General features: G+C 40.5%; 4 protein-coding genes across 19 annotated transcripts; all 4 read left to right on the top strand.

The window, feature by feature from the left end:
* Positions 1-1206: 1206 nt before the first annotated feature.
* On the top strand, positions 1207-10627 carry figla (folliculogenesis specific bHLH transcription factor). 6 transcript variants are annotated; one of them, XR_008338294.1, is made up of 8 exons: positions 1207-1585; positions 4703-4849; positions 4966-5055; positions 5401-5698; positions 6623-6775; positions 8577-8641; positions 10014-10073; positions 10303-10627. XR_008338294.1 is itself a non-coding variant. In XM_053420547.1 (6 exons), exons 1-5 carry the CDS (start codon positions 1385-1387, stop codon positions 8592-8594), a joined length of 609 nt encoding a protein of 202 aa, XP_053276522.1. In that variant the 5' UTR covers positions 1207-1384; the 3' UTR covers positions 8595-8641; positions 10303-10627. The 6 variants fall into 6 exon arrangements, 2 of the variants coding, with proteins under 2 accessions (XP_053276522.1, XP_053276523.1); XR_008338295.1 differs by lacking the exon at positions 5401-5698; XR_008338292.1 differs by lacking the exon at positions 10014-10073.
* A 1852-nt stretch (positions 10628-12479) lies between these two features.
* On the top strand, positions 12480-30978 carry add2 (adducin 2 (beta)). Of its 11 annotated transcripts, none has more exons than XM_053420541.1 (16): positions 16807-17055; positions 17601-17638; positions 18604-18799; positions 19296-19437; positions 20773-20924; positions 21182-21262; positions 22091-22240; positions 22522-22665; positions 22895-22993; positions 23484-23660; positions 24943-25191; positions 26600-26716; positions 26808-26894; positions 26986-27112; positions 28119-28202; positions 29323-30978. In XM_053420541.1, the coding sequence occupies exons 3-16, from the start codon at positions 18653-18655 to the stop codon at positions 29577-29579; spliced, it is 2013 nt and encodes a 670-aa protein (XP_053276516.1). In that variant the 5' UTR covers positions 16807-17055; positions 17601-17638; positions 18604-18652; the 3' UTR covers positions 29580-30978. The 11 variants fall into 11 exon arrangements, with proteins under 11 accessions (XP_053276514.1, XP_053276515.1, XP_053276516.1 ...); XM_053420537.1 differs by having other exon boundaries at positions 16807-17061; positions 17601-17635; positions 18602-18799; XM_053420536.1 differs by having other exon boundaries at positions 16807-17061.
* A 144-nt stretch (positions 30979-31122) lies between these two features.
* On the top strand, positions 31123-35552 carry snrnp27 (small nuclear ribonucleoprotein 27 (U4/U6.U5)). The gene is made up of 6 exons (XM_053420533.1): positions 31123-31338; positions 33145-33280; positions 33624-33721; positions 33854-33933; positions 34808-34872; positions 35240-35552. Exons 1-6 carry the CDS (start codon positions 31302-31304, stop codon positions 35292-35294), a joined length of 471 nt encoding a protein of 156 aa, XP_053276508.1. The 5' UTR covers positions 31123-31301; the 3' UTR covers positions 35295-35552.
* A 734-nt stretch (positions 35553-36286) lies between these two features.
* mxd1 (MAX dimerization protein 1) lies at positions 36287-56954 on the top strand. Its single transcript, XM_053420532.1, has 6 exons — positions 36287-37209; positions 37871-37970; positions 46673-46702; positions 51266-51380; positions 51539-51695; positions 52785-56954. The coding sequence occupies exons 1-6, from the start codon at positions 37143-37145 to the stop codon at positions 52979-52981; spliced, it is 666 nt and encodes a 221-aa protein (XP_053276507.1). The 5' UTR covers positions 36287-37142; the 3' UTR covers positions 52982-56954.
* Positions 56955-57875: the final 921 nt, after the last annotated feature.

Raw genomic sequence — 57875 nt, 5'->3', positions numbered from 1 at the left:
AGTCATTAGCTACAAGTTGTGGGTATGAGGCAAAAATACCGTTAATGTACAAATCACCTATGTTGCAAATGCCTTTCCGCTTCCAGAGAAGGAAAACACTATCAGACAGACCTGGTAAGAAGGAATGGTTTTCACATATTGGGGTATCCAAGTAGGTTTTTGGAGCCTCAATGTAATGTTTTATCTGCTTCCAGATTCTTATGGTGTTGCCAATTACAAAGCTGTTATTAAAGCATGCCTTTTTAACAGCAGTGGGACTGTTAAGAAGAGCGGACAGTGAGGTGTAAAGAGTTTAAGCTCCTTAGAATATGAAAGCTCTGAAATAACTAGCGAAAGTTTAAAAGAGCACAAGAGAGAAAAGTTGGCAAACATCAATACTGTGTTAGATTAGATTATGACTGTGGGTTACATCAAGGCCCTTGAACTGAAGAAAAGGAACTGGTTTAGATACAGAGTTTAAAAAAATGTAACTTTGTAAACATAATTTTGTCTAGTCAACTTAGCACTTATTCAAGATACCTGTATTTATATTTTCACTTGGGAGAATACAAGTCAAAGATCTCTTTAATTAGATTTTGACAAGTAAAATTCAAACCACTTTTGCCATTCATGTGCATGGAGTTTTTCCATTATAGTTAACTACAATTCATTTGCAGATATCCAAAATTCATATTGTATCCTCAAATACCTCTAATCTCAGTATACAAGTTCTGACTAATGTTCCATCGAGTACAATTAAAGACATCTACATTGTTCTTTTGAGATATCTTAAATTAATTTTGAAATAGTCAGATTGACATAGCAGAAATCTGGAATAAAAGGAATCCCAAATTCTGTTGCAGACATCTACTTCACGAACTGTGGATATCTATAATGTAGAAACACATAAATTGATGGCAAAAGCTGTTTGAATCTTGCTTGTCACAAGAAAATTTCAAATAATTGTAACTTTTATTCTGTCAAGATAAAACAGTAGAAATGTTATATCAAACTCTTACTAGTCACAATGAAGTCACAGATATATTAAATAAAACTCTTACTCGTCACAATGAAGTCACAAACATGTTAAATCAAACTCTTACTAGTCATAAGGAAGTCGCAGACTAGCCACAAGGTAAAAACAACTAGTCCAAATGAGGTAGCAGATCTGTGTAATGTTAATTAAGGCTAGTCAAATGTAGCTACTGTTAGCATTGGCTCACTGAGTGCAGGCAGCGGGCTCCTGATGAAGCACCTGCCGCAGGTGTGCTGAGCCTCATGTCTCTGCTGTTTACATGTGAGCGGTGTGGACAGAGACAGGGACAGGGACAGACTGTGAGAGGCAGCGCATCCTCAGGGTTCTTCCTCAGGGTTCATACTCAGGGTTCTTCCTCAGGGTTCACACATGTTCCTGCTCAAGATGAAGGTGCCCGCGGAGGAACTAATGAGCGACATATTGAAGCGTCTGACGGGCGAGTCCGCGCTGCCTGTGTACAGCAACATAGAGAAGTTCAGGCGAGCTAAAGACGGCCTGTACTTTGTCGCGGAGGACTTCAACGAAACGGTGAAAAAGAGGGAGCTGGTCAACGCCAAGGAGCGACTGAGAGTGAGTTCACAATGGAGGACACTGGGAGAGCAGAGAGTTCATGTTTAATGACAGTTTAGTGATGTGTTTGACAGACAGACTCCAGGTCCAGGTCTGTCAGGCTCCCTGAGTTTAGCTAGCGTAGCTGGAGCTTGTAAAGCTAACTAACTGTACCTGCTATTAAGTTTACAAAGACCTCACAGGACACAAAAACAGTTATTATTAACCTTGTACACACACACACCACACAAACTTAACCAACTTACACACTAACTGAGGCCTGCATTTCATCCTTGTGACCACCACCCAGTCGTACTGTCCGGTTATATTTTGGTTATTATCTAATCTGTGAGGGAAATTGTATGAAACATACAGAGAGGTGGATTCAAGATGCTGTGCAGGCACATTAAAAAAACACATACACTAAGTTGAAGAACCTTAACTTAGAAAGCACAGTTTACATTTTTTTTCAAGATGAGTTTTAAAGAGTATAATTCAAAGCATCTCCCCTGCTCTAAAACCCATCTCATCCACTTTCACTGATGATTGCTGTCCATCATTTTTCTAGTGAACTGTTCTAGTTTATATCCAGAGAAATTTATCTGAGATTCTGCTTCTCATATCTTTTGTCAGTTTACTCTTAAGAAATAATGTACAAATGATCTTTATCTTTGAAAGCAAAAGAGCTTAATTCAATTTGATGATATATTCCCTACAAGAGAGCTCCTCAGACAAAGAATCATCTCTGATCAAAATAACTATTTTCTGTGACGATTGGCTGTAACCTAAACCTAAACTCCAATCTCTCTCTCACTTCATCAGAAATAATGTCACATTTGGAGTGGAGGATACAAATTGTGATTTGCTGTTCGACATTTTACTTATTTGGGGTAATTTTTTCAGTCTTCATAAAAGAGTGTGTGTTGGGCTATAAATCCTTGATACACAGTGGATATAAAAAGTCTACACACCCCTGTTAAAATGCAAGGTTTTTGTGATGATTTGTAAACAAATGAGACAAAGATAAATCCTGTCTGAACTTTTTTCCACCTTTTAATGTGACCTATAACATGAACAATTCAGTTGAAAAACTAATTGAAATCTTTTATGGGGGAAAATAAAAAATAGAAAACTTACAATAACCTGGTTGCAGAAGTGTGCACACCCTTAACCTAATACTTTGTTGATGCACCTTTTGATTTTATTAAAGCACTCAGTCTTTTGGGGTAGGAATATAATAGCATTGCACATCTTGACTTGTCAATATTTGTTCACTTTTCTTTGCAAAAGGGCTACAAATCTTTCATATTGCGAGGGCATCTCCTGTGCACAGCCCTCTGTAGATCACCCCACAGATGTTCAATTGGAATCAGGTCTGGGTTCTGGCTGGGCCATTCCAAAACATTAATCTTCTTCTGGTGAAGCCATGTTTTTGTTGATTTGGATGTGTGCTTTGGGTCGTTGTCGTGCTGATAGGTGAAATTCCTCTTCATCTTCATCTTTCGAACGGAAGCCTGAAGGTTTTGTGCCAAAACTGACTGGTATTTTTTAACTGTTCATAATTCCCTCCACCTTGACTAAGGCTCCTGTTCCAGCTGAAGTTAAACAGCCCCAAAGCATGATGCTGCCACCTCCATGCATCACTGTGGGTATGATGTTCTTTGGGTGATGTGCAGTGTTGTTTTTGCGCCAAAAATACCTTTTGGAATTATGGCCAAAAAGTTCAACCTTGGTTTCACCAGACCATAGCACATATTCCCACATGCTTTTTGGAGACTTCATGTATGATTTTGAAAAGTTTAGCCGGGCTTGGATGTTTTCTTGGTAAGAAAAGGCTTCTGTCTTGCCACCCTGCCCCATAGCACAAACACATGAAGAATACGGAAGATTGTTGTCACATGTAGTTCACAGCCAGTCCTTGCCAGAAATTCCTGCAGCTCCTATAATGTTGCTGTTGTGCCATATTTTCTCCACTTGATGATGGCTGTCTTCATTGTGTATCATGGTATATCTAATGCCTTGGAAATTATTTTGTACCCTTCTCCTGACTGATACCTTTCAACAATGAGATCCCTCTGATGATTAGGAAGCTCTCTGCTGACCATGGCTCTTGCTGTAAGTTTCAACTAAGAGAATATCAGGAAAATTCTCCTTGAACAGCTGAACTTTATTTAGGATTAATCAGAGTCACTGTAAATGATGGCAGGTGTGTACTCACTACTATTTAACATGAGTTTGAATGTGATTGGTTAATTTTGAATACAGCCACATCCCCAGTTATAAGAGGCTGTGCACACTTATGCAACCACATTATTTTATTCTTTTATTTTTAGTTTCCCCCCTAAAAGATTTCAGTTTGTTTTTCAATTGAATTGTTCATGTTAAAGGTCACATTAAAGGTGAAAAAAGTTCAGACAGGATTTATCTTTGTCTCATTTGTTTACATCCCAAAAACCGGGTTGAGTAGACTTTTTATATCCACTGTAAATGAAGGTGAAAACAAAAACTGCTAATCTTAACCAATGTCATAAGAATCCCCTTAATTATTAATATTTTATTTTTATTGCCATTCTAGTTACATCATTTGGTGATTAATATGCCAACAACCTCTGTCAACAAGTTGTGGTTTATTTCCTTATTTTAATAACCATGGTCTCCACATGACTGACTATCATACATTCTTCTTTCATCATATGAGGATAAGACACATATTTACTATTTTTTTCCCTGTAGTCTTTAAAACAATATTTTTAAATACAGTTTGACCTTCAGTAGGAAAAAGCACCCTAGATTTTCATAAAGTAACTAAAACTTTGAAAACAGATTAGTATATAACTCTTTTGTTCACATATAATGCACATTTAGGTGATTTTACTGGTTTTACTTTTTTAATAATTCTTGTGTTACATATGTTTCATCAAATCAACAGTACTCCTTTTCAATCCTTAAGCATTACGTGCTGGAATTTACCAACACAAATCATGCTTAGTTTGCTCTCAGTGAATAAACACATCTTGAGACATGTAACTTCTTCAAGCCCTGTGGAAATGCAATGATGCTGCAATGGTTCGAAAACATTAGAAAGTATCTCACAATGCTTCACTATTTATGTTAACCTTTGGCCTCTTTTCTGTTCAGATTCGCAACTTGAACACCATGTTCTCCCGCCTGAAGCGGATGGTGCCACTTATGCGACCAGACCGGAAACCCAGTAAAGTGGACACACTCAAAGCTGCAACAGAGTACATTCGATTGCTTGTTGGAGTTTTGCAAGACACTGACAGTGTGAGTGCTTCACTCATCAGGCCTCTATTAAAGACAAGTGTCCTCGGTTTTACTTTCAAGGACATCACTGCCACGAAATTTTGAAATGTTGATTAGTGTTATTTTCTGTTTTTCAGCATGATGGCAGTGGGACTGATTTTCTAAAGAACGCAATCACTTACGGTCAGACTGAAGGTTTGAGCAATGACCTATGGAGAATGGATGATGTAAGTGTGTTTTTTCTACAGTGCATCCGGAAAGTATTCATAGAGCTTGACTTTTTCCACATTTTGTTACAGCCTTATTCCAAAATGGATTCAATTCATTTCCCCCCTAAAAATTATACACACAATACACCACAATGACAAAATGGAAAAAAGTTTGTTTAAAATTTTGCACATTTATAAAAAATAAAGAACTAAAATATAACTTGAACATAAGTATTCACAGCTTTTGCTCAACACTTTGTTAAAGCACCTTTGGCAGCAATTACAGGCTGAATTATGTTTGAGTATGATGCTACAAGCTTGGCACACCTATTTTTGGGCAGTTTCTCCCATTCTTCTTTGCAGGCCGTCTCAAACTCCATCAGGTTGGATGGAGAGCGTTGGTGCACAGCCGTTTTCAGATCTCTCCAGAGATGTTCAATCGGGTTCAAGTCTGGGCTCTGGCTGGGCAACTCAAGGACATTCACAGAGTTGTCCCGAATCCACTCCTTTGTTATCTTGGCTGTGTGCCTAAGGTCTTTGTCCTGTTGGAGGTCCAGAGCGCTCTGGAGCAGGTTTTCATCAAGGATGTCTCTTTACATTGCTGCATTCATCTTTCCCTCGATCATGACAAGTCTCCCAGCTCCTGCCGCTGAAAAAATCAGTAAATAATCATTTGAAATAGACTTATTAGAGAGAGATTGTCCATTTAGAAGAGCATACTTAACTTTAGAAGTATGTAGGCACAGAGGAGGCACTCTATAGGACTGTTTAATATAAATGTAGTTATTATTAAAAGCTATTGTAAGTTAAGAATCCCCGGACTTATATTGACAAAATACATTTGAATTGTATCACTTCAAAGTCTTATATATTTCTTTGAGTCCGGATGTAAACACAACATTACTTGTTGGTGGAGCCATTAAACCAAGAGAAACTTGATGTTGTATCTCGGCTACACAGCTTTGAGTTCAAAAGATTCAATTACTTTCTTTTTTATCGTTACTTTCTCTTTTATCTGTCACTGCAGATGCTTTGATTAAACCATAATACTGGTTCAAATGGAGTGTCTCGCCTGTAATGGTAGCGTAGTTGTCATTGCAATCTGATTGGCTAAACTGTATGTTCCTTAATTCTCCTGTCATACGTCACAGACAGAACGAACAGCACTAACTTCTTCAGCCCCTGATTTGAACAGTGAGCTCTTCCTTTCCAACTCTGGTTACACTGGCACCTGGTCTGTTGTATTTTGCTTGACCCCTGTACATAAATTATTCCTAATTGTTCCTGGAAATATGATGGCACAGAGAAGATTTTTTATATATCATCTGACAAGTGGTCAGATGAGATACTCAGCTTAAACCCCAGAAATGAAATTTCTTTATCAGACATTTCCCTAATGAGCCATTTAAAAATGTACAATCTGTTTTCTATGTTCTAAAACGTTTATTTAAACAGATAATTGATTTTACCTTCAATTTAATGTTTGAAATATGGATCAGAATTTCTTAATGAGGCGGGTGAGTATCTTCACAGTAGACAAATAAGTTCAGATATACATTTTTACTGAGATGTGTCTTCCTGACAGCTGTTGAACATGTCAGACGAGTGTATGGAAGATGGATTCACTCTGCCTCAAGAACAAGTAACAGAGGATGGCGATATGACCAGACTGGTGTTGCAACATTGTGCGCTGCCTGCATACCAGTTCATCATCCAAGTAGCACCTGACCAGTCTTCGGTAACTCATTTAACTTTCCTAACATAAATTTTTGAGTCAATTTCGTGTTGAATCACGGTGAATCCAGCTGGGGTTCCCCTGCTCATCACATGGACTTCACCTCACTTTATACTAGAAGGCCAGGCGGAGAAAGTCTGCAGAAATTCTATAGACTGTAACTTGGACACAGTGCATGTCTGAAATAAACTAAAGAGAGAGAACATGTCATGACTGAGTTTTCACGCAGCAATGTACTCGAGTCTGACATATGGACTGTGTTACGAAAAAGATAACATTCAGGGTTAAATTTTCTTCATTCATATAATCATTGAGATTACTCTGCATCCTCGAATAACACACACCTAAAATAAGGCCGGATGGCATAAAGACACGTAAATAAAAAAATAGGATTGAAATTCCATATATTTCTACTTTTGCTCCTGCTGTGGAATATAAACAAGGATGTTTTATCACAGCTTTCAATAAGACATTAGACACTGTCCATATGCAGCAGACATCCTTTATCCACTGTAATCCCACAGAATTGAGACAGCCGCTCATTGCAGACAGCTTCTCTTCTCTTCTGCATATACTGTGGCTTGTGAAAAGGTTGTTTACATTACATTAAATGTGAACCAGGGATCTATATGGCTTACAATTCCCCAATTCTCTTCCCGTCATTACCTGTCACATGTCTGGAATATCATATTATGATATTTATAATAACAGTTTTTTTTTCCAATCAGCACAGAACATTTTAAACATAACGGACTACTCAGAACACTACGATTGCAGAAGTAGAAAGTGTTAGGGTCACTGTCTTGTTCATATATTTCATGCTCAAAGAGAGAAGCATTTATAATAACTAATATTTTAATGATCAACAGGATTGACTATTGAGGGAAAATAACTTGAGAAATGTATGATGTTTAAAGGGACAATGATGGTAGTAATAATATTAATACAAATAAGGATCATTCATTATTTATTTGTATTTATACAAACCATTTTTAACAATGCTCATAGACACTTTACCTGGGATACAAACAAAAAAAACTAGAGAAAGTAATTCGAAATATATACAACAATGCTTTGAGTGGTAGATAAGACCTTTTGAAGTGCAGTATTGTAGTCAATATAAGAGTAATACACAATAGGTTAGAACTTGAGAAATTTATAAAATAAATTGTAATTATCATCATCATTATAATTACCAGTTCATGAAACTGAGTGCATGTCTTCATTTCAATGACTTATAAAACCTTTTTCTAATCCATAGAACATTTAAATATGACATTTTGTAGTAAATGTCAAATCAATTTCAGCTACTGGAAAATGCGCAGTGAATGAATATCAGTAATTTAATTGCGTTCTAATTTGTTATTGAAAATCAATTATTGTGTTAATTGCTGAAGTGGATGTGAAGTGTATCAGTTGTATATCACTGATTAATTTTGGGACTATTACTCTCAACCTTTCGAAGACGAAACCTGTAGCCTTCATCTGAACAGCTAGAAAGTCACACCATTCACACAATAGGAAATCAGATACATGTATAATTGCTAAAAGGATCTTGCGGGAAGATGCTACGATGCAAAAGGCAATCAACACAAAGCATTTGATTGTATTTCAGTGTTTCATCTCAATCCTTAACAAAGATTTAAGTATGTGAGTGTGTGTTTACATTTCCAATGAGGAAATCTGCCTGAAATATAAAGCTGGAAATTGGAAAAATAATTTCATTACTCAGAAACTCTCTGTCTTTAAACTGGAATGTGTATCTTTTTTGTTGGCACATAAACTTATTTTTTTCATTCAACAGATGTCTCAACACTGCTGAATGATGTGAAGAGCAGATGGCCAGACCTAATACTGGGAACATGCCAGGTGATTTTTATTTATTTGTTTATTCATGAATATCAGCTCGGTTATCAGAAATATATGTTTACAAATCCAAACAGACTAGATGATGGGGTGATTTATTCTTTTACCAAAGTGACATTTTGAGCCCAATGCTCCTCTTTTCAGTACAGACACTGTGAACCTCAGGGTTTTAATATTAACACTATAATTTGTATTTCCGTTTAATTGTTATTGTAATGAAGTTTGTGTAACTATTAATTTAGTTGTAATAGTTGTACTGGATATAAATATGAACATTAGACCATGAGTATTATTATGTTGCCCCCTTGTGGACTGTAATTTCGGTGAAAATTGGCACAAAACAAGCCACAGAACAACTAATAAAAGTTATTTTTGACAGTGCACAACAGATGAGGTGCATGTGTTAAAAACATCAAAGACCGAATTCCTTTTAGCTGCTTAAGTTACAGGGTCCTGGTATTGTGCATGTCTTGCCTCACTGTCATAGTCATGACTTCATTAGCCTTTCAGTCGGGACTATTTAAATCAAATTTCAAACTAGAATACATGTTTACATTTTAATTAACCGATTCAGGATTGAATTGTATTTAGCTAGTTAAGTTTTAAATTATGGTTTCTCCCTGCTACCATCACTACACTGACAGATACTGTTTGATCAGTATCCTGCTCAAGTTCAAATTAGCCATGACCTGGAAGTTGCTGAGCTCCCCAGACTCTTGCATATTATAGAAGTAATTACCCCCATTTACTTTTTCATGAATTATGACTGAATAACACTGAAGCACCATGGGAAAGATCCTTCCAGAGTAACTTGTCCCACTGATTTGAAATGCAAGGTTACAGCGCCCTCTTCTGGTTGAATTTGTCATGTCTGTGGCATCGCTGTCAGGTGTGATCAGTCGTGTATATTGTTGCACATACAACATGAACTCCCACTGATATCACAGCAACACACCAGTATCAGGTCATCATATGGAGGACACAGTAGTGCACATGCCATAGAGTTTGTGCACAACCAGGGAAATTAAAAAATTTTGTGTTAGAAGTGAATAAGTTGATACAACCTGCAGACAGACAAACAGACTAAATGTATTTATCTCCATCCGCTTTTTTTTTTATGAACTAATACAGATTTGAAACAATAATTGTGGCATGTGCAAAAGTCAGTACCTATCTCAGTTTAATTCTTAGTAGTATCTAAATTTTTACATCTGGAGTTATCACCAGCAGAAAGCCTAATGTGAACTGCCATGTAAGTCCCAATGAGTTAATGAAGATTGCAAATGTAAAAATCATTCATTTTAAATTCAATTTATTAAATAAAAGTAGCAATAATAAAAAAGTTGAATAGTCATTGTTTGTGTTTTTGCTACAGGGGCTGTAGTTACCTGCGTTCATTTGAAAAAACATCTGTTGCGGAGTTTTGCATGCAACTGTATGTATAATACTTTTTTGTTTGTTTTTGAGGGCAATATTTAGTGCATATATTTCACATTCATAATTTGGAAACAAAATGGTGAATTATGATGGGCTATGTAATAAGTGGGATTCTGATATTTGCCTTAAAACCTGTCATCCCTCTTCAGATAAAGTACATTTTAATGCATGTAGAAACTGTGTCAAAAGAAGTGAGAGATGAATTAACTATAATCTTGTTTATTTAGGGACCTTTTGCTTTGAAGAAAGGATGCTTCCAGAAGAAAATTCAATTTGATTTGTTTTATTTATATTGACTTAAGATTTTGTTTGAGTATTTATATATATAAACGTATGTATAAATATGTTTTTATTTTCATTTTACAAACTGTATACTTGGAAGCCTTTAGAAACATTTACAAGCTTAATTTTGTTCTCATTTATCTTAAGTAAGTGTTTTATGTTTTCTGCTTAAAATGTTTAAATATAAATCTCAACATCTGCATTGTACCGAGTTTATGTTTGATAAATATGAATATCTTCAACTTTAATAAAATGGCTTTGTAACCTGTATCTCATTAGAATATCTTATTCCAAAGCACCATCCTCCAGTGAATGGAAGTGAACAGTATTGGGCTAAAGTCACTTGGGCTACTGTCTGTTTGCCCTCCATGAATGAGCTGCCCCTCTGGAGGAAAAACAAGGTTTGTTATTGTGGCTGCAAGAATATGAGGAGTCAAATAATTGCTGAAGTTTGACCAAATTATTACATCGGCCCATCATATCACATTTTGTGTCAAGAAATTAGGCAAAGCGATTCGCTATGCTCTTTATTATGACTGTCCAAACTGACGTTTACATTGTGAATGGGAGTCTGAATTAGCTAAATCTTAATTTTTAACGTTTGCTTTAAATAATGTCTACTCATAATGATCTGAATTTATTTATTAAGAGTTTATTTTCAAAGTTTGAACATTATGGTTTGCAATCGGATAGATCAGGGGTTTTCAACCAGGGGTCCGCGGCCCCCTGGTGGTCCGCGAAGGCATTGCAGGGGGTCCGCAAAATTTGCTTTGATATTTCAACACATTTCCAGATTACTCTTGAATATCGTGAAAAATATTTAAAAAAAGAAAAATATGTCTAATATAATATAAGGGTGATGAGGGAAACCTTGAAACCGGCTTGGGGCTAGAAACTGCCAATAGTTTTCCCCTGTGCATGTGTGTAGATGTAGAAGAGCGGTTGAGCTAGGTTGAAAAACGGTCAGGAGGTCTTGGAGATGCAGTTTGTGTGATGGGAATTTTTATTTTCCCAAAAAGAAGGCCCAAAAGGGCAGAATTAATAATGAAAATATTAAATAAAACAAAATAGCGAAAACAAATACTTTGTAATAAGACAAATAAAGTGGCATAATAGCCAAAACAATTAATTGCCAACTTTACCACGTTCGCTGGTTGAGAAACAATTTCTTAAGAGAGCTCTAGACACACACACACAGAAGTACTACTCATGCAGTATAGGTGGGATTTGCTGCTGGTGATCATGAGGTTAAATTTAAGTAATCCTCAATTGTTTGTGTGATATTGTATGATTATCATTTGTGACATATTCTGCATTACTTTGTCATCTTCCCTATTCAGTTGTAGCCCCAGTTTATGTTGATTGTTATTGATCACTGTTAGTTTAACGTTCTCTCAACATTTCAGCTACATGTCTGTAGATTTAAGTCATGAACGTTATATATTGAGGTACATATGATTCTGAGATGCAGTACAACTACAAACTGCATTTTAACTTTGTTTTCAATTCTTAAGCACTGAAAATCAACAGTTTTTTTGTATTTTACACATTTTTGTAGATTTGTTTGAGGTTTTAAATAAAACCAACGTGGAAAACCAAATGTTAAAACTTCCTTCTATCCACTTGCATGCGTGCACACACAGACACACAGACACACACACGCGTAGGCACATCAGTGGGCCGCGGATTACTTTCTAGTCAGAATGGTGGTCCCTTGGACAAAACCACTTGAAAACCCCTGGGATATATGACAGTGCTGTGCTCAAGTTTAGAGGAATCTGTATCCTATTTGCAGTAATGTGTTGACTTACACTTGCGGGGGTAGGGGTGCCCTTTTTGTCAGGTTAGAGCGACCCTTCTAAATGTCTGTGCACATCCCTGCTCCAGTGCTCGGCTCTTTCTCATTACAACAGATGGTGGCGCCTGAGATTGTTTTTCTCCGTGTCGGGCCTATACCCAACTAATCAACGTTTGAGGACCCAGCACAGCTTCACAGAGGTGTTACAAACACAGCACCATCTTTAACACTGGTGCCCACTGTGGCTGTGTGATTGGGAACCCTCGGGGTGTCAGACTGGGGACAGGCGTGGCAGTGGGCTGGTCCAGCCGCAGAGAGGTGATGATGAACAGCATCAGGCTCCGTTGAGTTGGAATCAGCTGAGGCCCTGAAATAGTCTGACAAAGGAGCCGAAGCCCAAATCTGTCACGCTGGTGATTAACCACATCTGCTGGTGCTGAGGACGGCTCCGGGCTGTGGGTGTGCCGCACCCCCACACAGGACGCGCTCCCGAGGATGCTCTGAGGTGAGTACCGTGTCTGCTCGTCTCTGTTCGGCCGTGGCGAACAAGGTAGCCTCGGCTAGATGTCTGGGCGTTGTGTGGGGTCCTCCCTGACGCGTGCATGAGCGGTGTCTGATCATTTTGCTGACGATGGCCCAGAGTGACACGATGCTTTGCTTACTGCTGTTTAGCGTGTTGTTGTCGGTCTCACGGTGTAGCCCCACAGACACACACACACACACACACACACACACACACACGAATACATGCATGTACGTGTCAAAATAAGATGATACGTTTAGCTCGTGCACAGGATTTACTCTCTAAAGCATTGAGCATGTATCGGTGTTGTGCAGATGGAGGCCTGATGCGTGCGGGATCTCATCTGTGCAGCTTGTGTCCTCAGCGGCGGCTTGTGCTGTGCCAGTGGCTCCACGGGGCTTCCTACGTGCACACGGACTACTCTCGCCCATTATCGTGCCACCGATGGCTGCTTGTGTTCGCACGCGGACTCCAGTCAGTTTGTGATCATATTATGAGCCGTTTAGATTGATTTGGAGACGTGAGGGTTGTGAATGCGCGTCGTGCAGCGCCGTCCCCGCTGGCCTCTGCATTTTGCGGGTGGCCATTAGCGGATCATGGTGCTGATGCTGCAGCTTATGTGAGTGTTGATAGGCAGCCATGCTCAGTGCGGGCCTCTGTCCGGTGAGGGAACGGAGGATGCTGCAAAAGCAAACCCATAATACGATGTTGTGCATTCATGTTGAAATATGAGCCTGTAAATGCTGCGTTGTGTGCCGCTCTCATGACTGGATCTGATAAATAGAGCGCTTCTCCTCTTCCCCCACGTGACACAGGAGTGGCGTTTGGAGAGTTTTTATTTATTTATTTTTAATCTCGGAGAGCACAATGTCAGACATAGAACCTGGAATGATCGCTGCCCCAGTAATGAAGAAGTTACTGATGGTAAAGTCTGTTTTAATAGAAGGCAAGACAACTTCATTTATATATGTTATACAAATAGATAGAGTCCAGGTGCTGTGCTATAGGACAATAACAACAACTGAGACAATATTAGAAGAAATTCAATAAAAAGCAGAAATCGCACAGTTTCAAACAATTTTCAAGCAAAATGAGATTAAAAAGAGCTGAATAACCGATTGGCAGGACTATGTGAAATAAATAAAAAAGATAGCCATATACATACATTTAGCTTAAAACAATATATGTTGAAGTAGTTAAATACTACAAATGAAATATAGAAAGTGTAAAAAAAATATATATAGTTAGAGCCAATTATGTAATTTATAATAAAGATTTCAATCTGGATTTAAAAGTTGAATTTTTGCACTTTCTGTTACATTATGGATACTAATCCAATCTTGTACTGTAGTTGTCCCTTAATCCCCTAACTGCAAGTGACTCAGCACTAAATCTTATTTTTCTACATTCATTCACTGTGGTTTTCTGAGCTTCCCGAAAACGTCCTGCTGCAGTTTATTACACTTATTTAAACATGGATTAATGCATGTTCATTATATGTGTGTTGCATTTCCGCAGCGCACTGTATCAATCTTTGTTTACAGTTGATGTGAGTTTATATTGGGCTTGAATAGAACCAAGTTGCACTGTATGTTATGGTATAAAGAGGCCATAATACTTTTAACTCAGTATGAAGTTTAGTGTGTATTTTTGTTGCGTTGAGTTGTATTGGGCAGGTAGATAGATAGATAGATAGATCCTTTTGGAAATTCGCCACATGCTACACAGCAGTCGTCAGACACTTAGAAAAAGGACAAACAGAAAATACATCATATTGGCTGCAGGCATTCGTCACTGCTTGTCAAGTATATTAGCTGAAGAGCTGTGTGTTACAATAAATGATGTTGGGTTTCAGTTATACTGAGTCAGAACTAATAATGGCGGAATAACCGATCATTGTGAACTGAATTATCTTCACGCTAACTATATTTGACAGCTACTCAAGTTTAACGAATATTTTACCATAAAATGAACTGAAACACAATGTGTAACAGTGATTAAATAAATGAAACGCATGCTACCTTCAGCTCATACAATCAAACTAAACAATTAAAGATCGGGAAAAGTGTGTATATACTGACAAATGTTTGCATAATCTTATTTTGAAGCACTGTGGGCAAAGGTGCTGATTGGGTAAAAAGACTAGTCTCAAAACTGGTCAGGATCCGCCGAACGGCCGTTTTGACTTAAACCTACTGAAAGAGAAGCCAAGAAAAATAAATCCGGAGTTTCTTAGGTAATTACAAGTGTGTCTGCGTCTCTGCTGCCAGATGTCCGACACAGTCCTCTTCAAACCACTGCAAGTGGGTATATTTACAGTAGTCAATACAAACAGCGGCTTCAGGAAACTATCTGACCCACCTTGCTTTCTCAACAACTAATTGTGTTGTATGTTTAATTTTAAATGGACGTAATTGCTTTTTTCTTTGTTCATCAATCTAAACTCCAAAGTCTATTAATCAGTCGTTTATGGTAAAGTGGCAAGACTAATGCCGCTTTGACTAACAGGCAAATGACTGGCTGGTAAGTTTGCCAGACATTTGAAAGACTATGAGAGAAAGATGATCAGTCAGATTCATTCCAGTCTGAAAGTGCCCGCGCTCTGTCAGGAAAATCAAACAAACTGCTCACATCCAGGTGTATAAATGTTGAGACTTTGCCTGGAAGACCTGAAGCTGTGATTGCTATCCAATCTCTCTTTATTTTGTCAGTTTGGATAATTAAGTATAGATAATGAGCAAAGTGGCAATTATATGCATTTAGTTGAATCATACAACTCAAGTTGTCTGAAAGGGTTCTGTGCATTTACAAGGTGTTTTGAAAGTTGATGGCTTAGTTCACAGCGAAGCTTGATGTACATGTATATTTAACATTCAAGATTCAAATATGGCAGTAATACATTTGCTACATTCCCTCATGTGTCCAGGTGAATGAGTCATGTTTACAGATGGCTTTATATGAAGCTTTTTAAAGTATTAAAGTATCAAAGTAATTCAGATTTGACTGTGGATTTCCAAAGTAATTCAGTGGTAAGAATGTCAGAAAATGAGCATGGTTAGCCATCCCAGTGTGACCAAGGCTAAGAGGGAGCAGGGATGGAGGGCCAACAGCCAGATCTCCATGTCTCCCCTCAGTCATTAGGAGTCTCCCTGGAGAGAAAGGCTTTCTGTCTGCTGCCTGCCAGCAGCTGAGCCCCCTCCACCCCGAGAGAGAGAGAGAGAGAGAGAGAGAGAGAGAGAGAGAGAGAGAGAGAGAGAGAGAGAGAGAGAGAGAGAGAGAGAGAGAGAGAGAGAGAGAGAGAGAGAGAGAGAGAGAGAGAGAGAGAGAGAGAGAGAGAGAGAGAGAGAGAGAGAGAGAGAGAGAGAGAGAGAGAGAGAGAGAGAGAGAGAGAGAAATATATATATATATATAATGTGAACCAGCCTCCATTGTGAGAGGGGGAAAGAGACTCACTGCTGCCTAAAATAAGTGTTTAAATACATCCTTCTGAATGCATTTGAAGAATAATTACAAAGGAATACATTTTATACATGCAAACAATTCAAAGAAACATCGTCCATTTTAAAGTAAGTAATGCAGATTCAGTAGTTAGCTGTACAGAGCTCTCAGTTTTTATCTGAGAGCTGTTTGGCTTGCTAACAACTTAATGCTCATACTGTATGAGAGTGTTTGTTTGCCGAGCTCATCTAATCCTTTGAGCATCACTGATGTGTTTGGATAACTGATTTAATGTTTCAGTGCTTCTGAGTCCAGGAAGGCTGACGTTTAAAATAATTAATGAATTGCTTATGGATCCTGTGTCATTGTTGTGAGCATCTTAAGAAACACAACCTGAGATTTGAGGATGGGATTTAGAACGCATGTGATCAGGGATCCACAACTCGATATGTTAACAGTGATGCAAGTAAGTAAATTATTGAGTCAGTAAGTCAGATGTGGCACAGAAGAGAGGGTGTGGTGTGTTTGGAACCTAATCTGCTCCCTGCAGCATCGTTTGTGTGTGTTTGTGTTTGTGTGTGTGTGTGTTTGTGTGCGTGTGCGTGTGTGTGTGTGTGTGTGTGTGTGTGTGTGTGTGTGTGTGTGTGTGTGTGTGTGTGTGTGTGTGTGTGTGTGTGTGTGTGTGTGTGTGTGTGTGTGTGTGTGTGTGTGTGTGTGTGTGTGTGTGTCTGCTTCATTTGGGGAGTGGCTTGCTCTCTTTCGAAGATCCTTACGGTAACTCTTTACTCGTTCTCCAATTACCGAGTCGAATCACCAGCTAACTTCCTGTTGGTGGTTCTGATGCTGCTGTGTGCATGTGAGCTTTTATCGCTAATGCTGCATCCTCTGCAGCTTTGCCTTTCCATCGGCCAGTGCCCTGAGGGATCCGGCATCCTTATTGTGAGGGTATGGTTTATCATTTCAATGCTGCCATTTGAAAATGCAAGGGAATCGAGTAATAACGTGCTGTCTTATAAACTGTTTATTTTTGTACTAGCCATTAGGAAACATTTTATTGCATGATACAAAAGGCTTGGCTTGGGATTGAATTTTACACAAGTGAGCATATTGATTGAAATGAAAATTGTTCTTTAAAATCTGATCTTCTTTGAGTTTTAAACTTCCTCTGGGGTGATGACTCCCTCATCCAGGAAAATGTTCTCCTTCTTACTTCTCGTCTCTCACTTGCACATGCACTTACAAATTCTTCAAACTTAATGTCATAGATTTGTTTTTTGTGATCCTATTTTAAACCCATTCTTTTCTGTCTTTAGCATCATTAGTAGATTTCGTTGTTGTTTTGTTGTTGAACTTGAGCACCTTTATTGTCATCCGTTATGTTATTCTAATAAATCAGAATGTGTAATTTATGCCTCTTATAATGTTGTGATGTCCCTTTGAGTTGATTTCCAGACTCTTCTCAAGATGATTTTACTCTGTTCTAGACTCGCAGGGTTTGAAATTGACTCATCGGCATCTTGTTAAGTATACATTGAATTGAATTTCATATGGGTGACTTGGATGATTAATAATCCAAACTTTTATTCAAATGCTGGCTTTAGTTCACCCACCTGCCATACTTGTCCAAACGGGTTATCTGGTGAAGTGGGGCCACTGTTGTCCCATGCTGCTGTGAAGCGTGTCATGAAAAGTAGAGGTTTGAAAGCATACCTATAGTCGTGCCTTGTTTCTTTAATAAAAACACCAGATTAGGTAACACAGGTTTGGAAAATGTGGATGTTCAATGATCTGTGCTGGTCTGATGCCGGAACATCCAACAATTTGACATACATCACTTCACCTACCTAAAATCACATACAGGGAAACCATGTTTAAGAAATATTTATTTGACTTGCATTTTGACTGTTTAGTTTGACCCATATCCAATCTACTGATATGGAGGAGGAGGGGCTTATGACCTGTACTGCAGTCACCCACCAAGTGGAGATCAAGATGATTTGGTTTAACGTTTGGGGAGTGGTCATGATGTCCATTTTCCTGAAACTATACATGAAATCAATGTATGACACATATGAAGGTACAGTCAGCAGTTCTGTCCAAAATGGAGGGACAGCAATCATTATACAGGTAACAAGTGGAGGAAGTTACTGACTCTGGAAATGTGAAAGTACATTTTTACAAGTTAAACAAACGACAAATGGAGGGATATAGTGTTCTGCTCGGGGGATTTTGTTACCTCTGGACACAATCTTTCTCCTTGTTTCTAGTCTTTCTGCTGAGCTAAGCAAACCACTTCCTGGCTGTAGCTTCATATATAATGGACAGATATGAGAGTGGTATTGATCTTCTTATCCAACTCCTGGAAAGAAAGTGAAAAGAGCTACTTTCCTTAATGTCAGCTGTAGTTTATCAGAAATTGCAGATTGTTAACACTGCTCAAATTAAATGCTGTTTTAAGTTTATAATTGTTCTCACTTCTTCACAGTTCTCCCTGCCCACACCTGGTTGTAACACACCCTCTGCATAACAGTAGAAGATGAGTAAGTCCCCCACCCCCAAGGGCACCCCGGTGCAGCTCAGCCCCAGCGATGGGGTCCCAGAGAGTCTCCAGTCGCCCCAGCATTCCACACCAGGCTCAGGACCCCAGCATAAGAAACGCGTCTCCAGCCTCCTGCAGAGTCCGGTGCGATCACTGATTTATTGTCTATTTCTTTAACACTTTTTCTGTCTCTGTCTCCTCCCCCTCCTCCTCTCGAGATGTAATTATCTCCCATCAGAGTAAATCTGTTCTCAAATTCTACTTGACAAGCCCGGGCTGCGGTCAGTGCTGGACTCTATTCTGAATGCCTGATTCTGAAACTGTGGAGACCATGAAGTGAAGGCCCTATGGAGAGAGGCTGACTCATTAAATATGTTTACTCACCCTCACCTCTGTAGTGTAGGAGTGTTTATGAATCAGTGCATGTGTTCAAAGCCCTGTGAATTTTCATGATTATAGCATCTTTCAAATTGTTCTAATGATGTGAGTTTTGGTTGTAGAAAATGAGATGATATTTTCCAATATACGTAGAGAAGCTTTGATTGAATGTTATTATGAAACTGGAATTATTTGTGGTATCTGATGTATGTACACATGCCTGTATGTTAACAAATTAACGTCTTTGTGTTTGTGGGTGTAGTCGTTCAGGGAGGAGTTGGATGTGTTGATCCAGGAACAGATGAAGAAGGGTGGCAGCTCATCCAACCTATGGGCACTGAGACAGCTCGCGGATTTCATGGCCTCACATGGCTCTCCAGCTGCTCTGCCAGTCTCCCCCTCCAGTATGTGAAACCTGTGACTAAACTCAATTTATGACTACTTACACTCATTTTGTCCCCTTTTCTTCAAGCATGTCAAGCCTGGTGTTTTCATTACCCTTATAGCAACTCTGCTATCAATATTTTCAAAAAAGATTTATTTTTTTAAAGTAGAAGCAATAATTACATTTTGATTATGTGTTTTCATCGTAGTCTACAGCCCCAATCAATAACTCCCCTCAAGACATTGATGTGAGAAAGATTGAGTTTCCTATTCATACACTCTCAGTAGTTTAAAAATGCTATTATTATCCCTGGGTTTCCATTATTTTTTCCAGCGGGTTCATAAGTGTTGTATTGTAACACTGATTGTTTGCCTAAATACGTTCGTATATGTTCGTCCAGTGGCTGTTTTCCACAGCTATTGTGGATTGTTTTATTGACATATTTATTGTGAGTTTGGTGATTGCAGATGCTTCTGGTCTCTTCCTCAAATTGTTAACACTGGATTGTCCATAATTTGGTTATCCGCTGTTAGTCTTGGTATATGAATGTTATATCTTCTGACAATAATATAATAGCTTTCATCTTCACAGTCACAGATTTTGTTTGGTTGGTCAGTGGTGTTTTACTCTTGCCTGACAGAGGTTTAACTAATTGTTGCGTTTCATTTATTTATCAGGATCTGGTGGTATTTACCTAAGGTTAGAAACATTTCTAGGAGAAGTCGTGAATCCCCCTGGGGCAGGCAGTGCACAGGGGCAAATTTAAATATAAGTAATTAACCTATTAGATCTGTTTTTAAATTTTTGCAGTTGGTCTATTGTTGTTTCAGATATACACAGGTTTGCTGAGTTCACAGGATTTTATAATGTCACTTAATGTCATCCACTAATAATAATGGTATATATGTAAGTTGCCTTGTCTTTTCAGGGAGGTATCCGGAGCATGGATGACTTATTTTAGGGGTAAAGATTCCTTGTCATGGATACTCATAAATACTTACTTATACATGCACTGAAAAACTATTTTGTCCGTTGGCCAATAAAAATCGGCTGATATGAGGCTTTCACAAACATGTCAGTATCAGTGTTTATGTTAATGCCCCCAAAAATCCCTATCAGTTGGGCTTGAACACTGCACACATCAACTCAACAGTGATTGTAAAACATGTAAACTCAGAGCAGCAAGCAAAACAATGGCAGAACAGATTTACATTATTCATGTATGTTGAAATGTGCACATTCAAAAGAATCAATCAATCACTCTCCTACCTGCCATTGTTGTCTGCAGACCATCATCCTCACTCCACTCTCTCTCTGTCTCTGTCTGGTTTTCTATCCGTCTCTCGCCACACAGACATGATGATGGTGACAGCCATCAATGACCTGCATGGGTGGGAGCCCGGCAGCATGGTGAAGGGGGAGAGACTGATGCGCTGCAAGCTGGCCAGCACCCATCGCCTGTTCGACCTCTACGGCTGGGCCCAGATCAGCTACACCTGTCTCACTGTTAGTGTTATGTTGTTTTTCCTCAACACATATTTACTAAACAGATTATTTATTTTGTAGATGATCAGAAAGATGTAACTCAGAACATATGAAGAGTAGGTACAGAATCAAGTGCAGCACCAGAATGCTTAGGAATATGTCTATTATCTGAGAGCAGATGATAGAAATCGTTTTTTTTACATACATATCACAGTAGCATTATGTTTTGCAGTGTCACAATCTTCGGTCTTTACCTGTGTTGTTTTCCTCCCCGGCAGCTCCGTGTCAGTAAAGAACAGGAACACTTCCTGGTGCTTCCAGACGGCTTAGCGTACAGTGAGGTGACTGGATCCAGTCTGGTGAGTGACCATCGTCAGGATTAAGGTTACACACATGTGAGAACTTAATTCAGCCCTTCAATGTTATATATACAATGCACATATAGTATAATCATGTTTCATTATATTATTAATTAGAAATACTGCAATTGTCTAGTTAGATGTAATGTTCTGTCTTTGATATATAAATTGCTAAGTAAATTTAATTATATTTTAATATGATGTTTTCTTGCATTATTGGTAATCTATCATTTTTGTTTCATTTAAATAGTTGATTGAGTCTAAATCTATATATTCTTTACAATATATTGCTGAGATAACATTAGGAAAACATCACAACAGAGAATATTTGCCATTTCTCTTGATAATTTACTTGACAGAGTATCGGAGTATCAAATAATCTAATCGTCAATACACACATTTTTAACTGTTTAAATGTAAAGAATTATTAAAATAGGTATTTTTTCTTAGTTTAACTGGTTTCCTTCATGCATTGTTTAGGAGAGAATTTTCCTAATGAACGACAAGTGAGGGAACCATTGACCTGAAGTTCATCATTTAATTTCATATACTTAAATTGTTTCTTTAATAAAAAGCCTTTGAGCATATGGTAAACTTTCTCTAGTAAAGTTCTATCCATAGTTTATCTTTTTGCAAAAAACTGGTTCCATTAATTTGCTCATCAACCAGTAGTTTTCCTTTGAAACCAGTCAAATGAAATCCAAGAAATATGACACAAAACTGGGTCTGTGCAGTTTTAACATTTCTCACGTTATAGAACGTATAATGACTTTGTTTCCCAAACATCAAACATGGAGATTTTGGTGACATTGTCGTGTGCTTTCACAGGTAAAGGTGAATATCCTGGGCGAGGTGGTGGAGAAGGGCAGCACCAACCTGGGCGTGGACCCAGAGAAGTTCAGCCTGCACCAGGCCATCTACTCTGCACGGCCAGATGTTCGCTGTCTTCTTCACATCCACACACCGGCCACAGCAGCGGTGAGTCAGTCCGGGCTGAAACCAAGAGAGAGAGGCTGCCAGTAGTTCACAGCTCTGAAGCCATATCACACTGGTCATTCATAACGTAAACATAGAAAGTCATAACATTGTTACAGTGTAAAAGCTCTTACGATTCTAGTATCATCTTGTTCTGCTTGAGTCTGATCATATTTGACCAGAATGGATTTGCTTGTAAAATAGATTGTACCCTCAACAATCAGACTATATATGATTATGTTTCATGATCTTTGCATCCACAACTGACAAATAATTATTTTCAGGTTTCATCTATGAAGTGTGGCCTCCTGCCACTGTCCCATGAGGCCCTGCTGGTTGGTGACGTGGCCTACTATGACTACAACGGGGTCATGGAGGCGGAGCAGGACAGAGTGGAGCTCCAGAAGAGTTTGGGACCCACCTGTAAAGTGAGCAGAGCACAGGAAGCGGCACCAGTAATATGATACTTGTATTTCACCACCTCATTCAGCAGTTACTGCCCCTGTGCCTCCCACAAGGGATGTTTAAGCTTAAAGAAGTTAGAGGTCTAGACACAAGACATAAGGTGATGTTTCCTCAGACTGGATTAATTATTGAGGCCAGCTATGAAGCTCACCATTTATTCTCATAATAACAGTGATGTTTTGTGTGTCCCAGGTTCTGGTGCTAAGGAATCATGGCATAGTGGCTCTTGGGGAGTCAGTGGAGGAGGCCTTCTACACCATCTACCACATCCAGGCTGCCTGCCAGATCCAGGTCTAATGCATGCACACACACACACACACACACGCACATACACACACATACGCACACACACACACACACACACACATACATACACACACACACACACACACACACACACACACACACACACACACACACACACACACACACACACACACACACACAAACAAACTACCAAACAGGAGACAAACTGCTGCCACTGCATTCCTGTAGGTGTGTGTATGTGTGAGTAGGAGAATGAGTAATGTAAATGCTTCAGTGTGACACCTGGGCAGTTGTCCTTCTCTTGGTTTCCTCTCACTGTAGACAGCCAGCAGCTCTGCACTGCAGTATTTTACACTACAGGGGTGTTGTGTGCCAAACAGACACTGCAGTAACTATACAGGACCAACAGTGGCCTGTAGAAGGGCAGAAATGTGACCGTACACTTATCATCATTGAGTAAAACAAGGAGAAGAGATGCAACTTGTTCTAAATCTTTATTTTTTATTTTTTTCAGGTGTCAGCGTTGTGTTGTGCAGGTGGTGAACAGAACCTGATTTTGCTGGATCGGACCATCCATAAACCCAACTCAGCCGGCACTGTGGGCTGGGCTGGCTCCACCTTTGGGCCCCTGCACAAGAGCCGCGTTGGGGAGCATGAGTTTGAGGCCCTGATGAGAACTCTGGATAACCTGGTAGGAAACCCTCTTCTAAACATCCTTTTTTATTCATTAGTAAGGTGTCACTCATTTTATAATTTTCAACAGAAACACGAGAGGTTATACAGGTTCCTCTGGTCACATGTTCCAAAGATTGTATATGCTTCATGAATCCGGTCATGATTAACCTGTATTTGTATGGTATGTAAGGTTATGGCTGGATTCAGATTACTTCTGTCCCCTCACGGTCTCTCAACCACTAACAAAGGATCACACACACTGCTACAGCAATTCTGTTTGTTTTTTATTGCACTATGTAAATGTCTTTGCATTTCAAACTATCTGACTTTAAAATTCAAAAGCTATGCATTTAAAATCTAATGCATAACATATTTCACAAGCTTCAGTTTCAATATCTGCTTTGATCCAGTGTACTTCTGACATTTAGCCTTTCAAATTGATGATGATTTTTGCTGTGATTCTTTTTTTTAATGTGTATACCAGTGAAGGTGAGAAATTCAGAACTTAGAATTTTTTGACTGTATACTTCATATTTTTGAAACATAATACAACTTTTTATTTATTCATTGTTGTTATTATTATTACTCCTTTATGATGAGTTCCTGTATATTTAATTTCAGAGCAACTTAAATACATTGAGCTCATGTGTGTTATACAGAACTTTGATCAAATTGGTCAGCACATACTTATAAAAGGCATTTCCCTCACTCTACCATCAATCCTACTGTGATTGCAGTCATTTCCTGTAGCTGTTTCACAATAAAAGCATAAAAGCCTTCTTGTGGTTGCGGATAGAAAGCGCCTTATGTTAAGGAGTGGCATCATATTATGTTCAGATTGCATCAGCAGTGACTCAACAGCAAATTTATCTTTGATGCAGTCGTTCTGTGAAATGAAAGGGCAAACCACAGCCATATGTTTTACTATGTACTGTATTCAGAAGTATTCACCAGCTTCTGAATACAGTACATAGTAAAACATGTGGCTGTGGTTTGCCCTTTCATTTCACAGAACGACTGCATCAAAGATAAATTTGCTGTTGAGTCACTGCTGACCTCAATAAGAAAAATATTGTTTCTTAAGCAGTAGCAGATGCCGCAGATATATTGTGCAATACACAGCTTGTTGAGGAAAAATAGAATAAATTGATGTGATGCTGTGCTGAGAGTTTGCTGTGAATATGCATGTCAGCACAGCACACCAATGTGAACAAGTAAAGTGCCTATGTTCTGTCCATCAGAGAGAGAGAGATGGATGATGTTTTCTACTGTGTCTCAACACCTGTCTGTTTTCACAGGGCTACCGTACCGGCTACGCGTACCGTTTCCCCGTCCTGCTTGAGCGATCACGGATGCGTAGGGATGTGGAGGTGCCTGCGACCGCCACAGCCTATCACCAGTTTGATGACGATGGAGTCCACCCGGCTCTGAGGCAGAACCCTTTTACCCAGCGCCAGCAGCAGGAGAGGACCCGATGGCTCAACACTCCCAACACCTACCAAAAAGTCAACCAAGAGCAAGCTAGTCCCGGACACCAGCGCACCACTGTGAGGCCCCTGGAGTCATTAACTGTGATGGATTATGTAGACAGCACTGTATTAGTCTAATAATTGTCCAAAAAGTAATTGTTCATTGCAGCATCCGCAACATTGCGTAGACTTTTGTTCAGTGTGGCCATCTTGACCTTAGAGTTGTGTAGTGTTTCCCACTCTAAGACCGTTATGAGACATGAACTTCCGAAAGTTGCCCTTCACATATCAATTCAGTTTATTTATTAAAAAAATTGAAATGGTCAATATTCAAAAACAACCAGGATGCATAATGCAACAGAAGATTATCTGAGTCAGATGCGTGTACAACAGGAACATTTAGGCGAGAGGTGGCCCCTGGGTAGAGCAAGCAGTAGGCATGACATGATGTATCATTTCTGCATAGGAAATCCAGTTTTTGTTTGCAGCACATGCACACTGATCGGTCCTTATCACCAAAACCTCTCGAATCTCATTTTCTTTCCAAATTGACATGCCTTCTACATATGTAATACCTCTGATCCGGAGATATTTGTATCCTTCTATTTTTCAGCTTTGTGTCTGTTACAAGTTAGGAAACCTCACCACTTATTCCCTTTACCATTTTCCTGCTGTATTCTCAGCAATTTACTAGGGGGCTGGCCAGGAAATGTACACAACTCAAACATTGGATTTGATCACATACAGCTACTCAGGATAAATTCAGAATAATGTGGGGAGTTCAGTGCAGCTCTGAGGGCAGCTAAATAGTGAGGGATACGTGGACTTTATGTCGATATAATTAACAAAAAGATGAAGAAGCTGGAGGGGGTGGGGTCAAAACCAGGAATGAGAAGAATACAAGCTGCAGGGAGAGAAGCAAGAAAGGGTTGGAAGCTTGCTGAGGTCTGATGACTGCTACTCAGAGGAGAAAGACCAGTTTGGTATTTTTTGAAGTGCATTCTATTGAGAGTATATCTGTATCGAAACTAAACCTCCTATTCAAATGGAGATCGGTGAAAATGAAGGAGCATTTGTTTTATTTCAGGGCAACTTAGACAAAAGAGTGACGAGTCCTACAGAGAGAAAGACAATGTGAGTCTGATTGGCCTACACCAGTGGGAGGAGTTTAGCTCTCCCTCTCCGTTGTCTCTCCTCCTCTGTCCCTCCCACCATCCTCTCTCTCTCCTCATCTCTGCAATGCAGGGGAAAGCCCTTGTGTCGAGAAGACCACTGCAGAGAGGAGCATGCCATCTGGTGGCCAAATATAATCCATAGGATAAATCTGCTTCACATAAACATACTTTAAGCACAGAAGTGTTTTTCCCCCCTTGTAACAGCCGTGATCCTCTACATATCTGATGTACTTAATCATAGACTCAAGGGCTAATTAATATTTAAGGTCGATTTTGAGATCTTGTTTTAACGTTGGTCTTCTCTCCCTCAGTGGTTGAAGGCAGAAGAGGTGACACAAGCTGGCAGCACCTCCATCAAAATAGAGAACCCCAACCTGTTTGTGCCTCTGTTCACCAACCCTCAGGAGGTGATAGAGACACGAAACAAGGTAACTGTCCCTTGCTCACACAGATCTTATCTCTGCTTTGTCCATTCTGTCATATAAATCCACAACGTTGCATGAAATGTTGCCCCCTTAGATCCGACAGCAGAACCGTCAGGACATGAAGACAGCAGGGCCACAGTCTCAAGTCCTTGCCAGTGTCATAACAGAGGACAGTCCTCCGGTAAACTGCAAATTCTCCCTGCTTGCCTTGTCTCTTTTCCCACTCTTGAACTGCAAAGTTAAAAGCTTTTGTGTTGCTGCTTGTCTTTTAGTCTCCGGTCAGCCCACTCAAAGTCCCACCAGAGCCAGAACCTCCCAACCCCTTCAACCAGCTGACGGACCAGGTACTGGACGAGTACCGCAAGGAGGTGCAGAGGAAACAGGACGGAGGGACTGATGGTAAAGTCAATTCAACTCGACTTACACCTGCTGAAATGACTAACTCACTCTGTATTAATCAATCAGCATAAACAGTACAATAATAACCCTGGTATAGACTGTAGGTATCTGTTTATTCCTATGTTGTGAACTACAGTTATTCTTACTATAGTGTCAGAATAGTTAATAGATTTGGTTTAAACTTTAAAGTCACATGTCTTAAACTCATTATACGTGATAGTTAAACATCTTTTTCCTCATGAGAACTGTTTTGAATAGGCTGGTGCTCAATGTGTTACCCAGTTTAAAACAGGAAAAATAAAAAGCTTTATATTTAGTTTACTTCAGTTGAAAGCCTCTGAGAACTCATTACCTTTTAGTTTTCAGATCAGATCGGTTCAGGCTGTGAATTTTGTGGAACTATGGTGGGAATTAACAACTCTTTAGTACTGATAAGAATGACGTCACGTCGGTTAGTCATCCCTTACCAACTATGATTTTAAATTAAGCTTTAAGCTTGCTTTTGTCAATCTCAAGGCTCACAGGAGTGTCCACATACTTTCGGTTATATAGACAAACATTTTTATATGCCTTTCCTCACTTTGACCAGTAAGGCAGAGTGTACTGTCTTCTAACCACCTTAAAGGGGCTTTGTGTAACTTTACGAATACAAATATATTAATTTCAATACAATTTTCAGACTTCTTATAATTATCTGCTAATTTAGAATTTGAAATTAATATAAATAGTAATTTGTGCCATCTCTTACCCCTTTCTATTTTGTCTAGTGTGGCAGTGCAAGGGAACTTAAATGTTTTTTGCTCATCCTAATGACTTAATGTGTTGAATCTGTAATACTGTTTGAAGTAAAAGCCCCACACAGAGCTCCTTGAAGCAACCTCTATTTCACCTGTGACTCTTGTGCATAAAAAGTCTTCCCTTCTCTTTTGCCTAACAAATTTAACTTTGTACACAGCTGAACCTTCACTGTCCCTCACTGTGTATGTGTGTGTATTTGTGCAAGTAGGGGATGAGGTGGCAAATGACAAGGAGTCTTCCCCTGCTACCTCCCCCACAAAGGGCCCTCCGCCCAGCCCCCCTCCTCTCTCAGGTGAGGCTCGGCAGAGCTCTGATAACCGTCTGCCTTGCTCGCCTCGCTTACTGGCTATCTCACCAGCAGCCTGAGTTTCTGCCTTTCATGCTTTACACACTCACTGACCACCTTGTTACTCCTCTTCATCAGTTAATACTGTCTGTTCGGTTTTCTCTGTTAATTCGGAGACAACTTGGCAACAAAATGTTGTTTTTCTTTGTATAGTCATACAGACTGTTCAAATTCCCCTTGTAGATAAAGATAGGCTACTTTATTTGTCTTTCCAATTTTGCAGCATTTTATTTAATAAGCAACAAAGTAAAAATAAAACAGTGACTCGCCTCAGATGGACCTAGTGACATATATGTCAGATATCATCTAAAATATCATGAAGTGTCAGGATTAGTTGGTTTGTGTGACAGATTTTTCTCATGATGTACATAAAAATAACACAGGTGAAGACCAACACCTGAGCTATGCCTCAATTTAGGAGGTTGCATCCTTCGGAGGATGAGGTCCCACGAAGGCCATGTAGACCTTGATCGCCGAACCGAAAGAAGACATGCAAGCTCCACCTTTATCGTGAATGATCCACTTGTTGGAGCCGTCATTTCTCATGAATCAAAGGACACATTTGAAGGATCCTTCGTAATGGGACAGTCTAATCGTGCTGCTGTGATGCAATTGGTCTAAAATGCAACCTCCGAAGGATGGGGCCCCTGAATTTAAACACAGACTCATGAAATGGTATCCAGCCATTTCTAATGTTAATTTAATTACATCTCTGTGAGTCAAAATGTCTGGTACGAGTTAGTTTTTGTGGCTGTAACTGTCTGATTTACATTTTACACATCTCAGCACTCTATTATTAAATCCATCTGTCTGTGTACCTACTGTATCGGTTGTTCTCTCTCCCTCTGTCTCTGTCTGTCCTTTTCTGTGTTACTCCAGACTGATTCTTAGGGCACACTTCTGGTGCTTGTGTCTTGTCTCAGAGAAACCATTCTCTTTATGCAAGCATGTTCATCTGCCGCAGCATGTCAAGGATGTGGCTTCGCAGCTCCCCCCCTCTCGAAGCTTTCTCTCTGAAATCTGAAAAATCCTTTTGTCTTATTTCTTTCTACAATACTTTGAGCAGAGGAGGTGAAGACCGACTCTCCAGCTATACAGAACGGAGGCGAGGAGGAGAAGCAGACGACAGAAGAGTTGGAGAAAGGCATGAAGGCCCTCTCGACCAATGACACCTCCTCCACCCCTGCTGCTCCACCGGCCAAACCACAAGGTGGCACCCCTGAGGGTTCTCCCTGCAGGTCCCCTTCCAAGAAGAAAAAGAAGTTCAAGCCACCATCGTTCCTGAAAAAGAGCAAGAAGCAGAAGGAGAAAGCAGAGACCTGAGGCATTTACACACGCCAGACCTCGGTGAAATACTACTGTGAAATGTTTCTTAGCGTGTGGCATAGGAGTAGCAGATGGAGTCAACCACATCAGATCTGTTCCCCCAGTTAAGATGTCAGTCACAGACACAGTGTACTAAACTCACCCTCACATGCTTTTCTGTAAACTGTTACTAATTTGATCGATGTGGTTGTTCATCTTAAACAGGTTAAGAACTGATGATTACTTTCACAAGACTATTTGACCAAGGTTGGATACAAGGCAACATTTTGACACACTATTACTTGACACACACACACACACACATTTTTTTACTCCTTAGTGAGGACACTCATCAGCATGATACGTTCCCTTACCTCTTTCCCTTACCTTTAAACATCATGACTAAATGCCTAGCCCTAATCCTAACCTAATTCTAACCCTGAAAAAGTGAGGACTGGCCCAAATGTCCTCACTCACATAAGGTCTATACTTAAAATGGTCCTCAGAAGGATAAACGTACAAGTACACCTCACACACACACACACACACACACACACACACACACGCACACACGCACACACGCACACACGCACACACGCACACACACACACACGCACACACACACACAGAGTCTGTGTTTTACTCCTATTTTGACCTGCTGTGCTATCGAAACCATGACTTAACTTCATTGTATGTGAATTCAGACATGTTTGTTGTTTTTCACTCTGGGATCAGACTGTGGTCCTGTGCACTTACAGCTCATAATTTTTTTTCTTTTCTTCTACACACCTTTGGAAGACACGGTGGAAGTTTAGTTATGAATTATGCACTCCTTATCCATGTATAGGCACTTGACACATGTATATTGACATGCTAGTATGTTGCATTTGTTCATTATCTTCTAGTCATACTTTGGTTCTAGATATCAGATAGATGTTGCAGGTATACTATGTGAGCACAGGTGCATTACATGTAGAAATATACTGATAGCTACTGATTGTGCTCCTCTGAATGCTGGTCTGTGTAAAAGGCTTTGTTACAGCAGGGTTGAACATGGCAAAAGAACGCAGGGGAAAATATACTGGCTCGCAACAAAACACAAGCAGCTATAAATGCCACTATTACCAAAAAAGGATAAAGCTTAAAGAATCGGTTGCTTGTCAATGCAGTTTGAAAGCCAGTTATAGAAGAAACTGAAGGTACTAAACATTCCACTTTCTTTCCTGGATTTCTTTTAAACGTATGTGTGCAAAATACTTCTTATCAGTAATTATTTTCTGTCTCAACAAGTAGCTGTTATCAAAATGCTGATGTGTGATGTTTGCCCCTGGTTTTCATTTATTTAATATTAGAATGTATAGGTGAGTGTTGCAAGGTTACCATGTATCAGTCATTAAAGATCAAGTTTGATTTGAAATCAACTGGACGTGTGCAACATGAGCAGGTTGTTTTGGCATATAAAATAATAATAATGGATCGTTATCCGCCTGTAATCTGAACATACCCGACCCAGAGCCGGTGATACTGTACACTGGAAGTATCGCCTCCAGCTCGTTAGGGGCGCTGTAACGCAGAAAAGTCACCGGAAACTCGTCTACCAAACATGGAAGACACACTCGCTGATAAGGGCGATTAGCGTTAACAAAATCCAAACGGACCACAATTGAAATATTTCGAACAAAACGGTTTGTCTTCGGTGCCTCCTCTTTGTCAAAGGGACACATTTGAGCTGTTTGTAAAATGGGCAGGAGCCGGAGCCGCAGTCCAGCAAGACGAGGTAAGAAACTACAAGTAGCTAATCTAGCTAACGTTACACCGACGTACGAGGAGCTAGCTATTGACGTTTTCACACAGGAACAAAGCCAATGCGTATCTGAGAATTTGTCAATGAACTAATATAATTTCTTAACCCAGTCTTTACACCATCAACTTCACAACTGTATGGTATCTAAAGACGTTACTCAAAATCACATGACCCTATTACAGTGTAGGCCTTATGGGAAATTTGCTGAAAATCCAGCGGAAACATACGCACATATATATATATATATATATATATATATATATATATATATATATATATATATATATATCGTCTTATTAAAGGAAACTGGCAAGCGCCATTATGTCTCCACATAAGCAGTGTAAGTTAACACGTGTAAAGGAAATCCTGTATGATATTCACAATTATTTGTTTAGTTTTGGAACTTTTGAGTTCTTTGGCCCCTGAAAATGTTATTCCAAGACTCTTTTATTAGGTCCAGAATCTAGGGTAACATCACAAATTATTGTAAATAAATCTTATTTGTACTACTAATCTTCAAATTTTTATAATTTTGCCTCTTGGGTTGTTCTGGCATCAAAGACCCTTAGCAGTGGTTTGAGGAGAGCCGACCGATGTGTGATTTTGGGGGCTGTGTGCCTTGCTATTTTAAAGTTAACTATTTATAAAATTCAAATACAACCAAGTATATGCAACATTAATGTTTTTACATGAAATGTAAACAAAGCATTTTTTTTCCCTGCAACGTTAATTCTGTAAAATAAGATCTCATTTTTTGACACACAACAGAAAACAATATCAATATGTCCGATATGGGTTCAAGAATCAAACTTTGAGTGAAATCTATCAGTATATTATACTTTTTTTCATATTTATTACAACAGATATCGCGTTGAATATTCTTGACTCCCTTTTGGACCACATTTCAAGATCAACGTTATTGATCAAACCTCCCCAAGGGCCCAGTACACACCTCGTATTAATAACATGTGTTTTTTGTGATCTGATCTCAAGTGGACAGCTCAACTTTCCGGTGTGAACGCACTCAGATCAGATATAGATCCGATCAAGCCAGAACACATTTGGAGCTGGTCTGGGCCACATGCCACCACATTCTTTTAGCAATGGCTGCACAATATTTATTCAGACTCGCGTGACTCGTCTCTATACCTCCCTCTCTCTTGCTAGTGCGTACACAGATACACATGCATATACACACACAGACAGAGTGACACCGTACAAACCTGTGTACTCAGATTAAGTAAAATACTACATAACTTGGTTTTCATGAACCGAAACATTTGATCGTATAGAGCAGAGAGGTGAGATCTGATATGACTCATACAGGGCCACATTTTAATGCCAGGGGTTAATGCAGGCCCTTATAGCTGTCCACTCGTGATCACATCACAGAAACCACATGTAAATAATGTGTGAGGCCTATCTGTATGTGTATCATCAATAAGGATTATATCTGAACAATGTATTGCTAGCTTTAGAAAATGTTCTTTCCAGATTTAGTCGGTCATCTAGCTTTAATCCCAATGCCTTGTGATAGACATTTGAATTATATGTCTGATGTGAGAAAATGATCATACCGCACTAACATAGGATGCATTAGCTTCAAGTGAAGTAGTTAAGTTACATGGTTAATTCAAAACTTAAAAAGAAAATATTTAAACATCCTTTATGTAGAGAAATAATTGTTGCAGGTTGTGGCTGACAATATGCCATGATTACAGTTAAAATCGCAAGAAGCTGTGGCATCATTTAAATTATGATCTTATTTCAACTTTCCAGCAGAGAGAAGACGTTCCCGGTCAACGTCACGGGACCGTGAACGAAGGCGAAGGGAGAGAGAACGCTCTCGTTCTCGAGATCGGGACAGAGAGAGGCGCAGAAGTCGTTCACGGTCTCCTCCCAGGAGGCGTTCGAGGTGAGTTTTTCCAAGTTCCAAATAGGTTTTATTTGTTTTATGTGGGCTCTCCTGTTAGGTTTATGGCATAAGTAATTGCAATTGATTATTTACAAATGTCTTTAAAAAACAAATTTTGGAGTTTGCCATCTTCGATACAAATTTTAAGGTATTCTCTATGCTGAATCAGTCTTTCAAATTGTGTTATACATATTTAGGTTTCTTTTTACCATTTGTGGACAAGCACGTTTATCTGCAACCTGAAATGATTCAAACAAACCATGAATCGCTTCAGTTGCAGACACGTCTGCCCTCAGTAGTTGTGATAACTCGTCCTGCAGCCATCTGTGTGTTCCATCTGCAGGTCTCCTTCTCGACGTCATCATTCCGCCTCCCTCTCTCCTACGAGCCAAAAAGACAAAGATTCGAAGGAAAAGCCAGGGAAGTCCGTTCAGATTTCAGGTATAATCAATATTATTATGACATACCATTTTCACATGAACTAAGCCTGGGAATTTGGCTTTCTGCACATTTTCAACTTCAACATTTATGTTTTTAGAATAGATTCAATGTGTTGTTGTTTTTTTTAAACAGAGGAAGACATGGAGGGGAAAACAGAGGAAGAAATTGAGATGATGAAACAGATGGGATTTGGTTCCTTCAATACAACTAAGGTGAGAATACAGAGGTGTCCTGTGTTAAGCAGCAACAAGGAGGTGCAGGGCAAGTTCATTGCATTCTTCAGCTGAGATACAAATGTGTATGTTTCTGGGAGTCTATTCAATGTAATAGTTCATCCACTGTGATATAAATTTCCACAAACACAGCGTGAACATCAGCTACAGTTGATAAACCACCAGCCTTTGTTTGTTTTGGAGGCTGTTGACTGTACATCCTATATTGAAATATAGAAGGGATTTTAAATTGTAAAATTGCTTATTTCGAACCACATCTACTGAACAACAAGCTAGATCTCTTGGGCTGATATAACACTTATCAATAAAGTCACTTGCTTGCGACTCCTTCACTGTGAAATCCTCACTGCTGCTGAATCAGTAACTGGAAAGGTGTCCGGATGAAGCAGCTGCAGGTATATGAATCTGAGGGTAATACTGAGTTTAGCAATTGAGGACTAAAACATTTGTTCCTAGACAAATCGAAGTAGAGGTTTTGTCAGTGGCTACTCATAAGTATTATAAATTCATGTTGGATATTTGAAATATTCTCCTTGGTTTTATTATGTTTATTAAATACTATCATAATCTTAAATTCTAATGAGCAAATCAAGCATTCATTGCATTGTATTTTTTTTTTTTACTAATTCAGCTCTAAATTGTAGTCTTGTGGTCCCTTTTGTATGTTTCCATTTTTGTAAGGCTCTTTTAAACTTTCCTAATAAATGAGTTTTATAAGCATATTGTTTAGCAAAGCAGCAGAAGAAGAGCAGAGACAGAATCCTGTAAATAATGTAATTTATAACTAGCTGTGATGTGAGGTTTTTTTTTATATGTGAAATGTGAGACGCAGCACTTTTGTTTTTTTTAACAGGGGAAGAAAACGGATGGATCAGTGAATGCATACGCCATCAATGTGTCCATGAAGAGAAAATACAGGTGCGTAAACAACAACCCCAAAAAAGGCTTTAACAGTACAGAACTGTTTGTAGCTGTATTTTTTTATCAGCCCATACAGTTTGGACAGATTTCATAAGCCTTGGTTTTTCAATATAGTGATATGTTGTTAATTATTTGATAAGTTATTTTCTGCAGCCTGGTTGTTGTCAGGTGGCTGAATAAAACGTCACCTTTTTAGCCCCTCACAGCGAGCACTCTCGGCATCATCCACCATTACTGTAGCCAATCGCCTCAGCAGGTGTTTCTATGCAGAGATCCCGGCTCTCCCATTGGTGCTCGATGATGTAATCTGCAAGTGTTGCGAGGGTAACAGTGATGTAATGTTTTCTTTGCATATTTTTTTTAGGCAGTACATGAACAGAAAAGGTGGATTCAACAGACCACTGGACTTCATCGCTTGAAAGTATCAGACACTCAGTGCGACACCCAGGAAGAAGCTTACCTCTGTCCTGCTCTCACAGTGGCTCAGATTGTGCTGTTACCTGTTCGTCACCTGTTTTGCGTGGTGCAACAATTCTATACACGCCTTTTTGCCAGTAAACACGTATGTAAATAATAGTGCTGAGCTGAGTAACTACAGGACAAAATGTTTGGAGCTTTATGTTGTTGAAGTGTTGTTTAACTTGAAATAAAAGCATTTTAAGGTGTTGACTATAAAATGTGTGTGTGTTTGTGTATATAACAATGCAAATTCAACACATTCACAAAGTCTAACGTTTCCAATACTAAAATGTTGGTTGGGTGTGTGTTTTTGTGCTGCATGAGTTAATCAGGTTTTGTACAATTGTGCTCTATAAGCTGGTCTCCAATCCACTTTTAAATGTAGTCCAATGTAAATTATTCCATATCCGTCCCAGTTTCGTTAATGTCCTGGGTAAAGCTGGACATCCGTGTCATTTGAATAGGGTTTTCATCACAGCTTTCCGCTGTGATCATGTTTCTGAAAGCTTTGGGCAGTGCACATGCGCGGGGAGACGCTTTGTGAAAGGACAAAAAACAGGACCAATAGAAATCGAGCATGTGAATCTGACCAATCCCCTATGAACAAATAAGACAAACAACACTACGGGAGCCAATCGCTGCCATACACCGGGAAACAGCATGGCAGAGGGGTGTGCGTTCTATCGGCAGCAGGCGTTGTTGATCCAGCTCGTGGGCACCGCGGCCAATGAGAAACGAGATTTTTAGAACGCAGCCAATCACGAAGCAGCGGTGTCTAACGCAGAAACTGTCGCCATTGCGGCTCTGCTGGTGCCTTGTTCCCGGATGGGAATTGGAACCAAAATGGCTGAAGAGAAGCCACAGTGGCAGTCGGCGTAGACCCCCTCCTGATGACTGACGGCTCGAGCAGCCAATAGCAGCTCAAGTTGTCAAATCCGGCATCCAATGTCAGCGCGGCACACAGGAGCTTTGTGGTGGAGTACAGTAGCTCGCCAGATCAACAAGCCTGTGTTTTGGATGCAGTTTGACAAACAGCCTGTTTCTGTCGCTGATGTCAGTCGCTCTCTGAGTTACCAGCGAGACGTGTCACGCTTGAACTGCGGTAAACCAGCACTAAAACTAACAAGCGGCCTAGACACGTAGCCGAGCAGGGTGGATGACAGCGTCGGTGTAACTTTAATGACAGCGAGCTTGTTTTTCTCTGACATTTCACCTCAGGCAAGTCAACAAGACAGCGACGCTCGTGTCTCCTCACTCTTCAAACCGAGCCAGGCAGGCGTTTTCACCGTGGTTCTGACAATCTGTCACGAGCGCAAACATTAGCCAACTTATTTGATCCCTAAAACAGAACAGAACGTATCCTCAATGATACTCGACTTGTTTTTCTTTTTTTAACTATCAAACAAGGCTTATTTGGTTGTTGTTTTTTGCCAACAAGACGCGTTCTCTTGAAGAGCTAGCCAAACAATATTAAGCTAACTCTGTTTTTCTAAAGCTGTCACAACTGCATAAGTGTTAGCATCAGCCTCAACTAGCACCAGCTAACATCGAATCCATTCATCGGCCATCACCGAGGACGCAAAACCTGGTTGTCTCTCCAACCTCACCGGTGCATTGCACTTTGAATCAGCCCGTCTGACCCGCTGCAGGAGCGGACTCCTCACCGTCACCTCTCGCCTTTAGGAAGCGGTCAGTCGAGGAGCAGCGAGCGGCCAGCTGAGCGTCAGAGTCAGTGGGGGGAGCAGGTTGTGTGCAGCCACGGGATCCCTCATCGGACTGTTACATTATTATCGGTATTTTTGCTGAAAATGGCGGCAATCGGAATGGTGCAGATGTTGATCGAAGCAGCCGAGTACCTCGAGCGCAGGGAAAGAGGTAAAGTATTTTATGTTGTTTACCAGGATCTGTTTCCTATGTTAAAAAGATAACCTGCAGCACCCCCCCCCCCCCCCCATCTCCTTAAAATCACACTCTATTTATGCACCTGTCATTTTGAAACCTGCTTAGAAAACATTTTATCTTTCATATAAATAGTCAGGCTGCACATTTAAAATATAAATGTTACAGTATTTCACACAATGCATCAGAATCCATCGTTTACCCCAGATAGGTGCTAATCAATATTCATATTATATGCATATGTGCAAACACGCACACTTGCATTTTCAATTCTGATAGTGAAAGAATGCATGCATATGTGGCAAATACAGTGAAATGTGCAGGGAGACATTGTTTTTATGGAGGCCCCTCCTTTCCTTCTGTTGTGGTCCACTAGTGGGGTTTATTCCAGTTCAAGATGACATCATTGTGCAGGCTGAGGGGAGAAAATACAGGATACATATACTGCATGAAATCCATTCATTGCATGTCTTCTCCACACTGCCATAGAATGCCTAAAGGATCAAGATCAAATGTGGCTCATTTGATCATCTTTCTATTCTCGGTTTGGCTCCTTATCAACGTGCTGCTGTAACACCACATTGTGCATTGCCAGATATCAGGACATGTGACCACTATGTTGTTAATTTCCTTGCAGGAGCAGAACACTGCTATGCCTCCATGCCACCCTTCATCAGCAGTGGAGAGAGGGAAAGCTTGAAAAGGAAAAGCAAAAGCAAGAAAAATACAAGTAGTAGGTAAAAGCTGTTCCTCTTGGCCAAAAAAAACTACACACTTAATTTTTTCTCAGCTCATCAACAAGCCTCCAAGCATTCTCCCACTTCCAGTGTGCCCCCACACGCAGAAGGTTATTCCATTGTTCCCAGATGGTGTTTAGGTTTCATCTGCAAATTAGTTATTTTAATTAATAAAAGCACATTTGTTTATCCGTTATTCTGTGTATAATTTGAGGACATTTTGAATGGATGCCATCTCAAATGTGATCATGGTCAAACCTTTGAGTTTTCAAATGTTTTAAACTTGATTACATTTTTTTCAAAGTTTCACACATTGGAAATGTGTATCGACCTGCACATAATTTAAGTCCATTTTCTAGATAATTATGTCCTGAGGTAAATTTCACATAAATGCTCATGAATCATTGGCTGAGTGGTTTGGATGCAAACCTTTGGCTTCACTGGGCAGTCTTCAATAATTCAGCCTGTAGGGAGCAACAACATTTCCAAAATTTAATATGTTATATCATATCATAGTCATCTATACTAATTCTCCCTTTGTTTTGTATGGAGCCAATATTGTAGAGCAAAAGTTTCCACAATGGGAATGGGAATACAAAATTAAACTCATGACCCACATCGAAGGTTACTTAAATTAACCGTTTAAAAATAAAAAATTAAGTTGTAAGCTTGAGTCATGTTATTCCTAAAAAATTCTCACACTGTTCCAACCTCAGTCATTTGTTTTAGAGGAAATACTCATCCGCTGATGACTATCAGCTTTTAGAGGTTCTCTACACATATTCCTAGGTAATAAAGCATACGAACCCTGACCCTAATTTAGTCTACATACTGTATTCACTGTGTGCATATCCAACTTAAAGTATGTGGAGGACAGTCTATAACTGGCTGTGTCACAGACTGCACAGTGTAATATGCACACCAGTTTTGTACAAATCACTGTGATGTCGAAGCCTTGGCTTTTAGAAAAAAAGGTAGGAATTTACCACCTGTCTGCTAAGACCCCTCACCTAATTCTCCTCCCCTTATTCATAGCTCTACAGAAAAAAATGATTTTGCTTTTAGAGCCATGGCTGCATTTGTACGTGTGAGTTTGTTGGTGTAAGGTCACATTTGAACTCGCTGTTGTCTTGTTTGAAGCTTGACTGACGGCACCAAACATCAGTCTGGTGTCAGGCAGACTGGGACAGTCAAGGTGACTGCAGAAAACATTTCAGGTTGCAGCTCTCGGCAGCTCAAGTCACCTCAGTCGACACTGCTGCACCCACAGAGGCTGTAACCTGAATTCCGTACATCAATAATACAAGGACAGATATATGACGTTGACCATGCCATGATTATTGGTGCCGGCTGTTTTTTCTGATACTCCTGATCTCCTGAGATTTCACACCCAACAGTGTGCAGAGTTTTACTCAGGATGGAGACAGAAAATGAAGAAAAACATAGTCTTATCTGATCAATTATGTGATGCAATTATTTCAGTGTGCGTTAAAGGCAGCTCTGTAATCAAAGGCTGTGCTGGTGAAACTATATTCTATATAACCTAAAGAAATAGATTAATGCATGTCTGAGGTGGAAAAGTTGCCATTAGGAGACTTGCTTTCTCCAGTAGATACAGCACCGGTATTTAGCTGGACCCAAAAGTGCTGGAAAATGGGTGATGGCCAAAAACACAGCCGAGTGTGGGTAGACGGAGAGAGATAATTGATATCATGGCGTATATGTCATATTCAGTGGCAGCAGCATGAAATGCCTCATTGCACCAGAATAACACGAGTAGTAGAGTGGCAGCCAGTCAGATAATGCAAAGTAACCCATTCAGATTAACTGTATACTTGCTTGAAACCACATCAGGAATGTCGGCCACACTGTCATCATCCACCCTCCAGTGGAGTGAATACCTATCTCTGGCGATCTCATGTATGGATATAATCCTGTCGGGAACATACAGTATAGATTATAAACAGGTTTACACTCCTGATCAAAATCTTAAGACCAGTTAAAAAATTGCATGAATATGCATTTTGCACTGTTGAATCTTAGGAAGGTTCTAAGTAGAGTTTCAAAATGCAAAAAGAAGAAATGGGAACAAGAGCCCAAAAGTTGTGAGCAGGTAATTTATTGAAAACAACAATTTAACTGAAGTAGGCTGTTCATCAGCTGATCAAAAGTTTAAGACCACAGCTAAAAAAAAAAAAAAAAGAAACCTCCTAAAACAGAAATTAAAGTGTCAAAATCTGACTCAGTAATGAGTAGCTCCACCATTATTGTTGATCACTTCAAAAATTCGTTTTGGCATGCTTGATGCAAGTGTTTCCAAAAGGCTAGTGCGAATGTTGCGCCAAGTGGTGAAGATGGCTTCACGAAGGGCATCCACTGTCTGGAACTGAAGTCAATTTTTGTAAACTTCCCTTGCCATCCATCCCCAAATGTTCTCAATTGGATTAAGATCAGGGGAACACGCAGGATGGTCCAAAAGAGTGATGTTATTCTCCTGGAAAAAAGTCTTGGTCAGACGGGCATTGTGAATTGGAGCGTTGTCCTGCTGAAAAACCCAGTCGTTACCACACAGACGAGGGCCCTCAGTCATGAGGGATGCCCGCTGCAAAATCTCCACATAGCCAGCTGCTGTTTGACGCCCCTGCACAACCTGGAGCTCCATTGTTCCATTGAAGAAAAAAGCACCCCAGATCATGATGGCGCCCCCTCCACTATGCCGCGTAGAAAACATCTCAGGTGGCATCTCCTTGTCATGCCAGTAACGTTGGAAGCCATCAGGACCATCAAGGTTAAATTTTTTCTCGTCAGAGAATAAAACTTTCTTCCACCTTTTGAATGTCCCATGTTTGGTGCTCCCTTGCAAAGTCTAAACGGGCAATTTTGTGGCGTTGAAGGAGACGTGGCCTTTGAAGACGTTTCTTGTTTTTGAAGCCCTTCCTTCGCAGATGCCGTCTGATGGTTATGGGGCTGCAGTCAGCACCAGTAATGGCCTTAATTTGGGACGAGGATCGTCCCGTGTCTTGACGGACAGCCATTCGGATCCTCCGGCTCAGCGCCGGTGAGATTTTTTTGGGGTCTACCACTTGATTTTTTTGTTCCATAACCCTGAGGATCTTTTAAGAAATGCAAAATGACTGTCTTACTGCGTCCAACCTCAGCAGCGATGGCACGTTGTGAGAGGCCTTGTTTATGCAGTTCAACAATCCTACCCCGTTTAAAGACGGTGAGCTTTTTTGCCTTTGCCATCAAGAGATCTTCACAGTGTGATTACTTGACAGGAAATGACATGGAATCCAAATTTTTGCACAGATTTTGGCTTTTAAAGGCTGTGGTCTTAAACTTTTGATCAGCTGATGAACAGCCTATTTGAGTTAAATTGTTGTTTTCAATAAATTGCCTGCTCACAACTTTTGGTCTCTTGTTACCATTTCTTCTTTTTGCATTTTGAAGCTCTACTTAGAACCTTCCTAAGATCCAACAGTGCAAAATGCAAATTCATGCAATTTTTTAACTGGTCTTAAGATTTTGATCAGGAGTGTATATTTAGCCTTTTTACCTCAGCTTACCCAGCGTATATGCAGCACACACCTGTTACAGGACAGCTAAACACGGGCAGTTTATGTGCAACATGTTTGTACCACAATATTGAACCACAGCCCCCTTTTTGCACCGTCTAGACTCTGTGTCTCCAACTTTGTGATTTGTCCGGAATTTGATCAGACAAAATAGATTTTGACAGCTACCTGCTATCAACTGATCGATTATCCCCATTTGAGCTACTAAGACATCCTCCAACTCTCTTGTCATGATACGCTTGTCTTCGAGCGTTGGCCCTTGAGAAGAGCCATAAACATGTCAAACAAGTGCACGTACAAACTAGTTGGTCGGCGTCATTCCCTGAGCTGAAAATGGCTTGATGCCAAGTTCAGTATCCAATGTATAGAGCACATGAGGTGAAGTATGGAAATGGTTACATAAGTAGTTTGATTTATAGGCGTGTCACCCAACATAACCTAATGTATATCCAGCTATTTTGTCCTCAGGTCTACAGTTACAAGACTGTTTTACACATTTCTATTCTATATATTCACATTTGCACACTCGATTTTTACAATGTACATCTGCACAATTATTTTCATCACCCGATCAGTTGAAAATTGTTTCAGTTAATCTTTGGTCTACACAGTTTGTCAGAGTACAGTCAATAATATCCGCCCTCGGTCCAAAGTGAGGGTTCAAATAGCTTGTTTATTCTGATCATCAACAGGCCAAAGTCATGTGATGTAATTTTTCTCTTTTTTTCTTGATAGATTATTTATTTCTTGATAAATCCACTAATTGTTCAAGTGAATTTGTGATTTTCAAGCACAAATTCCAGAAAAAAAATCCTTTTCAGTTTTCTCCACTAAAAATACTTCTTTCTTTGTTATATCATTGTAAATATTCTTGGGGTTTAGACTGTTTGTCAAAGAAGACATTTAAAAACCTTGAACAATATTTGACACATTTTGCTAACTTTTTAGGACATGTTATAGACTGAATAATACAAATTAAGTAATCCACACTGAAAATGAATGATTTGCAGCCCTAATATTTACGTAGGGATGGGCGTTCGATTAAATTGTCTTTGTCGATCGTCGGGAGAGTTAATGACGAATTTTTGATTAATCATTAATATTCTCAAGTTCAAAAATTCACTATTCATAAACTAGATTAAAATGCAGTGAATAAAAAAGCGTGTTTCGTCATTGAGATATTTATTACAAGATTAATAAAATATGCGCTGCCGTAATCTTAAGCAGCGGAGCCGACAGCTAGAAGCCGGTGCTACTAAACACAACTGACCCTCGTTTTTTTCCCCTCCAAAATAAAATAATAATAATTTAAAAAAACATAATGTTAACAACAACTGCAAATATATAATACTTAGGTCTGACAGGTTTTAACAAATGTAACTCAAAACTATCAAACAAGGTACCGAGTCGAGAAAGCTTCATAAAAATAACCAGTAACTCACATACAATTTCAGCACCTGCCTACTGATTTGTGTTGAGAAAGATGAGCATGTAACATGCTCTGGGGTCAGACACGAACGCAGCCTGGTGACCGTCAGTCCAGCCGCCGAAAAACCCGCTCTGAGGGGACTGACGTCGCCGTGATACACAGGTAGCTCCGTGCTAACTTGGCTAGCCTGGCCGCGGTTCCGGTGTTTGCGCTCCCCTCGTCCGTGTCAGACAACTAGCCTGAAACATGCTTCTGCGTTTTCACGGGCCCGTAAGCGCAAGAGCCCTTCCGGGTCCCTTACGTGCTTATGTATCCCTTCTTACGTGCTGACGGGCGTTGCCCCACTTTTCTAAAATTTACGGCAAAGCTCCGCAAACTCACTCAGCCCGCAAGGCAGTGATTGGTCTGCTCTACATCCCTTCTGGAGCTGCATTTCCAGTTTCATGCCCCATAATACAGGCAGAAACAACAGGAGATTGAGAAGAATGAATATGGACCAAATAGAAGAGCGTTTGCCAGAAGAGATCCGAAAGTATGTCCACTTGTATAACCCGTCACTGACTGGCGTATTTGTCCGCCTGAAAAAGGCTACAAGGAGCCGCAGTAGCTATGTAAATAAACAATCGATGAAGAAGAAAGAAGGCATCTCTCAGGTCGTCTTCGACAAAAAGCATTACTCCGCCTAGTGTTCTGGCACGGAATTGCTTTGTAAGACACGCAACGGTTGGGGAAGCATGAGTGGCAAGCTTAGTGACACACAAGCCAGTACACTGCAAGAACATACCTGCCTCCAGCGTCATGTCTTCACATGCTTACTTGGCGCTACATTTTTAGAGGTGCTTGGTGAAGAAAATATGGGCATCGCTTTCTATTTAAAGTCGAGCTGCTCTAGGTTCTCAAGCTGTTTGCAGCTTGAGAGCTGGAAAACATTTACTCAACCATTGTTTAACTACAAGGTTAGGTTAACCCCCCCCCCCCCCCCCCCCCATCAGCTGTGAAGACTTTATCAGCTATTACTCATCAGTGTTTAAGGGCAGCAGAACCAGAGGAGTTTGCAGAGTCTTGATGATTTGATGTTGTCTGCTATGATGTTGGGTCTTGACTTTAATCCCTCGACCAACATGATTTCTACCACAGAAGAATGAATTTTTTTATGTTACTGTTAATAATTGAAATGTAGGACAGGCAGCCTTCTGTGTATCTGAAGTCATTCGACCCAGTATATACAAGCCCCTCCAATTTCTGCTGTTTCCTCGTGCTATGGATGTGTGAGTAGTGGGGGAGGGTCGTCACCGTGCTTTTGCTGGTGTGTATATGTAGTGAGTCGGTTGTAGTGACTCCCCCCTCCCCCTCATCCCTCTCTCCTTCTTGCTTTTGCTCTCTCTCTCCTCACCTCCTCTCCCCCCATGTGTCTGTCCTACTCTTGGCAGTCAGTGGAGAGCACCAGCTCCTCCATTACATAGATAGAGACTCATACCCCCCACACACACCCCTCCACCGCAGGCAAATGGCGTCTTTACATCAGGCAAAATAAAAAAAAAGGGAAAAACAGGTTAATTGTGGAATCATATCAGCGTATAATCTGAGCTGGATACCAAGCCTGTACAAAGGTGCACTTGTAAATCTTCAGCCATTTTCATGAGTGAAATTGGGAAGTCGGGAGAGTCAGGTTGTCCGCAGTTACCCTTTCACACATGTAGCACACAACAGGATGCACGATGCATATACTCTGTTTGGTCTAGATGATGGGCGGCATCTTGGTAGAGCGAGCAGGATGCAAAATCATAGGCCGCACAAATAGTAACATTTTGTATTGTGATATTTGTAATCTTTTGGTTTCGTGATAGAAACGTCATCACCACGCCCACTCTCTCACAGTGAATTGCACGGCACACATGGGCTCAGTAGGACATTACGCAGACGGTATTCGAGAGAGCTGCTGTGTGGTTAATGTCCAACCCAACTAATTCAGACATTTGCCTCTTCCTGATAATGTCTAGGTAAGTTTTGAGTTGCAGTACATGCATGAAAACATCGTCTTTAGGGCCGAATTTGAGAACACAAATGACATTTGCCAACCCCCAAGTAAAATGTCCACGTGAGCCCATGTAAGAATACAGCAGGAAAAATGTCCAGAAAGTTCACAGGGGAAAAGTGTTTGTGTTGATGAAATTTCTGCCTCATGTAGTAAACACACACTTACACTCCTTCCTGTGGTTGGTAATTAAGTGGCAAAAGGCTCTGGCAGTTTTCAGGTCATAAACAGTTCAGACCATAAAAGTCTTTAAACAGGGATGCAAAAGCTTACTTTCCACATACAAAATAGTTTCAACCACGCTTAGTTAATTTTTTCCAATATACGAGCAAACACTTTGCAACTGTGGAGAGAAAAACTCCCAGCAAATGTGATATTATAATAGTATGGTGATTTAGTGTAATTTGCATTATCCTCTTGTCTAATTGATAGACCAGGATTGTAATTAAATGTACTGATATGGTTTTAAAGAAACCCATCCATTATTACACATTACTCGCAATGAAGTATCTTATCCGTATTCAGCAATATTTAATATCAGTATATATTGATGCATTGTGGGTGTTTGAGGTAGTATGTGGGGGTCAGACGAGGGGGAGGGCAGGAGGCGGGAGTCGTCCCATAGCCTGAAATCAAGCCTGAATAAATTGGGATCATTCCGCTTCTAGTGCTGTTATGTCACCAGCGGCAGTCTGCCCTGCACTGGAATAGTGGAGCTTAGTCTGGAAAGTTTGTTACCTATCGTGGAGGTGAATGAAGTTGTGTATCTGTGTGTGTTCTTGTACCCTGACGGAGGTCATATTGTCCAGTCCTCACAGCGTCAAGGGTTTGTTTGAGGGTTAAGGCTTTAGATTAGACCACTATTCCTAATCTTTGAGTTAGGGTTCGACAGATGAATTGGATGGGTAACGGGCTACGGAATATATTATGTCAAATGTGTGTATGTCTGTGAGTGTGAGCTAAAGAGTCCTGTGAGGATCTTGGCCATGGCGCGGTGACAGCCTAGGGTCTTGCAGAGCTGAAGGTGCATAGTCTATTTCAGGATCCAGGGTGGGAGGATCAGTAGGTTTAGGTGGTGGAGATTCCAGGAATGCAGAGGGGATCCTCTCTGCTTTCTCTCTCTCTCTCTCGCTCTCTCTCTCGCTCTCGCTCTCGCTCTACCCCTCTCTCTCTGTGTTTACCTTCAGCACTGTCTCTTCCCCCAGCCCACTCAGTGCTACATGTAAGGTCAACATGGAGGGGCATGGTCCTAAGCACAGAGGCTACTGTATATTGTTTCTGGTTACTATTACTGTGTTTACTCCTGGTCTCCTCATCACACATTTGGTAGTGTTGTCCTACCAAATGCGTAGTGTAAGCCTCGGGCATCAGATTATCAAGTCTTATCCTTTTCTTCCAAGAATCTTATTTTGTCAACTGTTCTGAATAATCATGAACCCCCACACATCCTTTTCTCTTGCTCTCTCACTCCCCTGCAGTAAGACCTTGGACTGCAGTGATCTCATGCACACGCACACATGCAGACACACGCACACATGCAGACACACACACACACACACACACACACACACACACAGAGGGGAAATCTTGCACTCTTCAATCAGTCACCATGTTATTATGTGTGCTGTCATTTTCTCATCTGTGTTTTGTTTTATCTCCACAGGTCTACACACAATGAAATGGAAAAGAACAGGTATGTTAAAATGTCTTTGTTTGTGTATGTTATTGTGTGTTTGTGCTGTTCCTCAGTTCATAACACACCAGAAAAGCCCTCCCCCACTGTTGCCATGGAAGTGTTTAAATCATGGGTTGTCGATGGAAAGTATCTCGTCATATCAGATTATTCAACTGTTAGTACATTACTCATATCAAAAGAAAATATGTTCATAGTGGGACAATATTCAATTCATTTTTGTGTTTCATATTCAGGATTAGTAAAATGATTAAAAGAAAAAGTAAACAAAATAGCTCCGTAGTGAATAATAACTAATCATTTTAACATGGAAAATTAAATAAACAATGGAAATGACATACAAATGCTTACATGTAATATCTAAATACAAAAGCTCTGGTTTTAATGTGTTTTTTGAAAAGTAAAAACAATGAGATACAATGAAACATTGTACAAATAGTACAACACCATAGGTGGATGCAGAAATTCAATTTCATAACAGGAAAACAGGTCTTATGTGTGTGTGTTTCTTTGTGTGAGGCTGTTTACTAAATATTTATCATCTGCGTATAGGCAGCTGTAGTTAAGGTTGCCATAGTGAGGGTGAAAAATTCGTTCTCACGGAGTGAGACAGTCTGTCGATAGATTCAGATCACAAACTGTGATCACCAAAGTTTGTACACAAGCAAAACGTCGTTTGTATTTCAGTTGGATGATACTCGCGTCTCTCAGATGCTTTTATTTCAAATTCTGTAAATCACTTTGCTTTAATAGTCATATAGCCTTAAAAAACACACACTTCTAATTTGATGTAAATTTATGGGTTAGAGGGTGCGATTTCGGTGTTAGGACGAACAGCTTAAGTTTAGAGTGATGTTCACGCACAATGAGGCTTAACATTCTTTAAAATACACGCTCATTATAATCTGTGAAAAAACATAAAACCTTGAACATTTTTAAAACTGTGAAAGTAAGGAAAAAAACTAATCAAGTCTAACAGTCCGAAGCTGAATATGAAAAAAAATAAAGATGAATCTTACTTTGTGTGAGCCTGTCTGAGCCTGCATCGCTCTCAGCTACATCCTGCCTCTGATAGTTGACCCAGAGCAGCAGCTTAGTGGTCAGCCTGAATAATATATGGCAACTGAGGCCTGTGCCTGGGATTTAGCCCTTTGCATGCTTGTGTGTGAGTGAGTTGAAAATTATGACCACTGGTGGTTGTAATAAACTTGAGAATAATCATAGCCTTTAGCCAGTTTCTCACTTGATGATAGAAACCCATCACAGGCAGATAATAAATGACTCATGGTGACCGAGTGCGAGCAAAGCCAAGTGAGGTCAGTTGTTTAAGTTGGCAGCACATAGACAATGGCGTTGAACCTTATTACTAAACACTCATAAAGGTTGTTAGAAAAGTTCACATCTTTGTGTTCATCTTCTTGAGCTGCTTCCCTTTCACACATGCACATGCTCGGATGCATTCACACATATACAGTGCCTTGCATAAGTATTCACCCCCTTTGGACTTTTCTACATTTTGTCATGGTATAACCACAGATTAAAATTTATTTCATCGTGAGTTTATGTAATGGACCAACACAAAATAGTGCATCATTTGGAAGTGGGGGGGAAATATTACATGGATTTCACAATTATTTACAAATAAAAATCTGAAAAGTGTTATGTATATGTATTCACCCCCTTTACTGTGAAACCCCTAACAAAGATCTGGTGCGACCAATTGCATTCACAAGTCACATTTGCAAGTCACATAATTAGTAAATAGGGTCCACCTGTTTGCAATTTAATCTCAGTATAAATACACCTGTTCTGTGACGGACTCAGAGTTTGTTGGAGATCATTACTGAACAAACAGCATCATGAAGACCAAGGAGCTCACCAAACAGGTCAGGGATAAAGTTGTGGAGAAATATGAAGCAGGGTTAGGTTATAAAAAAATATCCAGAGCTTTGAACATCTCTCTGAGCACCATAAAATCCATCATAAGAAAATGGAAAGAATATGGCACAACCGCAAACCTACCAAGAGGAGGCCGTCCACCCAAACTGAAGAGTCGGACAAGGAGAAAATTAATCAGAGAAGCAACCAGTAGGCCCATGGTTACTCTGGACGAGTTGCAGAGATCCACAGCTGAGGTGGGAGAATCTGTCCACAGGACAACTATTAGTCGTCTACTCCACAAATCTGGCCTTTATGGAAGAGTGGCAAGAAGAAAGCCATTGTTGAAAGGGATCCATAAAAAATCCCGTTTGGAGTTTGCCAGAAGCCATGTGGGAGACACAGCAAACATGTGGAAGAAGGTGCTCTGGTCAGATGAGACCAAAATTGAACTTTTTGGCCTCAATGCAAAACGCTATGTGTGGCGAAAACCCAACACTGCCCATCACCCTGAGCACACCATCCCAACTGAAACATGTGGTGGTAGCATCATGCTGTGGGGATGCTTCTCTTCAGCAGGTACAGGGAAACTGGTCAGAATAGAGGGAAAGATGGATCCTTGAAGAAAATCTGATGCAGTCTGCAAAAGACTTTAGACTGGGGCGGAGGTTCATCTTCCAGCAGGACAATGACCCTAAACATACAGCCAGAGCTACAAAGGAATGGTTTGGATTAAAGAATGTTAATGTCTTAAAATGGCCAAGTCAAAGCCCAGACCTCAATCCAATAGAGAATCTATGGCAAGACTTGAAGATTGCGGTTCACAGACGGTCTCCATCCAATCTGACTGAGCTTCATCTTTTTTGCCAAGAAGAATGGACAAACCTTTCCATCTCTAGATGTGCAAAGCTGGTAGAGACATACCCCAAAAGACTTGCAGCTGTAATTGCAGCGAAAGGGGGTTCTACCAAGTATTGACACAGGGGGGTGAATACTTATGCACCCAACAGATGTCAACTTTTTTGTTCTCATTATTGTTTGTGTCACAATAAAATTTATTTTGCACCTCCAAAGTACTATGCATGTTTTGTTGATCAAACGGGAAAAAGTTTATTTAAGTCTATTTGAATTCCAGTTAGTAACAGTACATAATGGGAAAAAGTCCAAGGGGGGTGAATACTTATGCAAGGCACTGTACATCCTCTGGAGAAACTGTGTAGAGACTCAGCTGCTACTGTTTTCTGCAAAAAAAGACGGATATTATTTTAAGGCAAACAGTTGCACTGAGACCGGTCTGACGTACGTAAAGAGTGTGACATTTGATCAGAGAAATATAGACCATGGCCATAGGCTGATAAGCAGACAAACCTGCAGCTTCACATACATTGACACACTGCACTGAAGTCACACTGAACCAGAATAACCTGTTGCGGAAATAGCACTGTGTGCTACTGCCACGCCTGCAGCGTTTCCTCTCACTCACACGCCATTTGACCCAGTCTGTTTCATGAGTCCGCTGCTCTTCAATGTTGTTGAACAAACATTATCTAGCCCTGCTGATCCCTTATTATGTCATAGCAACACAAGCCAGAGCATTTCCAAGTTATGTATCAACAGTCGGTGTGCCCTTTGCACTGAGTCAAACAAGTTCTTGGTGTCAGCTGCTGAACACTGCTTTGTGCGAGTGTGTTTTTTAAAAGGCCATGGGCTAAGAATCTATTTTTGTATGTCCTGTGGCCATATTCAAAAGAGTCTATTCTCTTGGTATGTACAATTTTAAATAAACTCTCTATGGTAGTGACGCGTTCATCAGGATTACCTATAGCAGCAGCATATAATAAATTAACAGCTCATCCAGCCAGCCCTCAACTGCCAAAATAACATTTTTACATTCACTCTCAGAAAGAGGCTGACGTTCACACGCCCACTCGCTCAGCCACACACACAGGCATACAGACACGTACACACTCTGCCTAGGCTGAAGCTGGAGGTGTGTGTTGTGTAACAACGGGGTCGAGTGGTCAGAAACACCCACCAGACCAGCTTACCAGCTGCCAAGGCTGCAGGCTGAGAGTGATACTGGAGGAGATGGAGTAGACATGAGAAATTCAAAAGGGGATGTGTGTGTATGGAACGTCCAGTTCAGATGTGGACATATGTCACAGATGATCTTGCACCACGTCTCTGTGATTCTTCCTGTGAAGGGAAGATTTGTACGTTGCTGCTCGAAACATCCTATTTAGCAACATGATGTAATAATGGTACAATGCCAGCATTCCGGGGAGTAGACTACATGAGATGGTCTCAGATAAATAACCTCACATGGCCATCTCACTTTTACACTGTTGGGTGACAGTTCTATTTTCTTTTGTACCTCTTGACCCCGAAGTAGCATTAAGGGGAACTCTTGTTCATTTTTTGTGAGAAATCTGATACTAGGGCTATATCCATATTGGTTAGTTTCATTTGAAAACTATTTTCATTTCATTTTAATCCTCATTCATACTAACATGCCTGAAGCGCATAACTACACATATCTTCGAGTACGTGCGTTCGTTCTTAATTGTACTTACAATGTTAAAGAATAAACTTTCACACATGCTTGTATTTAGATGTATCTTTGACAAAGAAATAAGTAAATGTGATTTGACAGATTTTTCCCTCCGTTTCCTCCTTCCTTTCCAGACGGGCAAATCTAAGGCTGTGTCTAGAGCGACTGAAATCCCTTGTTCCCTTGGGAGAAGATGCTAACAAGCACACTACCCTCAGCCTGCTGATGAAGGCCAAAGATCACATCAAGGTGTGTGTGTGCGTGTGTATTCACCTAATAATCAGTGCAGCGTGTTAACAGCTGTGGTGGATAAATGCATTAGTATTGGGTGCTGGAGTGACTGAAATGTCTTAGATTTCAGACAGTTTCTCCTAAAGTATTTTTTTCCCCCTCTTTGCTCCCGGCAGAGGTTGGAGGAGAGCGACAGGAAAGCTCAGCACACCGTAGAGCAGCTACAGCGGGAGCAGAGACACCTAAGGAGGCGCCTGGAACACCTGGGGGTGGAGAGGACCCGGATGGACAGCACCGGCTCCACTGTGTCCGACAAGTCCGACTCTGACCAGGGTGAGCCTGACACAGACACACAGACTTAATATACTCATGTCTCTCCATAAAATAATTGATGGAGCAGGCGCATTCAAAAACTAGAACTATTCTACTCCACCGCTCATAAAGAATAACATGTTACTGTGGTCATCTGTGTTTTCGCAGTGGATTAGATATTTATGAAAAGTTCGTATTAATGTAATTACTCACAGATTGTGCGTAATATTACAGTGTGGTGAGAAACTGCCTGGAGCCCTTAATCTTGTCGTTAGCTGCCCTATAAATCTGATAATGTGGAAGTTACATGAAAAGGCTGTGGTGATAGTGGGGATGTTTGCAGGAAATTAAAAACTAGAAGGATTTATTATAGCCCTCTGGAGTCAGGCAGAGACAAATACATTTGATGTCCTCTAAGTTTGTATTGATGACAACAAAAGGTTATTTAACCATTGAAAACCTTTCTAGTGTGGACTTCTCTGTAATTAGTCAAAATAAAAATATAAACATTTATAAGTAACAACTCAGTTCAATTGTAACGGATAGATGTGTGTCCTGGTAAATATTAAGACTACACTCCATCTATTAAACAGTCATCGTATTTAAAGAACAAGAGTTCTTTATAGATGCTTTCAACAAAGTTACCGTTGCATTCAGAATGAGCCAGGCTATGAGCTTTTATCTCATAGGTCTGTGTCTGTGTTATCATCACTAACTTAAAAGTGTAGGCAGCTGGTGACCAGGTTGAGGGCAATGGTGTCTTATCTGGAAAAACTGTGTTGCCCAGCTGTCTATCCCCATGCATACAAATCTCAAAACAAAATGGTTGCTCTCCCTGTGAGATTTTAGTTCAAGTTTTGTTAGAACTATTGTTTCCTTCAAAGTGGAGTAGTGGAGCTAATACATCACCTAGTTGCAGCTTTTCCAAAGTGAGGAAATAAAATACACTGTTAAATAAGATATTACATCCTTCTACCAAGTTTCCTGATCCGTCCAGTAATTTCCCATAATCTTGCTAAAAAACAAAAGAACAACAAATAGCGTCTGACCACGGTCAGAATCTCCTCTCATTCTGAAACATTGTTGTTTTGCCCCCTTGTACCTCAACAGAGGACCTGGACGTGGATGTGGAGGAGACAGACTACCTGCTGGGTGACCTGGAGTGGAGCACCAGCAGCGTGAGCGACTCAGGAGACGAGCGAGGCAGCCTGCGCAGCAGCTGTAGCGATGAGGGCTACTCCAGCGCCAGCCTGCTGCGCCTGCAGGACACTCAGGAGATGGCCAAGCAGCTGGGCTGCAGCCTATAAACAGCACTGGTCACAGACCCAGCACCCACCTCCTACCCTCAGCCAATCCCGTCCCAAGATGCTCTCACGACTTCCTTGTCCTGCTCAGACCTCACCCCTCCTTCCTTTCTTTCCTCCCTGCTCCCTCTCCTCCAGGACTGACCCACGTCCGAGGCCTCTCCTCCACTCAGGCCTCTGCAGACTTCCTGTCCCCACGGAGGTTTCTATTTGGGCTGCAACTCCTCCCTAAGACACCCGCCTATATTTAGCCGTCATCAGCGGTCACTCACTCTGCACCAATCAAATGAGTGGGATTTTAAAGACACTCCACCTCCATCCGTCCCCCCCTTTGTCAGAACCACAACTTTCAGCCAGAGAATGTTACCACACAATATCCCACTGCCTCTTTTTCTATGCCTCAAGAGCCATAGGAAGAACTGAACGAGATTTCACCCAAACTTCTCACACGCACACATACACACACACACACACACACACACACACACACGCACACGCACACGCACGCTTACATAACACACACAAACACATACCCAAACAAACATACACCCCTCCATCGCTCCTTGTTGTCCATTGAGACAGAGACCCTCCCGAGGTGTGACACTGACATGAGATGGGTTTTTTTCAACACCCTGCTCACCAGTCAACCATCGGTGCTTGGTGATTTGCACTTAAAATTGCTTTTTGTAAAACTGTGTCATCTTTTTCAAACACTGTCTCTTAAAAACATAAAGGCCCCCTCACTGCAGCTGTTATCATAAGTGAGTGTTTGAGACATGTCAGTTGGCTGCCCCTGCTGTGTGGTGCAGCAGACTTTGTGGACACTAAATTAAATTGTCGGGGCCGACAGCAATACGTCCCTTGTACCAAGGTTTTCGCAGGAAATCGAGTAACTATCCTGTAATTTTATGTCCACGTCTGCAGTTCAGAAGGGAAAGTTACACAAAAACAAACAAAAAAACTTGTGCAGCATGAGATTGTTAAGGGCTGGGGTATTTGGGAGGGATTAGGGGGTGGTTTCAATGTTCTCTGCCTCTCTCTGATGATGGTGGCGTTTTTAAAGCATCCTTTTATCATATGTGTTTTTCTCACGTTTGAGCCTGGCAACGACAGGAGTCACTGGCAGATTTAAGAAACTTAACAAAAAACAACACCAGCCACCACCAGGTGGAATGCTGGGATATTTTTGGCAAGTTCTGGAACATGTTTGTACACTTGTTCTTCTTCACTGCCCTGTTCACCTTAAAGAAGTGAAGAACCCACCTACTGAGACCAGTCATGAGACTGGAGCACATTCCACTATGTAGAAAGGACAGGCAGGGGAGAATGAGAGTATTATTTTATGGGGCGAATGTTCTTGCCAATGTCTTAGGATGGGTAGAGTTAGGTTTGAGAAGATGGGAGTCACCCAACAAAATGACCGGCTTTGACTCTTCAGTTGGAACACGCTGTGGCCACATCCACACTACTACGTTTTTGTTTAAATGCACCAACTTTGCTACAAATACACCTGGCATCCACACTACTCTGGAGTTTTAGAAAAGTGCTGGTGGCCCCGTTTTAGTTTGAAAACTCCGGCACAGCATTATTAATCTGGAAGGGTAGAAACATAGATGTTTGAAAATGATGACGTGGACACTCTAAAACAGTTGCTGATTGGTTGTTTCGGTCACGATGTTGCCTTCACTGACTCATCAGGCTCCTTTCGCCTGAACCCCTTCCATAAGAATACAACCAGCATTAGCTTCAGCTAACAGTGTAGAACGCAACATGTATAATCAATTACAAGTGTTGCTGACCCTGTTGTCTTAGCTAACAGCTGTATTGCAGTTAAATCCTGCATTTTACAATGGTACAACTGTTTACATGCAAGAAAACCAACTGTTATTTGAGTGAACTGCGACAACTCCTGTGTCCAGAAGGACACCCATGCCTTCCTGTTTAAATCGTCATGCGCTTGCCTAGTGTTCATAGTGTTATATGCGTTCTTAGGCGTGTGTGTGGGCACACTTGAGTGGACAAAATCGTTTCAAACATAAACGTAGTAGTATGGATGTCGCCTGAGAAAGTTTACCTCTTTCTTTATATTCACGTCGGATGAGCACCAAAATGTATAACCACAGATTTTCTTTCCTCCGCCTTGCCTTGATAGCTAGTTATTGTTTCTGCAAAAAAAGTACACATTTTAATGTAAATAGTTTACAGAAAGATCTCTATGTCTATCAACAAATGTATTTATTAGATATACTAAATATATAGATTAATATATATAAATATATTTAGTCATAGCCTATGTTCTTCTTGTGAGGTTTATTGAGAGTTTCCTTTGTGTAGTTTTTTGTGCACAGCATAGTCAATCTATAGAATATTTAGAGAGGTCTCTTGTGCCTCAAGGCTTTTGTGTCTGTTCAGATTTCGGCGCAGTGCTCCTTGAAAAGTAAAATGTGATGATTCTAATTTTTAGCTGTTTCCCCTCAAGGAGGGATAATAGGGAAAAAAATCTGTATAACTTTTAAAATTTTGCGAGAGGAACTGGTGGCTAGGTTGAGGGTGGTGATGACTCCTGGCAAAAATATGTTGCCCGTTTCGTCCATTTTCACGCCAAGAAGCCTCCAACAAACTGGCTGCTCTCACTGTGAAATTTTAGTCCCTTGTTTGGGTCAGAATCACCGCGGGCGGGAAGAGGCTCGCAGCTTTTCTCTATATGCAGATGTCCTCAACCCGTGCAGCACGGTGCCAAAGCCTCTCCTGCTTCTGCAACTGCCACTTGTAAAACTCAGTTAGAGCATGACAATGGTACACCAAAAAAAATGAAAAAAGAAAATTTGAAAAATATATATTGTTAATTGTAAGATTTATTGTGGAATGCTGGTTTTTCTTTTTAGTTTTTCTTTTGAATCTTTTTGTGAATCGATTCTTTTGAATCGGAAAATGTGTAGCTGCGCGATGAAGGGAAAATGTATCGATATAATAGGTGTGACTGGGCTGATTTGTTCGCAGAGACGCCATCTGTCAGTGGGTGCATGTGTATACAGTGTGTGTGATTGTGCGTATGTGTGTTTATTTCGTCACTGTCTTCAGAGAGAAATATTGTGGGGGGGTAGTGGGTGGGTGTTTAAAAAAATGTTTCTTTTCTGGTTTTTCGGTTTATTTGTTTACTAGTAAAATGCAAAAAAGTCCACTTGACAAAGACTTCATGTTTTAACCTGAGCATTAATCTCTGTATGTGGTGGTCTCAAGTTTTCTCCTTTTTGTCTTCCGCCAATCAACATGTTTGAATGTGTGTGTGTGAGCATGACTCCCTTCTCCACATGCTGTGTTGGCCTCCATGGTGCAGGTGAGGTGTGTGTGCGTGGGTGCGTGCGTGATCCCCTGGACAGAAGCCCTGGTGCTCTCAGCATCTGCCTTCTAAGAAGCAGGTGTTGAATCTCTCTCAAAGAACAACACTACAGTCAGACCAGTTGTTTAAGCTACAGGTTTCAGCATCAGGGGAAAATCCCGCTCATGTATAGCTTTGGTTTAAGCAAATTTTTTGTCCCTTCATACAAAGCGGCTGATAATGCCTTAAAACAGACACAAATGTACGACTTAACAGAGTTATACGATATGTATGACAGTTTGATATATTGACATGTATCACAAAGGTCATTCCTTTTCATTGTGATGCTGATGGTGCTCTCATGCATTACACAACTACATGCACAAGCACACAAGACAACACATCGTCATAGCTCCATGAACATCGCTGTCGTCGCCTGCCATCTTTCTTCTTGGAAAGGCCAAATGTCTGTATGTTGAGCAATTACTTAACAGTGGACGTTTTGTGCACCTACTTTTTAAGAATTGGAGAATTTAGACACTCACTTTAAATGTGGGGCAGAAAAAAAAACTTTGAAAACCAACTGTGGAGCAGCAATTTATATTTGTCAGTGATATTAAAGGAATAAAACATTTGAAACCCTTGTTTACCTACCTACCAACTTGTCATCGTCTTTATTTGTCTTTCCGGACAAACTCGCTTGCTCTGTAATTATACTCTGAGAACAAATTAAGGCTTTTACAAAGGAAGCCAGCCAACTAGTTTTTCATACAATGAATAATCTTGGTGTTGCAGTGGGGGTTTAATGGACTGTAATGAGGAGGTTCTGTGCAGCAGATGAAAGAAAGCCTCCACTGGGATATGATTCTCACCAACCACCCAGTTTAGTCTGCTGGCCAAATCCCAGGTTTTTATGATCACAGCCATCTGATTACAGCTCAATAACCAACACAAACAAATCTAGAGAAACAGAAGAATGAGGGGGATGGGCACCATGAAAAGCATCCCACATCCCGTCTGGAGCTGTCTGACTGCTGAGGGGGAAGGGAGCAAGATACAAAAAGGTTTCCCTCTGCCATGGAGAGCTCTGCAACTCCTTGTCAGCTGTAAAATTGTTTCAATATATATATATATATATATATTAGAGCTGTGAAAAATAACGCGTTAACGCGTTATGATTAAATTACGGGATTAATTCGTTGTTTTTTTTTAACGCATTGAACGCATGCGCAGAAGGACCTTCCAATTCCTCCGCCTCTGAGCGGCGACTCGGGTTCACACCGGACCGGGAGCGACGCCGAAGCGCCGCGCATTGCTAATAATATCACATACTTCTGCTGTGATCAGCCTGCAGTAAAAACGGCATTTAAACATTTTTTTCAAGCATATACTTACTTGTTGCTCCAACATTAAGCAACAGCGTCCCAGCATGTGTCTTTTTTGGTGTTGTCTTTATACAACATATGCTGAGAATCAACAACTCAAGTTACTTCTCCACTTCAATGATTAATTTAATGTCATCCATGTTGAAGAACTTCTCCGCTGTTTGCTCCGTTAAATGTCGGGTGTCGAGGGTAA

This window comes from Pleuronectes platessa, chromosome 4 (genome assembly GCF_947347685.1).
Source record: "Pleuronectes platessa chromosome 4, fPlePla1.1, whole genome shotgun sequence".
In the NCBI taxonomy this organism is placed as follows: domain Eukaryota; kingdom Metazoa; phylum Chordata; class Actinopteri; order Pleuronectiformes; family Pleuronectidae; genus Pleuronectes; species Pleuronectes platessa.
The sequence above is the reverse complement of the archived record's forward strand: the minus strand, read 5'-3'. Positions and strand labels throughout refer to the sequence as shown.

What these genes read in the sequence shown, in the direction of transcription:
- figla (XM_053420547.1), top strand. Translation starts at nt 1,385, where the DNA reads ATGTTCCTGCTCAAGATGAAGGTGCCCGCGGAGGAACTAATGAGCGAC. An exon ending in ACGCCAAGGAGCGACTGAGA is followed by an intron (nt 1,586 to 4,702) that starts GTGAGTTCACAA and finishes TTTTCTGTTCAG; the next exon opens with ATTCGCAACTTGAACACCAT. An exon ending in TTTTGCAAGACACTGACAGT is followed by an intron (nt 4,850 to 4,965) that starts GTGAGTGCTTCA and finishes TCTGTTTTTCAG; the next exon opens with CATGATGGCAGTGGGACTGA.
- add2 (XM_053420539.1), top strand. Translation starts at nt 18,653, where the DNA reads ATGAGTAAGTCCCCCACCCCCAAGGGCACCCCGGTGCAGCTCAGCCCC. An exon ending in CCAGCCTCCTGCAGAGTCCG is followed by an intron (nt 18,800 to 19,295) that starts GTGCGATCACTG and finishes TTGTGGGTGTAG; the next exon opens with TCGTTCAGGGAGGAGTTGGA. An exon ending in AGGCTGCCTGCCAGATCCAG is followed by an intron (nt 22,994 to 23,483) that starts GTCTAATGCATG and finishes TATTTTTTTCAG; the next exon opens with GTGTCAGCGTTGTGTTGTGC.
- snrnp27 (XM_053420533.1), top strand. Translation starts at nt 31,302, where the DNA reads ATGGGCAGGAGCCGGAGCCGCAGTCCAGCAAGACGAG. An exon ending in CCGCAGTCCAGCAAGACGAG is followed by an intron (nt 31,339 to 33,144) that starts GTAAGAAACTAC and finishes TCAACTTTCCAG; the next exon opens with CAGAGAGAAGACGTTCCCGG. An exon ending in TCCATGAAGAGAAAATACAG is followed by an intron (nt 34,873 to 35,239) that starts GTGCGTAAACAA and finishes TATTTTTTTTAG; the next exon opens with GCAGTACATGAACAGAAAAG.
- mxd1 (XM_053420532.1), top strand. Translation starts at nt 37,143, where the DNA reads ATGGCGGCAATCGGAATGGTGCAGATGTTGATCGAAGCAGCCGAGTAC. An exon ending in CCTCGAGCGCAGGGAAAGAG is followed by an intron (nt 37,210 to 37,870) that starts GTAAAGTATTTT and finishes ATTTCCTTGCAG; the next exon opens with GAGCAGAACACTGCTATGCC. An exon ending in AGGCCAAAGATCACATCAAG is followed by an intron (nt 51,381 to 51,538) that starts GTGTGTGTGTGC and finishes TGCTCCCGGCAG; the next exon opens with AGGTTGGAGGAGAGCGACAG.